A 72089-nucleotide genomic window follows, 5' to 3' on the forward strand; every position below is an offset into this window, starting at 1 on the left:
TTCACCCTCGCAGCCATCAGGAGCCTACCGGGACCTTTATTTCCACTTGCAAGGAAGCAAGGCATTCCCCTGACTCACTGACTTTCCTCTCTTCCTTAAGGCATTCCCTGAGATGAGGCCTTAGGTGCTGGCTCCTGGGCTACTCCGCAGGTGTCACCTTATCTCCAGGCTGTGCCAGTGTCACCCTTGCAGAGGGAACTTGCAGAAATTCTTGCACCCACCCCAGCAGAGGGTCTGAGATATTCTGCCAAAGTCATGGGACCGAAAGCTAAACTCACTGAAAAGCTAAACTCCCTAGAGTACCAATAAATAGTGTCAATAATTAGCAGTTAATAAGCAAAATCAGTATAGTTTACCCGGTGACCTAAGGATGTGGATACAATTAAACTGCTTCACACGCAGGAAGGTAATTTGTACTTGTGAGGTCTGTTTTTTTACTATGTTTAGTTTTATTCATTATCTGATAAGAATCTTCCTACTAATTTACTGATGACCTGAGGAATTTTACAGCAATGTCTTAAAGCAAGAATTATTCTATTTTACTAGAGCATCTTATCTGTTACAGAACACTGACTTACACAAAATAAATGTACATAAAACAGGAGAAGCTCCTCAGCTTGTGACACGCAAACAGGAGAAGGCAAAGGAGACCCATATCTCCTGAGCAGCACGGATGCTCAGCAGGTAAAATTGGATCTCTCAGATCCTGGGGATTTCTTTAATCCCTTTTCCGTTTCACCTTGCGTTTCTGCAGTGATGCCAAGCTGCGGAAAGCAGATTAAATCTGTAAGAAGTGTGAGAACAAAGTAAGTTCTGTGCAGGCAAAGGACTTCAAAGAGGGAGAAAGGCTGGTGGCAGAGATCCCGTCATAGGCAGCGACTTCAAAAGAGGCGCAGAGGTGATTGAATTGCAGCTGATCAGCGTGGCCAGAGAGAGGTACACGTGAGCGAGGCTGAACTGTGCAGATTTCAATTTAAATGGCTTCCTAGAGTTTTTGCCATTTATGTACATAACCCGTGTTAAGGGGACCTGGAAGAGCCCTGTTCTCATGTCTAGGAGCATGATGTTGCCCCTAGGGCCATCCCCCCAGCTCCTGAGCATGGGAGGACAGAACCACCACTGAGGGACTGTACTTCCAACACAACAGCCTGGCCAGCAGCACCCCCAGACTGCTCTCTGCAGCCTAAACTGCACACTGTGGCTGATGAGAGGGGTGGAAAGAAACACCACGGGGCTGCTGCCCAGGGAATACATGTCCAGAAGTCCCTAACAACCAAAGGTCTGTCAGCTGACAGTACCTGGGTGTGCAAAGGAGGCTTCCCAGCAGGCTGCCATGCAAGCAATGCGGGCTGGGTACTAAAGTGAGCAGAAAAAATGCTGCCCCTCTCTGAGCCTTTCCCACACACTGTTTTTTACCAGGAAAGTCCCTGAGCAGCTTTATGCTTCTCAGTACAAAGCAAAATCCAACTATGTTTTACACATGGACAAGTTTGCATATGCTGTAATGGAAATTACAGGCCACATTTATAGCCAGGAGAAAATTTGTGATGCCAATATAAAGTGAGCATCAAGATGAAAACATCCAGTTATTGACATAAGAGATGAAATGGCCCCATTAGATCATCTTAATCATCTCTCAAAAATGCTGAATGTTTTCTAATACTTTGTCTGGGCTATGAAAGAAGTTACTGTTAAAGGGATGCCAGTCTGAAGACTGTTAATGGCTTTTTTGGCTCTGGCACTGTAGACAATGTCTTTAATGTCAAATGGAGAGATAAGCTCTCATAAGGAGCTATAGAAACCATGTGCAAAAAGCATGTACAGATTAATAACAACTTCCAACACTAGAAAAAGACAAAAAAAACCCCCAGACAACCTTTTTTTAGAAATCTCAATATAATCTTGAGTTTTGCAATTTTAAAAGAAAGAAGTCTTAAATAAAAGTTTACCAGCATTTTCTGTCTTGAAACATGCTGCTTTGGATATGTCCACTCTGTGTTTTTTGGGGTTTATTAAGTTTCTTTGCTCAGCCTTTGCTCAGAAGCCGGGGAAATGAAGGAAGTCAACAGAAGGAAAAAGATTGAAAATCTTTCAAGGAAAAAACTTGAAAAGAAATATTTTATTGTAGAGGGGAAGATTGTTTTGTTTCTTTCTCTCTCTCTCTCTCTTTTTTTTTTTTTTTTTTTTTTTTTTTTTTTTTTTTTTTGTTTTTTTTGTTTTTTAATCTTTGTTTTTATTATTATGTTGGAGAAGCAGCATTTTCAGAGCTCAACTCTGGGTGGTAGCAGAGGACACCCTACACTGACCACTGACATGGAAAAGAGCTTGATGTGTTCCCATACATGTTATGCCTTATATGCTCAGCACAAACCTCATCCATTGTGTTCCTACATACCACACACAGAGTTTCAGGAGAAGGTTTCTGATTTTCCTGGACTGTTTCTGGGCTGACCTCAACAGGCTGTGCTGCAAAGCCATAAACTTGCTACCACACATGCTAATAGTCTGCTTTTTGGGTCCTTGCCCAGAGCATCTCAAACCACTATCACCCCTTCTATTAGCTCTGGATTTCTCTCTGAAATAATGACATTATTTTCCTTTAACCATAAACCATTCAGATGCTATTAGTATCAAACCTCTGACAACAAATTCACTGTTGCCAGAGAGGGAGCGGGAAGGATTTAGCCTAAGAAACCAGAGCCCATTTTCTGGTGCCTTAGAGTTCAGAGAAGGAAAGAGAAATTGTCATTCAAACCAAAGCCATAAATAAACCTACTAATGCCGGGCAGCTTTCCACAGCTAGAGAGTGATGTCTTTTGAAGAGGGGGTGAGGAAGGGGGGACAGATATATTTTATTTTGGGGGTTTTTGCAACTTTGGGTGAGTTTTACTACCCATGGGAACCGCTCAGCTGGCTCTCCTGAAGCCACCAGTTACCCACACATCGGAGCGAGGGTGGACTCCGGCAATCTGGATTTTTCTTCACACTTCTCCCACCCTGGGCAGTGAGCATCCTTTCCACCCTCTCTCTTCCCCGGAGGCTCTCGGGAAGATGTCATTTCCTTCCGGACGCAAATACACATCCGTTTATAGTCTCTTTCATGCTGAGGTAAACCCCCCTGATACACCAAACTGCGTGACAAAGACCTCTCTCTGACCCAGCCTGGCCCCTGCGCCGTGGTGCCGTCGCTTCGCAGTGCGGTCATTCCTCCCGTCTGCTGAGATGGGACCAGGCAGCAAGGAAAAGTATCTGTGTGTCCTAGGGTGACTTGATGATGCTTGTATCTCCAATTGTCTGCTCTGTTTGTGCTGTATATTGAGTTCTGTGCCTTTAAGGCTGGTTCTAAGAGCAAGGAGAAGCGCGGAGTTTGTTTTGAGAAAACTGCCTGACTCCTCCACATTCTGCTGCGGACGGGGTGTTCAGTGGAGGCTTGGAGAGACTGCAGGACAGAGATCTTTTTGCTTTTAGTTAGTTTCAGCTAGCTAGGGCAGAGAAGTTCCCTGGACTGTTTTTTTTTCCCTTTTTCTTGGAACTGTTTAAACCTGCTCTGGACTGAAAACCCAGGGGAGCACTGGGGGCTGCACCTGCGGCCCACCGGGGCCTGGAGCTCGGCATTTTCCAGCAGCGCCAGAGGGACTGGGACTGAGGAGAGACTGAGAGAGAGCCGAGCTACACCCACGGCAAGAACTTTCTCAATTTGCCATCTCACTCCAGAATGAGAGGTTTTATTGTTTCAGGTTATTCATTCTTTGTACTTGTGGGCACTTTGTTTGTTAAGTAAAATAGTTTTTTCCACTTTTCTCCGAGGAAGTTTTTTACCGGACCGGTTTGGGGGAGGGGCCATTTGGGTTTGCTCCCCGGAGGGATCCCATTCAGGAGTTTTCTCCCAATTTTTCCCTAAACCAGGACACTGTGGAACTGCTTGTGGCCAGCAGGTGGAAGCCTGTCTGCACCGATGCTGCCCGTTCTTGTACTGCTGCCTGCCTGGGTGGCTGCCGCCAGCGCTCGGCACCGCAGCCTCTACCCGTGCCTGCCTGTCACCCTGTCCCACTGCTGCCCTTGTCCTGCCAGTCCCACTGCCCACGTTATGCTCCAAGAGCCACACACCCAGCCTTGGTCGGTGTAGCTTCTTATCTTGTTCCTAGCTGGTTCGCAGCTGCCTATTGCAGCGTTTGAGATTCTGGCAAAGAAAAAATACCAAGTTGGTATTCCAGATGGAAAAGCAGGTGGAAAAACCCCCCAGTTTCTCCTTTCTTTTCCTTAACCGCCATGTCTCTATACTCCAGTGGAAAGAAAAGTTGCAGGTGATTCTGTTCCCCTGACTGCCATTACAGGACTTGATCCATCTCGGCAGCGCTGGGTGTAAGGCCCACCCCCATCCTGTCCCATCCCCGAGGTCAGACCCCAGGTGGGACACAAGCAAATGGCACTGGTGGCAGAAGTGGGGCAGTCCTGATGTGGACACAAGTCCTGGGGACAGGCAGCTGCTCAGGGCCGTGCTGTCCTGCTGCTGCTGCAGCTTGTTCACTTCTGCCTACCCTGGCTTGGATGCGCCATGGAATGAGAGCAAGAGGTTGAACTAGAAAGGGAATGTGCTGGCTATGAGAGGCAAAAGAGGATAATTGTGTGGAAGAAGAAATACATGAGAAACCAAAATGCTCATAGCAAAACCTGTATTAATTATGTTTGTGTTTTTGACAAGGCTTTCCAATTCTATGGTCTACCTACTACGTTTTAAAGTCTGCCATCTGCTAGTGTGCTTGCGACGAAGTATACATCCAGTTTTCTTTATTTTATCTGGAAATAAAACCATGCAAGGTAAAGAATGCCACTTCTATCTATTCCACCTCAGTGAGCTGCTGAGACCTTTCTGACAGATCTTTTGTGCCTCAGTCCCTCTGGTGATGTGCCTTGTGTTTGCTCATATACTTCAGTGGCTCTTTTCAATGGCCTCCACACATGATGGCTTTAGAGGTACATGCATGGATTCATATAATTGGCATTGACCTGGTTTGGAAGGGGGAAAGAAGAAACCATGGTGAAATGACATGGAAAAGGTTAAAAAATACAAGGGCTGGCTTTTTCTGTAACGCAGCTCACCTAACATGCAACAAGCCCAACACTGCACACCTTCATTTTCAATATCTGGCACTCTGTTTTTCCTATGCAACTTCTGCTTCACAGCAGGTCAAGGCATCTCTGACCCTGCTGAGTTAGCTTGTTCATCAATGACTTGGATGGAGGGGCAGATGCCTCCTCAGCAAGTTCACTGATAACACAAAGCTGGAGGAGTGGATGAAACCCCAAAGGGCTACGTAACCCTTCAGAAGGACCTCAACCATTTAGAGGGAGGAGCAGAGAGGAACCTTCTGAAATTTATCAAAGGCAAATGCAGGATCTTGCGCCTAGGGAAGGATAACCCTGGGCACAGGTACAGGCTGGAGGCTGATCTGGCTGATCGGCTTTCTGTGAGGTGTAGACCTGTTCCCAGCAGTGCTAGGCAGAAAACAAAGGGCAATAGTGACAAGCTGCAGCAAGATACAAGGAGAAAGCTGTCTAGAGAGGCTGTGGAAACTTCACCCTTGGAGGTATGAAAAATTCTACTGTACAGGGTCCTGAGAAGCCTGGTCTAATAGGATCTCTCAGTCTGAAGGCCAGAAAGTACCACCAAAACTTTTTAGTAGATTGTATAGGAAAATAGGCCTGTTCACTAGTGTATGGTCATCAGAAAAGAAACACTAACATCAGCACTTCCTCTCAAGGCTCAGTTCATACTGAACAATAAATACTAAATTCAAATATTCTTGCAAACCAAAAGGAAAAATTAAATCCATGGCATGAGGTAAACACATCATCTGCAGACAGTGGCCGTGTTAATAAGTCTAGATCCCAGACAATTTCTTGCTATAGCAAGGCTGATGGTTTCACATCCAATGGACCAAAATTGCTTTACGACTTTGATGTGAAAAGAACCTATCAAAATCTTCAACTATATCGCAAGAGATCAATGAAAATTTGTGCTGAAAAAGGAACACCAAAATGATGCCAATAAAAGATTTTAAATTATATGAAGACCAAAATTATTAATAGCTCTATTCCAAACACAAATCTATTATGTCACTAAGACTTGACAAATAATAGTTGTTACTGACCATGCAGTCTGAAAAATTACAGGATTAAAAGTCATGAACTCCCTTATTCTGCAGAGGGATAAAGCAGGATGCTCTGACACTAAGGAATCTTTACATACTAAGCTTGGTCATTTGCCAGCGGCAGTGATTTCTGTGCTACGCAATCATCTGTTGATTCCTGTACACTTGCAGTCAATGTCTGCGGAACAAGACCTCATAATAGCATTTTATTTCAGTTAAATATTGCAATCAGACTAATGGTCTACTAATTATAGTCTTGTCTCTTCCCATATTACACCATATGGTATCTGCAGACAAGAGGCAGAAGCTATTCTGGTGGAGAATCACAAAGCATTTCACTGTATTCAGCCCACTGCTTCCATAAAGATACTGACAACAGCAGTAAGACAAAGTGAGCAAATCAATATTTTGCTAAGTTGATATCCCGAGAGACAATAAAAAAGTCAATTGTTTAAATTACAATAAAATTTTAAAAACATATGCAAAAACTAGCTGGATCCTGTACCAAAATTTTTGACAGGGAATTCACTGGTTGAGAAAATGGTCTAATATAACTCCAGTTCATCTCTAAAGCTAGAGGACAGAGCAATTGAGCACCAGTGGGGTTATGTTTCTGGGTAACAGGCTAAAGGGAGACACTGTGAGAAATGTCTGCTGAGGCATTTCTGTTTCATCACAGGTCTGAAGACTTGGAAGGACTGCAGGAGTTTGAGATTCAGAGACAGTGAACAGCACAAGCCATGCTGGTGAAGCTCTGTCAGGCAAGTTTATTTGTGATAACCACCCAGCAGCTTTTAGAGGTTGCAGCTGAAGCCAGAATTTCATGTGACAGATTTGTGGTTCCAGTTTGTTGTTCTCTTCCTGGTGTGTTTCTGTGGAGCTCATAATACCTGTTCAGTTTGTTTTTTACTGCTGCTTTGAGACATCATTGTTACAGTGATGAAGATCAGTAGCAGAAGAAAAGGACCCAACCAGCAATTTTCCAACTGACCATGTATAATTCACAGAGCTCCATTTTTTCCAACTGCCAGCTAATATTTTTTCCACACAGAAATTCAAGGAGCATTGTTGTTAGAGTTGCTCCAATCTGCAGTCACAATCCAATGTTAGTGCAAAACTGAAATATCGCCGAATTGACAGAGATGGAGATTCTGCAGCATATTCACAGAGGAAAACAGACGCTACTGGATTTCTTTGTTCCAAAACTAAAAGGTTGCAGTGACTCCAGTGAGGGAAAATATGTAGGAAGCCGTTGGGATGGGTCATCCATGGGCATTCCATATACAAGTCTTCGTCAGAATGGAACAAGACTAGGAAGGTGAGACCTGCTGACACTGATCACATCACTGACTCTGCAGCCACGTACAAAGCGTGTGAGTCCTGTGTGCAATGGCCAAACACCATCTGGGACTGGCAGGTGGGTACACCAGATGGACGCCCATGAAAGGGGCTGACTCCAAGAAGGAGCTAAAAGACAACCAACATGTGCCTCAGATTACATCTATTGAGGGAGAATGTTTGACTTTTTTGTCTTTATTTTAAGAAATACAAACTGTCATAGCCTATTATTTGTTTAGAAACTCTTTTTAGCCAATCATTTTGTAAAACATAACTATTATAACATCCTGCCCTCAGAAGTTAATTCACTGCCAAATTCAGCAAAGGTTGTCACATCCAAACAAATATGAGTTTCAAAAGCACTGTTTAAATTTATCACTTATCTGGGTCCAATAGTTGATGGTTCTCAACCTGGCTCACTGAGTATTTGATCATCTAATCATCTCTTAGTTATGGCCCTAGTACTGGACTTCTCTAGATTTATCCTTGTCTGAGAACTAATCCAAATCCTTCAGAAAATCATACTATCTTCAGTCAATAAATACATGTATAGTGAAACAAACTTCATTACTATTGTAAAAAAAAATCAATTTCAAATTTGTATTTTGTGGTCTTCCAGGCACTGGATCTTTCAACAAAATTAATAAAGCTATTTTAATAAATCTTTAGCTTGATGGATAGAGGAGAACTCACTTTCAATACTTGCCCAGTTTGCATCAACACATAAAGAAGAAATATAACCTTCGTGCTTCATACTCTTACAATATTCCTTTTTTTAAACAGAAAAGCTAGCAAATTTTGTCTATGCTTTTTCTTTTTCTTTCTGTTTAACTCTCCATTGGTGTCTAGATCTTCTCCTCCTTATCCTAAAATTATGAGCCACAATCTTGACTGTGAGACACAGTCTAGTATCTATAGAGAGGACAGTTTTGTAGTAAGCTGTGGTCAAATGACAGTAGTAGTTTATGGACTTTCCCCTATGATATTCCATTTACTCCTTGTCAGTGATCCTTCACTTTTTCTGGTCTGCTTCATGCCATTGCATGCTTATTCAGGAAGCAGTCTCTGTATTTTATTCCTGCTTTTTGTCAAGAACAGCACAGGATAAAGAACCAGCCTCTTTGGGGACCTAATTGCATTACCTGATGAAAATTTGCTATTTACAGTCATACTCAATATGGGGGAGTTTATCCATGAAAATATTTTAAAATATTTTAATATTTTCCTTCTTTTATCTTGGTACTGTATAGTAGCAGTTCCCTAATAAAAATGCCATTTGGTGCAACATTAAACGCCTTACAGAAGCACATCACATAGCTCCATTTCCTCTGGCAAACACATTTTAAATTAATCAAAAAAGGATTAACTTGGAAAGATCTATTTTTCTTTAAAGCCATGCTAATTGACATTAATCAAATTACTGACTAACTCTTCATTTATTGAGTGCCATATCAGCCTTTCCAATATTTTGTCAGGCTGAGGGCTGTAATTAGTCCAGTTGTTCCTTTAATCCCCTCTGAATATTGGCAGAACAACTCTCTTATTAAGCACTACTGCCTTCGCTGAATTGATATTGACAGTTCTGTAGATGTTACTATACCCGCGTCAGCTTTTGCCTTGAGATGGCCCTACTGGAATCTCCGTGTTTGTGTGTAAGAATTTCAGACTCATCACCTTCCTTTTTCCTTCCATTTTGTTGCTGGTTTTCGAAAAACATTTGGAACAATTTCTTGGTCGATAGGCAGAGGTTCTTAGCATATTGCTGATGAAATTCCCCACGGGGTGCTGCAGATGAACTGTGAGAACTGTAGAGGAAACTGGGAAACCCTTTTTAAGCTAGGGTTGTATTGTAAGAAATGTACTTATTGCAAAAAAAGCAGAATGGCATGGGCTGAGTAGGGGGACTAAGGACCAGAATCTAGTAGCTGGAATGAAATTATTCCCTGTCTACAATGACCAGGGTATAACTTCAATCCAGTCAGAATGCTTTCAAATCTTTCAGTTTTGGATCTTCCAACAGAACTCCCTTTAGAGGATCAGTCCCTCCTAGTAAAAGAGTGCTGTGTCCTGTGGGGATTAGGGCATACTGGGGAGCATCAGGGGAATCCTTGACATCTGTAGTATCCCAAGTCTGCCTCCCCTAGTATATCTGCTAGCAGCAGACAAAAATCCTTTCCACCAGGCTGCACTAGGCACTGGTATGTAGTTTCAATATTTTAATTCAACCCCGGTAAACTGCTAACGGCAATGTATGCTTATAAAAGTGTCTTTTAATATCTCATTTATCTTTTACTCTTTTTTTGGAATGTTTTCTTCAGTTTTAGCAGCAGAACCTCCACGCAAAAGGTCAGATCCACACGGCCAAGTACCCACAAAGCCGCCTAATCCAGCTAAGGCAGCTCTGGGGAATTGCACGAGGGGCTGAAACAAAAGGACACAGCTCAGCACGCAACTCGCATAATCGCTCAGAGAAGAGCGCGGGGCCACGGAGGGGCACTTGCAAACCCAAATATGCCTCCACGGGCACAGAGACACACCACGTGGGGAGTGAAGACACATTCGGTGGAGAAAGACATCCCTGGGGGAAGAGCTCTAATGGAAGCAGAGCGGTACTAAAGGCGCGCCTCGTCGGGGTATTGTGGCATTGTTACTCATTTCAGCAGCGAGGAACAGCAGCTCAGTGCATTAGTCCCCGAGCAGTTCTATTCACTCAGGCGCATTGTTTGCTGTAGCCATTCAGGTTTCTGCTCAGTGCGGGCTTGGCCTATTTCCCTTTTCTTTCATGGAGTGCACAATCCATTTAGGGATTTATAGCGGCTTAGTGGCCCATGTACACTGCCTTGTCTCTATCTGATTTTTATTCTGTGATAAGAAGACTTGGGGTCACGGGTTCACGGGCACTTGCTCCTCCTTGCCATTCAAGCTGCACAGAAATCTAATTATTCATTAGTGTTTATGATTTCTTGAGGTTCACTCAAGTGGATGTCCTCATCACTGCTTGGAGAAGTTGCAGGGTTTGCCACAAAAATATGTGAATCTGCTCTGATGTGATGTTATAAGCAGGGGGTGCAAGAGACACCAGAGAGGGGCAGGGGCATGAAAACAAACGTGATAACAAAGTGCAAAGGATATTTATGGTGAAAACCTTGGCCAGTATAAAGTGATGTGATTCCCACCCTGGTGCACCCTTATGCCAGATCATATAATGATCTTTAACACTGAAAAGTAATATCTTCTGTTGGAACGTTTTCTCTGCCCTACTCTGGCCAGTAGCTCCCATCCTCTGCTCTCCCCAATCACAGCACATCTAGCTACAGCCTGGAAAAGGGCGTATTTTCCTCTTGTGCCTGCAGAGGAAATAATGTCTTCTTTCCCTTTCTGTGTAGGCTTCTGTTGTGGTTTCAGGCAGATTTTGGGAGAAACCCTCCCACGGGGCTCCCCTCCCCTCCCCCAACCAGTTCAGGAAAAGACTTCCTCAGAGAGAAGTGGAAAAAACCTGTTTATTAAACAGGCAAAGCACTCCCAGCACAATACCCGATGACAAGAGCTTCGTGCCGCTTACGGAGGGATAACAAACTTAAAGAAAGTCTCCTCGAGGGTCGTCACTGTGCTCCACCGCTCCGTCTCCGCTGACGTTGGGAGAAAAGGAGATGTGCAGGGCTGGTCTTGGTGGGGTAGGTCCCCTGTGGAGGCCCCCGGTGCTTCCCCAGGTCCTTAGTCTGGAGAGGTTGGAACAGTTCCGAGGAGAGGGCAAAAAAGAAAAAAAGGAAGGAAAAAAAAAGAGGAAAAAAGAAAAAAAAAGCAAAAAGCTTCAGCTATTCTACAGCGTCTAACTGCGCTAGCACTAAACTAACTAACTGCTGGGGAAAAAACAACAGAGCTTCTTTCGTCCTGCAGTGCTCCAACTCCCCCGCTTCAAGGTCACTCTGATGAGCAGAGTTTTCCTGGGGAAAAACAAACAGTGCTTCCCCTCCCCTTTGCACCCAATAGACGATTGGGGGATACACAGTCACCCTAGGACAGCTTCCTTAGTTTTATCCATTGCAGTGTAAATACATATCTTCACACTTCTCTCATCCTCTCGATTTCCTGGGGAGTTTGATTTTGAGTCATACAAAAGAGCAGAGCTAACAAGAGCTAGGAATGCTAGAAATAGCCACCAGCTCTGTTGACACCACCACAGTGAAACTCAGTGGAAATGCTACTTATCCCTAGGTTGATCAAATTCTATTCCTCATCTGTACTAACATCCTCCTTGGATATAGTCCTGTAATCCAACAAACATGAAGAATCCAGCTGACATATTTCACCTTACACAGAGTGAGCATGGATCTCCTGTGAATGTCCCAAAGTATGGAAGTATACTTCTTAAAAAGGACACAAGTAATGGATGCAGAAACCCCACTAATTTCATATTAAGCCAGATTTTTAAAGTCTCTGACAACACTCATGATAGAAGACGCTAATGAAGCAAAAAGCTATTCTCTGACCATTGTGTCCTGGAGCACGGAGTGCCATTTATGAAAGAAACAGAGCTGCAGAGGGGAAATGACTTTCCAGAAGTCAAGCAGCACCCAATCCGTTACCCAGAAACTCTTGTGCTCCTCCAGCTCCCAGCAACATAAATCACAACAGAGATACAGTGACACAGTCGTCCGTGCTTGCATCAATAGCTTTTAAAGGCAGACACCGGCAGGGAAGAGGTTAGAACATCTAAGTGCTCTTTTATGTGAGTCTGCTATAGCTTGATTATAGCTCTAGAAATATTTACACAGAGTGTGCTGTGTATTGCTGCACTTTTTGAAGCTTTGAGTAGTTAGAGAAGGCTTGGTCATGAATTGACTGGAGTTATTGTTGTGTCAGACACTTTCACTGCACTGTGCTTTGCCCTGAAGGCACTGAAAGCACTCCTGGGTTCCTGTGGCGTCTGGTGGCTTGTGTGACTGTTCTCCAGGCTGGATTTCTGCTCCTGACAAGTTCAGTATCTCAGTATATTGTTGACTCAAAGACAAAAAAAATTGTCTCAAGTTATTCTTCTGACTATGTTCTTATTTTGGAGATGGATAGGTTATAAATAGAACTGGATAAATAGTGTACTCCTCTGAAACCAAATGGAAAAAGTGTGCATTTAATAAATTATAATAATTTGGTTGAGCCAAATTGAATGAAAATTTATTTTTGTGACATTTCTTACCATGTTCTTTGTTAATGAAAATCCAGGAACTCCAGGATTAAAGTCCTGAACAGCCTGGGAAACCTGCATTTCTATGCCTCAGTAATGAAGTAAAAGCCCAAGACCCTGGTGAACTCCTCTGAGGAGCATAGTGATCGAAGTGATAAAATCCTCGTGCCAGGAAAAGCATCACCAGCTGGCTGGAGCTGAGCAGGCGCTGAGCTGAGCAGGAGCTGGGGGTGGCATTCCTGAGGGGAGATCAAGCTGCTGTAAATTAGAGCAGCTGATGGGGACTGCCCTCCAACACAACTTCAAACATTATTCATTGCTACTTACTCAAGAACTCTGTTTTCTTTTACCTTTCCTGTTCAAGATCATTTGTTTCATCTGTCTGAGATACTTTTATATCATTCTTATGGATTATCAATTGCATTCATCTCCTGCTCTAACCCAAATAAGTCTGGTGTCTAGCTTCAAGCACAAAAGCATTCCAGGAAAGACGGCTTCTGCTATAAAAAGGAAATAGCTGGCCTTTCCTACTGCAAAACTCAACATTGCTCAGTTGACTTCATGTCCATCCCCACTTCTTGGTCTATTCCTGGATCAGCTGCTGGCTGGCTTTGAGGGATTTGATGCAATCATTTTGCATTCAAATTGCTGTCTCCTATCCATAGAATCAGTGTTAAAGTCAGGAAAGTCAACAGTGTTGTAGCTTTTCCATTTTAAAATTTGCTCTGAGATCTGGGGAGCATCAGATGCAGGTGGCTAGTTGAGTATCTGGAAAGCAGAGTGTATGTTAAGTTCTATATTTGTGAACATTCATCTGATGGGTCAACAAGAAAAAAAATGCCAAGGGATTACCAAATCAAATCAAACTAAATAATAAATCAAAATGCAAATATTTTGACAGGTATGTCTGGGATTTTCAGCTGATAAGACAAATAGTAAAGTCATTTGAGGAGACTACAGTCAGCTAACAGCTAGCCCACAAAATGTAGAAACAGATGAACATGTTAAAAATACTGTTGACTGCAAATTATTAATTCTTTTAATATTTGGTATCCAAAGGGTTTTACCTATGGAATGAAAATAGTGCTATATCTTTAATCTCTAGACATTATCATGGAGAAATCAGGCAGATATATTTGTCCATCTGCTCAAGATCAATATTAAGCAAAACTGGAGGACAAACTTTTCGAAAGTTGTTTTGTCCAATTTTTCTGTTTTATTTTTCATATACAAGGCATCTGGCCATCTCTCTTCTTGTTCCGGGATGTTTGAATTTTTACATTTTTTCTAATTCTGATATAGAAATTTTCCATCATTTTTCCTCTAGGAAAGCCAGAAAGAAATAGTGCTGGAGGTGACCTTGGGAAGTAACGTGGTATAACCTTTGGTCCTAAGACAAGATCCTCTATACCTGTCCTAATTATTTCTCATGATGGCAATTGCAAACTCTTTCCATGTAATATGCTGCAATGCTACCCTGTCCATATTGTTAGAAAATATTCCTAGTATCTAACCTCATTTTTGCCTCATTTTTCCCTTACTAATCTCTCTGTTACCTTTTTGTTCTGTATCTCAGGGCCATTTGGAGCAGAGTATTTTTCTGTTTGAAGTGACTTTACATACCTGAAGACATACACTGCGCCACTCCTACCCTTTGCAGCCCTCCCTTTGGGTTACCACCCAGGGGGTTCGCAGCTTCCCTGTAGGTCATTTGCAAAACGCTCTTGCAGGCTAAGAGCTAGTCATGGATGGCTGCTCTCGAGGTACAGCAAGATAAACTGAGCTAAAGCTTGCAATGTTTTGTGTCAGTCCTACAGACATTTCAGCAAGACCATGCTTCTCTGTCTTGCTTATGAGGTGCTGTGTGAGATGGTTTTGAGAGCTTATCTAAAACTACTGCTTCTCCCCCAGCTCTGAAGCCTGTTAGCCTATCAGAGAAAGAAGTTTCTTCCACATTTATTCTTCAGGAGTCCACATCTATTCTTCATCTATACATTTTCTTTAAGGAATTTAGAGGTTGTCTGATGATTTATTCCAGGATTTTTCTATGAATTGCTCATATTTGAACTTTTCTATGAACAACAATTTAAAAAAAAAAAAAAAAAAAAAGGAACTTGAAAGCATTTTTTGGCCTTCTTGATATATTCCTTTGGTAAATTCCCTCTGTTAGTGAGAAGATAATTGTTTCCCTCCTCTCATGTATACCAAGGCACCTCCAGCTGTTTTAGGGCAGCTAAGAGAATTCATAGCTATCCATTGCTTGTCAGTCCCCATTGCTCCTCTGGTGCATAAGAGAGGGACTAGTATTTTTTAAAAATGTAGAAATCAAAATATATTTGCATAGGTTATGGAGACTGAGAAGAGTATATCTAATATCCCCACAGGTGAAAATAACAGTTATTAAGGTGCTTTTTATTCTCTTTGAGAAAGATACATGAATCGGTGTAAACGGAATGCAGGTGATTTTCAAAGTTAATCGGGTACAACTTCTTTGAACAATAGCATTGATCAGTCATCACAACAAACTGCTGGTGACTGATTGCCCATCTCTTGAAGCCTGCCTGGGTTTGTGTAGGAAATGTTTTACCCTCGCAAATCATGGAGCTGAATCTTTGTTGATTGAATGAAATGTTAATGCCTTTCAGCGTGTCACTCTTGTGGATCCCAAGGTAGTGTAAATGCTCACCAAAGTCAGTAAAGCCACAGCAGCTTAGGCCAGGTAGAGATCTGCTCCCCAGAGTTTGTAGAAAGAGACAGGTGACCCAACAAGCTGCTCTGAAATAGAAATCCATGGGTAACAGGCCGAGGAGGAAGAGTCTTGTCAGCAAAGGGCCGGGACAAGGCTGGTGGTGCCAGCAGGGCACGGGTAAGGTCTCCATGAGAAGGCATAAGTAGGAACCAGAGCTGGGAAGCCTTGGTGGGAGGGAGAGGAGAAGGAGCGTAAACATGGAGCTGTGGTTGTGCAAGGAGGGTGTGAGCTCCAAACTGATGGGCAGTGTGGCTGGCTCGACCAGTCCTATTTCTGCCCACACTGTTTTATTTTCTTTACCACAAATGAGGATCTTTCCAGCCACGTGAGACCAGACATACCAGGCCCCCAAGTTCTCCTGCAGCTCTGGTGGGCATTTGCTGCTCGATTTCCCAGGAAGTCTCCAAACATCCCTCTGCAGAGGGCAGAGCCATCTCGCCCATTCTATCCTTCCCTGTTCCTCAGATCTCTCTATACTTTCCAGACATGGTGCTCAGCAGAGCACAGGTTGTGAAAGCACCAACCACTCTAGCCACAGCACCACTGTATGCTAAAGTAATCTGGAAGAATAGACAGGATCAAATGCTGCTTGTGAAGCTAAATAAAATTAATTCTTTCAGGAAACTGGTATATGTTTATTAATACTTTTCAATTTATTGCAGTCCTTGTAACAAACATTATTGCTACAGAGATAAGTTTGGTGAATAAAGAATTACCAATGACACCCACCTGATGAAATGCACTACTTCGTTTCACAAGGCAGAAATATATGTATATGTTCCACAGGTATTTGAGTAGGATTCAATTTAAACCAATTAATAAAATAGCCTGTTTGGACTAAAAATAATTGTTGTCTTAGAATACATGAATTCAACACTGCTAGAAAATCCCTGCCATCTGACGTAGAAGGATTTATAGGTTTAGTGGAAATTGCTTTCCCCACTGTCCAGATTAAATACTGCAGGATGATTTTTTGTATGAGTAAACATCCTTCCAATAACGATCAGACCGATAATGTCTTAAAAAGAGAAACAGGATCTACATTTAGGTTTTCTTTTTCTTGTATGGACTATTTCTGGATACAGGACCTTCAGGTAACATGTTGACTGTCCATAAAATGCATTTTAGCATCTTTCTCCTGCTGTGGGGATGGATTTTATCCACTGAATGCAGAACCCACCGACAAGGAAAAGAAATACATGAGGTATACAAAAAAGGCAGGTGAGTCTCCTATTTTTACATTCAAGTTGTTACAGTTTAGATAAATGTAATGTTTTGGGTGATGATAAAATATCTAAAAGATAATTTGAGCTTGGATTTGCAGACTGTGATCTCTCAGGCAAAAATATTTTCTGTTGTTTCTTTTGCCAATTAGTAAGTTTTAATGCATTTTGTACTGTGAAAATCACTGCTTCTTTCAAAAAATAGGTTTCTGAAGTGTCTCAAAATTTGAAAGGGTACAAAAAAAGAAGTATTTATATTTATAGTGGTTAAAATGTAATAGACTGTTTACACGAAAGTGAAAATGAAATTTAGATCCATGAGAATTGTTACTTTCACTGAAGATTAGAGGGACTTGAGATCTCAGATGAAAACATTCAGAATTTGTTTTATTGTTTCTATGTAATTTGTTTTATAGACCTTTTAAAAGGAAGAAAAATTAAAGTCTCTCAGCAAGCTAATGGTCAGTTATCAGAAGAAACAGAAAGAGCATTCAGTGTATTGTATTAATACGCTAAAATTATTTAAAATGTTGTCTACTCTTTGTCTCTCTACCTCTCTTACAAAAAGACAGTGTGATATTTTGCTGTCATTATCTTGTAGACAGCCATTTTAGGAGGATTTGAGTTGAGGAAGGGTCTGAGTTCCGATTATTTATATTCTGTTTGGGGAATATTTGGAACTTTGTGTGAAGATTTTTATGCTTAGGCACAAAACAAGTTAAACCTGGAGGAAAAAGACTTTTTTTTTTTTTTTTTTTTTTACTTTTTTTTTTTATGTAAGAATATAGCTGACGCATTTAATTTTGTTTAAATGTTGTGTACTTCTGCTTGTGACAGACTGAACCTGGGTTGTCTCTGCTTTACTACAGTGCTGTTCAGTAAGGACTCCATATCATCATCAGTACTGTGAAGTGTATAGGCATGGAAATGCAGGAATGCCACAGTCCTGAGGAACTCAAACCACTCCTATTAGCCCTCAGGGGGAAAACAACAACAACAACAACAACAACAACAACAACAACAACAAAAACAAACAAACAAACAAACACAAAACAAACAAAAAAAACACACAAAAAAACCCAACAAACAACAACAAACACAAAAAAACACCAACTAAAAGGTGGAAGTGATGGCAAATATTGTGCCTTCTTATTTTCCTACAGCCCTTTGTTGCAGGGGAGGGGTATCATCCAGTGACTGCAGTGTCCTGGCTGGTACCTGGGGATCCATGGACCATTTTATATGTAGGAAGTGGCTGTAGCAGTGACACCACCTCCATGGAGGTACAACTGGCAAAATGGATGCAGTACTCTCTTCATGACCAGCCCCCAGGGGATGCATTCCCAGAGGCAGTATGGGCGCAAGACAGGCACAAAATCTCTTTTTTTGTTGAGGCTTCATGACAGTGATAGCAGAGGTGATGTGTTGGCCATAGTAAATTAAAGGAGTGAGAAGCAAGGTACCACCGTGTGAGCTGGGAAGCATCCAGATAAGAGGAATGTGCACACAGCCATTTTCTTCTTTATCATCTTTAAGGAAAGCTCTACACTGCACTAGATGCTTAAAAGTGTCAGTGCAATGAAGTGACAATGTAACAAATCAAAGCAGAAGAGCGTTAAAAATGTGTGAAAATGGAAAAGAAATACCTATTGAGGAAATGCAGGAAGTGACTCTTCACCCATGCTTTGTATATAAGGTGTAATTGCTCCAGGGTAAGCCCATCAGAAAGCCCTGAGGTGGTGTGGCTCTGGAGAACTGGCTCCACTGCCCTCCCAGCATGCTCACGCTGGTCTGGGAGGTCATTTCTGGCCTATTTCTTCCTCAGGAGGGCACAATGATGTTGAGGAGAGCTGATGCGGAGCGAGAAACAAAGCTGGCCTATGGGTGTTGGGTTGTCCATCAGCAGTGTGGTACTCAGTACAGCGCTCACTTTGCCCTGTGACGGAATAATCTGTGAGACACTCATGTAAGGTAAAAAAAGATGATTGTGGCTGCCCATAAGATGACCATAGGACCTTAGGATTTCCTCCTAAGCATGAACAACAAACCCTCCTGTATCAAACCCCTAACCTTCAATGTCAAACTCAGAATGGGATTGCAAGTATTTTTAACTCTGGCTTCCATCCCTTTGGTCCTGTTCTATGCTATCTTGTCTCCTCTCCATCAAGGTATTTGCAGGTGGATCAAGCCTCCATTCATCTCTGCTTACATACATTCAGGAGATTAAGCTTCTTACATTTCTCAGTGCAGGATGTTTCCTAAGCTTTGACCCAGCCATTTGCTTGTTTTCCTCTGTCCCTTCACTGCTTTTTCAGGGTTGACATCAGGACTCGGTGCAGTATTTGTACAGCCTTCCTGCAGGTGCTGCACGCAGAGATAATCCCCCTGACCTTCTGGGACTGCAGTCAGGATCTCCCAGTGGGAGATCATGTCTGCCCAACACTACCAGGCATCTCTGTACAGCAGAACACCTCATCTCAGAGGTACAGCCAAGCCTCTTTGCTCTCATGGGGTAGTCTCTTATACATTAAGATGCTGGTTAGTTAAAACAGTTTTGAAGTAGGCAAGATTTCCTTAGCACTTCAGTCAAAGTCCATGCCTTTTCCCATCAGGAGTTAGATCCTGGATTCAAATCAGAGCAATGGAGGATGCTATAATACACCAGAAAAATGTTTAGAGAACATTGCTCCTGAACATTTTGGTTTTCACTCTGTTTCCCCCTCCCTTCAACACCCAGCTCTGAACAGCCTTTATGCAGGAGGAGAAGTTGAGTAACTGATCTCTTTACTACTCTCTGAACACTCTTATCTTTTGCTCCATAAGGCTTGTGGTAAGGACCAGGATTGAAATCCATCCTTTCACTGTAGCTTTTTCCTTCTGAAGAAAGACACAGATTTCAGAGGAGATTGATGGGAAAATCTCTTTGAAGTGGAAAAGGCTGTCTCCACACCATGACAGGATGCTCAGGATGGCTTGATTTGCACCCATGACCTCCCTAATGCCCAGAGCCCCTGCAGGACAAGATGATCATCCTCTTGCCCTAATGCCAGGGCTCAGTGCCAGCTACCAGTGTTGCCACATGGCAGAGGCACCTGCTGTAGAGACCTGCCACAGTGGGTGAGTTGCCAGCATCCTGCTGTCCCTGACAGATATGCCCGGCTTTGCTCCTGATTCTCATCGTGCAGCTGACGGAGGAAAACATAGGCTTTTAGCCTGTTTCTTTGGATGGTGGGTTAGCTTCTTCCAAGGAGACTCACTTGTTCTGAACTCTGCTTTCAAATTAAAACTCACCACCGGATCAGCAGTTTTCAGTTCCAGGGCTTGTCTTTTCACCTGCCCAGATCCAGCTGAGCTCACATCCACAGCCTTCACATTCTAGAGATATGGTGAATGGAGTATATGGGTCAGACACCTCTGTCACAATTTTTTTCACTGCAGGTACCCCATTCTAGCATGAGACAAGAGCTGTGAAGAAGAGTGAGCAGACAGGTGAGGTTTTGCACACAAGAGTTCATTCATGCACCATAGTCTTCTGAAGACTGGGTTTGCATGACAGGAATTTTGAAAAAGGACCCAAATAATTCCTTAAATAAAACTGCTGAGGCTTTATCGCCTAGTGTGACAAGAAAATGGCAAATCAGTCTAGGTCAAAGTATGCAGACAGTCACGGTGAAAGCAGCACAGTAGATAGCTTTATTGCATGGGACTTACTAAAGAGCCCTCAAATATTGTAATTCACTGTAAAAATGTCTGTGTGCCAGTCAAAGACTCAGCTACTTATTTTTGCTAATCTCCAGGACAAATCACCTCAAAGGAATTTCACTTCACAGAGCAGCAGTATAAAAATAAAAGCTTTCTCACCTTGCAGACCTGTTCGCAGTTTGCAGTCAGCCATGTGCAAAACCTGCAGGGATTGCAAGGCTTTTTATGCCTGTTAAGATTCAGAGTGCCAAAACTACAGGAAGGAGCTGAGTTCCGGAGCACTAGCAAGAGAGCTGTCTGCTGTTTTCCCAACTGCTCAGCCTCTTGGAAAGCCACCAGGCTTAGGCGGGGGGGGTGTCACTAGAATGATGCAAAGGCTCACTAAAAGTCATATCATCGTTGTGCCAACACAAGGGCCAAAGCCTGTGTTGCTAATTAAACTTGCAGAATCTACTAGAGAGGATGTCCTGGAGCTGAGCCATGTTGTTCTGCCAGAGCTAACTGCTGGGGGAAAAAAAAAATCTCTTTTAACACTAAAATCTCCCTGGACAGCATTAAAACCACCTTTCAGACAAACAGCTCTCAACAGAAAAGATTTCACTGTAAAAGATCTATAGATCACGTTTGTTTAATGTTACCTAAGAGACTCACTTCATGTTGTTAGTCATGTCCCTACCATTCCCTGACCATGTTGTAATAATTTTGCCTCACTCTTATCTCCAAATAGCAACCCATTTGCATAAACAAATCTTGCTAATGCAAGCTGTCTTTAGATCAGACTTCTGGAGTGCATGGTAAGACTGTAAAATGCCAGTTGAAGGCATTGCCACATTATCAGTGGTGAGCAAGATCAAGGGAGCCCGCAGCTCCCAAGACATTGTTTTCCAGGATCAGTTAGAGTTTTGTCTGGACACCATTTGCTCCAGCAGTGCTGGGTCTCAGGAGAGCAAGAAGCCCGGTGTGCGCTTCAGGTCAGTGCAAGTGCTACATCTCCATTTCCCCACTTAGCAATTTGCCTTTCCCTTTCCTCCTTTTATCTTCATCTTTTTCACTTCTTTTCTTTCCCTCATTCAAGGTTTCTCCTCTTCTTCAATAAGCTGTTCCTCTATTTTTATTTTGTCCCTTTCTCTGCCCTCTGCTTCACCTGCCTCATTTTTTCTTGTCTCAAACCACTTCCCTTGCCCTTGTCACACAGATCTGCCAAGATTAACCCTGTTGCTTTTAATTTCATATTACTTTGTGGCTTACTTCAAACCCTTTTCTTTCCTCCAACAGTGCCCCTCTTCTTTATCTTGTTATACATTAAAAACATTAATTTTTTTTGTTATTGCTTTGCTATTTCTCTGATTTACCTTTTCACCCCTATCATTCTTTCAAGAAATTTCAATTGTGCATGGTACCTTTTCTTGCACCAGCCAGAAGTGTCCCCCCTCTACGTCTCATAGCAAGTGATAATGCTTTGAAAACTTCTATCTTCTACTTTCATCATTATCACCAGCCTCCTTTCATCTCTTCTAGAATTTGCTTTGGGTCTATGTACCACACAGCTTCCTAACTTTATTAGTTTCATTTGTGGCAGAACAGTCTCTACTGGCACTCCTGTAGCTATGTTCATACACCCAAGGACTCTGCAACTCTACTTGGCCTCTAGTGGTAGAAGCTCCAGGCAATATTGCAACTTGCTCAGGATCAGCAGCCTCACGTTTTCTTCTGGCCCACCATTACTGCAATGTGTTTTATGATCTGGTGACACATAACAGGCTATGTGCAGCCTAGCCAAAAAAAACCAGCCCCAGACCGATTCAAAGATGTGGCAAGGTAATTTCTTCCCTTCTGAGTGCATATAAATTGATTTTCTCATTGCAGGGTTGAGTTCACATCTGAAATGGTGATGGTTTTTCTTATAAAAAATGCTCAGTCACCTTCCAAACTCACTTGTATGAAAGCACTCACAGATTTCAGAGTGAATTTCACAGTGTGATGGTATGCCATGTTTATGTATTTTCTTTCAAATTTCTTCTTGCATTGTGGAAAATCTTGAGTGACAGATTCCTGCCCACCAAGCTGCTCCTGGATTCATATGCTTCTTCTCCTTTCCCACTCTGAGAGCCCTGCTCAGGCTGCCTGGAAGGCTTCTCCACCTCCAAGATCTCTTCTCTTACTCAGCTATTTTTTCTAGCTATGTACTTTGGATATGTGAGATGTGGACATGCCTTGGTGTTGCTAACAGCACTGAAATGCTTTCTGTCTGGTTTGCTGCTCTGTTTCCAATAATGCTGAACCATTGTTTGTCCTCTTGAGCACCATGCATCCTTAAGCTGACGTTTACCAACAAATACCACAGTGACACATCCTTAGCAGTAACAGTTGGTTTGGAAGCTATCATTAATTTGACATCATTCCTGAAAGCAAAATGGAAAAAAATTAAAAATACAAAGTAGAAATCAATGTACACTTTTCTGAATTTGGTAGCACTGAATTATTCTGAAGTCACGAGATTCTGCTGCAATTCTCCACCAATAGTTCTGATTTTAACTACCTTGAACAGTTACATATCCTCAGTAAATATTGTTTCCATGATAAAAATCTTTCCATAATTCCTGTTTCTTCTTTTGTAACCATTCACATGTGGGGAGCTTCTTTCTGACTGACGTCTTTACGAGAAGAACCTGTCAACAGTCTTTTGGAATTTGAGGTACAATTTGTCATCTTGATCACTCTTGTCTACAAGGTCACTAACTTTTTAGAGAAGGCCATTATTTTTCAACAACTGCCTGAAAGGAAGTTGTAGTGAGGTGGGCGTCAGTCTCTTATCTTAGGTAGCAAGTGACAGGACAAGATGAAATGGCCTCAAGTTGCACCAGGAGATCTTTAAATTAAATATTAGGAAAAATATTTTCAGGGGAAGGATTGTGAGGCAATGAAACAGGCTTCCCAGGGAAGTAGTGGAATCGCCATCCCTGGAAATGTTAAAAAAACATGTGGATATAGCATTTGAGGATATGGTTTAATGGTGAACATGGTGGTGGTCCCAGGTTGATGGTTGGACTCGATGATTTTAAAGGTCTTTTCCAAATTTAATGTTTCCATAATTCTAAAGGGCATAATATCTTTCAAGAAAAGTCAAACTTCCTCTTGCCCTTCCTCAATACATACTATATTTATCTGGTATCTATGTTTTTTACTATCTTTGTTGCTAATTAGTCCAATGGAACAGTTGGTAGCTTTTTAGAATTCCAAAGAAGTGGAAAGCTGTCGCCTTCCAGTCCTGGGTCTCCAATGACAATTGATTCAACAGTTTCTTACTTGGCTTTCTTCTGGGTAAAAGCCTGTTGATTTGTTACTATTCAATCTATTTACTTTAAATCTAACTCTGGTCCTGTGCCAATATGAATATTTCTTAACATTGCCCCAACAGCAGAACTGTTACAATTCTGCTTTTTCTGTTCTATTCTATTACAATTCTATTTTTATTTTAGCTAGTTATTCTCTATTCATCATTTATACAATTATTTCTCCATATTCCATAAAGTTCTTAGTATTACCTTTTATTGCAATTCATTGTATTAACATCAGACCTTTTCTCCAACACATTGTGGCTGTTTTGAATTGTGACTCTAGATCCCCAAATGCCTGTTTCTCTTTCAAGCATGCCCTCATGCCTGCGTTTTATAGTTCTGCCATCTGTCTTATTACTGAAAATATTGACCAGCTATTTCCAGGATGAAATCTGTGAAATGTTGTCTAGTGTCTCTCAGCAGCAAATTAATGGCATTACATTAACCATGGTACTTCAACCATGTTCAAAGTCACAGTTTCATCTCAACCCTACTTCCCTTGTTTAGTAATGAAATATTAAAAACCTCACTCAAATCTACTTTTCCTCCTGCTTACACTAAGGCAGCCCATTACACGATCAGACAGGACATCGGACTGGTTTGACGTCAATTATTGCAAAGATTCACATTGACTGATCTTTATAATCTCATTATTCCCTGGGGGAGAGGAAAACCAATGGATCACTTGAGTTTGTCACAATTTATTTTCAGATCTCAAAACCTCAGCTTCCTTCTTCTGTACCTTTCTTAAAACCAGGTATTATTTTCACACTCATCTCTCCCAGGGGCATCTCCCCTCTCTGAGGAATCCTTGGAGGTGATGGCTTACAGCTCAGTGTCTGTAGCAGCTGGTACTCCCAGTGCTCCTGGGGAAGTGTCATCAGCCTCTGCTGACTTAAATACCTCCAACTATCTAAATACTCCTTAAAATGCCCTTCCCTGATCTACACTGTGCTGATGTCTGCTTGCAAGTCTGCTTGCAATCTTTCTTCTGAGACTGGGTCAGACACGAAACATTTCAGCACATTCTGCATTGCCCAGTTATTTCTCCCCTTCCCTTAATCTCTTTCTCTTTTTTACTTGGCTGAGTCCTGGCACCATGCCTGCCTCCTCCTAGCTGGCAGGATGGACCTTCTGCTTCCTCCAACTCTTCCTTTCAACGTATGTAACACAAAACTCAACAAACACTCATGCACTGGATGCAATTCCTGCAACATAAGGGGCACTTCTATTTTTGCAATATCAGGTATGGTGTCAAGACCTCAGGTGGTATGACTTTTCTGTGAGTAATCAATATGTGTATGTATGTTCCCTTTTTTTCTTTAGTCAGCGTTTATGTCCAGGCAAAAAGCAAAAGAAGTGCAACTTTTAAAGGGTGTATATATGTCTCCTGCATATTTTGGATTCTGAGACTGACCTGTATTCAAGCAATAATGGATTAAAAAGGGATTCTCATTGAATTTTCTGTATCACTCAAAAAAAAAAGATGGTAGAAGAGCTCTGAATCCCACAATTTCTCAGACTTTGTGATCTAAACATCAAAAAGAGTGCTATTTTCCCCTTTCATATATATTAACAATATATATTATAATAGCCATGTATCACCTCTCTTCACAGTCTTTAAACCTACTAACCATAAGGACACATGGTCCAAAATTACAAACAAATAAATGCTTGACAAATGAAAAAAAAAAATACATTTCATGATAAATTTTCCTCAGTTCTTAGACTCTTGTTTACAGCTCATGGCTTTGCAAGTCTCTCAATTTGAGTAAAAATTAGGGGTTTCTAGCCTACATTATCCCTGGGGAATTAATGTGTTACACAGGTAAATGATTCCCTTTCCTCCCCACCTCTGCCCATTCAGCCTCTTTTCTCCTCAGTCTCACCCAAAAGCACCAGCGCTGTTGCAGATCCCAGCTCCCTTTGCCTCTGCCCTATTTTTCCCTGCAGGAACCTCCTGTATGTTTGTGCACACAATCCCCAGTTCCTTTTCCCTTCTTCCCCATTCCCTAACCCAGCATTCCCCTGCCTGGTTTTTGGCCTTTAACAGGATGCTGATGCACTGTGAACTCCATTCACTAACTGGTAATAAAACAGGGAGAAGCAAAGCCTAGTCAAATATGTAGGCATTTAATAGGTATTTAATAAGATTTTTACGCTTCTCACAGATCTCTATAGTACCAATACACCTTCGCCAATCGCATGCCCATCCTGCCAAGACTGTTCCCTGCAGGAACTTGTGCTGCCTCCGCTGCCCTCTCCTGCCTAATTTCGTTTTGCTGTTTTGCTGATGCAAGGCAGTGGGGGATATGGAGCTTGTTGAGCCAATTTTCAGCAGGACTTCTAATTGGAAAGGAAAGAAAGGGATGAAAGTCCCTCATGCCTGCCAGCCACGCCATGGCACTCAGCTCTGTGCCCCCATCCCTGTGTGAGCAGGGGTGGACAGCTTGTGCTGTGCCTCCCATCCTGCACCTGCTGTGCTGCACAGACCTCATGCCATGACGGGCAGGGGAATGCCAGCACCGGTTCTGCTTGGTCTTCCCATCAAATTACTTCTGGGCAAGGCAGGAGAAGGCAGCAGAGGCAGCACAAGTCCCTGCAGGGAACAAAGTTTTGGCAGGATGGACATGGGATTGACAAAGGTGTATTAGTACTATAAAGATCTGTGAGATTATAGATGGGAAATGTATGTTGCAGAAGTAATTGCAAACTAAAATGCTACGATGGGTAATGACCTCTTGCACATTTGTTTTGGTTGCTTCTAAAAGCTCTTATTTCCAAGATGAATAATAACGTGGGGTTTCTGGTGAACATTGTAAGTGTGGACCTGACATTCCTCTGGCACACGTCCTGTGAAGTTGGGCGTTTGGAAATGCCTGCTGGGACCTTCAGATGTCATGGTTGTACTGTTTCTTCTGCAAATCAGACACTGTTAACCCTAACCCTGCAACCCTTTTTGCTGTGTTGGAGTGACTATTAGAGCAATAGGAAATATCATGATTTAAAATACAAAAAGAGTAACTGCTTTTTGCCTTGTGTCTGTAGCAGTAGTGATCAAAATCTGGGTCAGCTGATTTTCTTCCCCAGCTATCCTACACTTCAGCCACATCATTGCCCCCCAGCCCCAGCAAGCCTCAGACTTTGGGGCAGAGGCATCTCAAGATCTCTTGAAGCAGTGGGTAGGCCTGGGGCAATAACAGTGACTTTGAAGAGCTTGCATCAGCCCAGCTGCCATCAGAGGCCCAAGAGCTACTCTACCAATGCACAGGGAGCGCTGTGAATAAATGCCACTCTGCTCCAGTTGTTGCTTTCTCACAAAGCATCTCTGTGAACATCATGAGACATGAAATGCCTTTTGTCATTGTAACTTCTAGGACATAAATATTGACATTGTGGAGGGGGGAAAAAAAGGGTTGTTCATTATTCAGTATATTTTACCTCAGGAATGATTGTTGAGTTTTAAAGACAGCCTGTCACCCCAGTGAAGGCAGGAGGGACACTCACAGCCAGTTGTGCTGAGCAATCTGTGCACAATGTCTGGGCTGAATCTCCTGGGTGAGGCTGTCGACCGCAAACACCCAGAAACAGCGGAAGCCACAGCAGCTTTCCATCGATTCACAGCCCAGACAGGCAGGGTAATGGGGTCCCATGATGGAGCTGCCATTGATCACTGAGCCAGCAGAGAACTCCCCAGGAACCAGAGCAGAAAATATATTTATTGAGTAGAAAGAAATGGGGCTTCAAATTGAAGTAACTGGGTAACAGGTTTTAAGGTAAAAATATTTTGCTGCCGCAGGGCTGTGATAAGGGGAACAGGACTGGCAAAAACAAAAAAGCTAAACACCCAAACCAAAGCTTAAATGAACACAGTACCCTGCAGTGGATGGAGCATGGGGGACATTTTATGTTTGTTTGTTGCAAGGAAATAAAGTTAATTTTAGAGGGGATGGAAAAACACCTGGAGGAAATAAAAGGAAGCACCTGTGGTTGCTGAATGCAGGGGATGGGGATGATTTGGCCACAAATCTTTGATGACCATGCCTTGAAGTCGCCCTTGACAAGCAGAATAGGGACAGAGTCACCGTGAAGCATTAGATAAGACCTAAAAAGGAAATGAAAATTAGGAATTGCAAGAACATAACCTGCTTCATCCCTGTTCGAATACCAGCATTATTCCTGAACAGCCAAGAGTTTACTAGGGCACTTTAAAGTAATGTAAATCGGTCAGCGTGTTGCCAGAATCTGCTTATCCCCAAAACACGGAAAATTACTTCCTGACAGCCAGCAGATGAGAAGCAGGCAGCAGTGAGAAATATCAGCAAGGGTGTAGAACAAGGCAGAGGACTCTAGAAAGTGCACCTTACATTTGCATATGTTTTGCTGTGTGATGCCCAGGTCCGACTAGTGCCATAGAAGCTGCTTCTTGTGATGGCAATGGTGCTGCATGGCCCAAAGACTCCCCCAAACACTGGTCTGTCTGTGCACTTATTCCTCGAACTCCTCTGGGAAGCACAGAGCGGATTCTGAAAAAAAAATCCTACTCATCCGGTGCTTCACTTCAGGGTGGGTCAATGCTACAGCCCAACGTGACCATTCCTGTCCTGGTTGTCTGCTTCTCTGTGGCAGCAGCAAGATGAATTTCCCTCTGATACTATTGGTTCTGGAATGTTCCCAGCCCAGAAAGGAACTGTCCCACAAGGCCTGGGGTCCCTCCACGCACACCGAAGGGCGACGGTGCTCAGGCGCTGACAACCATTACTGCAAAAGGAGTTTTGCCACTGTAAATCTCTACAGAAGGATTTGAAATGTATGCTAATGGGCAAAAAGCCTAATTAGTAGAGCTGATTAGAGTTAGCATTTATTACAGAGAGAAGCTTTTTTTATTATTATTTGTAGTTAAAGGTGACTTAGAACTCTTATTAAATGTTTAAAATGCTACTTTTGCTCAAGCTAGCACTTACATCGCCAAAAGCAATACTCTTGCCTTTAATGATTAAATAAAATATTGGCCGAAGACCTGAGAAGACCTTTCTTGACAGCCAGCTGGGAGATGGTGTGAAGCCAGAAACAATTTTCGCAGTTTTTTCTTTTTTTTTTTCTCCACTCCCCAAAATAATTTGAAAATATTTCCTTCTCATGAAGATACCTGGCTGACTCTGGTCTGTAGGTGTAACAGCTGTGCCCCCGCCACCGCGGCAGAGGCCCCATGGCAGCTCCTGTCTCCAAAGCCCCTGGTGCTGCCAGCCAAAGCTGGGCAGGTGGGACCTGAGCTGCCTGCCCGGGTACTTTGCCAGACAGCCAAAAACAGAGGCATCCCACCTTACAAAAATCATGGCTCCCCTCCTTTTGCCCTGTCCCCACTGTGAGCCCGAGCATTCCCCCCCCCCCCCCCCCCCCCAACCCTACCATGCCCACCCTCACACCGGCCTTCGGTGAAATCGTGAAGAAAAAAAAAACGCACCAAAAAACCCACTCAGGACCATTTCTCACATGTGACAGCAGGCAACGCTGCAGGGACCCGGTGCCTCCGTCCTGCCGCGTCCACCTGTCTGAGCTCTCCCTTTCCCCCTTGTCTCCGCGCAGCCGGCCGCAGCGGCAGAGGCGGGAGGCCCACGGCGAGGCGCACAAGCAAGGCAGGTAAGCAGCGCCTCGGCCGGCCCCGGCCTGTCGGCCCCGCGGGGAAGGGGGCACCGCTCTGGCACACAAGCCAGCTGTCTTCAGGCACTAGCCATGCCATTAGCAGCGATCCAACAGGCCCAAGAGGATGCCCCGCTGCCTGACACCCTCACGGGGGTGAGGGGTGAGGCCATGGCCATTTGCCACATCCCCTCAGGCTTCATGTGGTGCTGATGCGCAGTTTGTGTTGTGCCGTGTCAGTGGCTGCCTTCCCTCCAAGAATCCCCCCTGTCCTCCTGCCCTCCTGACCTGAGCCCCTTCCATGGGCTCTCTGTCATGCCACTTGTCCTTCCCACTGTCACTGGCAGGGAGAAAGTGCCTTTCTGAGCACAGTCAAACCTGCTCACAAATGTTTGCTTTGCCACTGGCCTGCTAATATTGCTCCTCTGCCTTGGACGGGCATAAACCTACCCTAATGTACACTCACAGGTCTTTCAGAGGCTGACTTAAACCTAAAGCAGAAGCAGGAGCCACCTGTTAAAATGACTGAGGGATAATTCATGACTAGAACTCCCTGATGGGAGTAGACAGACAACGCAACCCTCCTAGAAATTATCGCACTCAGACTAGGCATCTTTTTAAGATACTTTGTAGTCCAGATAAAGGACTTGAAAGAGGAGTCGCTGGAAACACCACTGGCCTCTATTAGGAGATTGTTTTATTGGCTTCTTGTACAACTTTCAAGTAGTCTTTGAGAAGTACAGAATTGCTAAGCAGTTTAATTTATGAGAAACTTTATCTCAGGAACTTTTTCCTCATCAAGTTTCTTTGTCAGCCTGTTTTCCTTTAATCTACTGCCTTGCGTATATTCAGATGAGTGCCTCTCTGAGTGTACCATCTTTTCTAAGATCAAGAACCAGCAAAACCTTTCCCCCTTCTTTTGAGCCCTCCTGCCACCCAAGTGGCTGGTGTGCAGCTGGCTCTAAGGGCAGCAGAGGCTTCCCCTACACAAGGGAATAACCAAGGAGCTGCTGTCATCACCATCCCAGTCAAAGCACTGGGGCACTGAGCAGCAGTTTGCATTTTGGATGTGGAAGGAGATCAGAGCCTCCTCTGCCCCAGCATTCGCTGCAACTCCAACAGCTGCTGGAGTTCCCCTCCCAGGCCCTTTAATGCTCAGAGACCTCCCAGGTCTGTAATGCTGCTTTTTATCCTTGATGGAAATCTAGGGCAGAAGCCAATCATTTTATCCCAAGTTAGGGAATGGCCTGCCTCCTGGCCTGGTTCCCAGACCGTCTCCATTTTGTTCCTGGGCAACAGCCAGTAGCTTATTTGATATATTGTTTCCCTAATTCCTGGCCTCACACTCCATCATAACTCAATGTCAGGAATGCCTCCCCCTCTCCATTTATCCACACATACTATTCCTCTAGCCCACACCTTTTAATGACTGTCCCCAAACTGCCGTATGCAGAGAGAATTTTACAGGGACAAAAAGCCACCAAACAAATGTTTTCTCAGTGTTAAAATTATCAGGTGCCTAAACTGCATGCTCAGTGCAGGAATCAGTTTTTAAAGACATGCTGCCAACCACTGCCACAATCACAGGCTCATGGTCTAAGGGGTGGATGTTCTGGGGAGTAAATGGAGGGAAACAAGTGTGTACTTCTCACAGGCACTGCTCAGGGCTCATAGCTGTACTTCTCTCCTCCTGGTAGCCCAATCTTAAAGAGAAGCCCTGACATCACCAAATCTCCCCTGACGAAGTCAGAGCAGCTGCTGCGAATAGATGACCATGACTTCAGCATGAGACCAGGTTTTGGAGGTATGAAACATGCGCATTTCTCACTGTTCCTGTTTTACACTGCCACTTCTTTATACTGTAACGTCTACAGCAATGAAGAACCAGATTGGCTTTTCTTTCTCTAATTTCTTTTGAGTTGTGAATTCATGGCACTCTTGGGGGAATAGAGGTACAGTGAACTAACCTTCTGGATGAGCAAAAAAGCATAATCAAAAGCATGGAAATATGATTAACAGGCAATATATTATTCTTGGTGCTCGGTGACACATTCCACTGATAAAAATCTGCAAATACACCTTATGTTTATTACTGGATGATTGGGGAAATTCTAAGTTTTTGTCTTAGTATGGCCATACGTGTGCATAATCAAATGATGTACTGGATTTACTTCATTTATAACCCAAAAGAAAATATTTTGACTGCCTGTGTTAATGCTTGCTCACAGTTTTGTGGCTGTGTGCTAGAGCAACTGAAGCTTTCAGGGAAATGGATGAAGGAGAACATGCTTTCTCTCAGGCCATCGGATTAGAGAATGTTGTAATTTATCTACCCTTTCTGGCTGACAGATGGTCATTCAAATCCAGGATACCATTATATACTCTGATGAAAGAAGATTTTATTGCTAAATGCTCAATATACCAAATACCAGCATGTTCAATTAATTTAAAAACATTTCAGTTTCACAGCAGTTCACAAATGTGAACATTATTTTACTTGACAGCTCTCCTGGACTGTAATTGCCAGAGGTATATGAGAGACTAGTCAAAGCCTGGTGGAGGGAAAAAAAGGTTCAGAATCCCTCTTATATAGGGTCTCAGTTGGAGCCTCAGGCTCAGTGGCACATGCCTGTGTCCTGCAACGTGTCCCCTTCTGTCACCCTTTCTTTTCCAGATGAGCACTGGGTCTTGTGAAAGTCAAATACACATAGTAGCTCTCATGGATGTTATTAGCCTGCAAGGGGAGAAAAAGTGAGGGAAAATCTCCCGCATTCCCTTTGTTGTGCCGCCACTGGTTTCTCTGTGAAGGGATCCTCTGCCAGTAATCTGTCTCTGCCAGTCCTGGACCCAAGCACTACAGCTAAAAACAATTCAAGTTGCTTTTAAATTTTGAAGGGACACATGTAGGGTGACACAATAAAAATAGAAAGTTACTAGTGGATCAGTCTTATTACTGACTTTAATTGTTGTTAGGAAATTTTTGTTGTAAATTCCAATCATTTATACTTTCTATTGGTTTACTGTTGTTTCTATTTCAGACTGAGCATCTATTTCTATCTGTAAGATAGTAAAGTCAGAGGATTGCTTTGTCTCACTAGGTTTGTAACTTGTGAACTCCATTTTTTTTTTTTTTTTTTTCCCTCTAGGCCCTGCAATCCCTGTTGGGGTGGATGTTCAAGTTGAAAGTCTGGACAGCATTTCTGAGGTGGACATGGTAAGAGTCACAGATGGGACCTCTGGAGACCAAAGCTCTGCAGGCTACCTGGATTTGTGTCCATGGGGTTTGAATACTGCCAAGGACAAACACTCCACAGGCTCTAAAGGCAGATTCAGGTTTGATCTGAATCTGCCAACAGTTACTTCTGTTGACTTCAAGCTACCATTTCATGGCCCTTGAAGCAAAAGGAAGAAATCTGACACTTTCTTTTCTCTAGGACAAAATGATAAAACATTGCCAAGACTGTCTCAAAGGATTTGGGTTTCTATATTTTTTTAAGTAGTGATAACACAATTAAAAGCTCTGAGGAGACCAATGAATGTGCTTGTTTTAAGGCACTTACATGCTGCAGACATAGTGTCACTTTGGACAAGTTCTGAGGCAGTCAGGGGCCAGAATTCTCCCAAGGAAAAGGGACAATGGCTTTAAACTGAAGGAGGGTAGGTTTGGATCAGATGTAAGGATGAAATTCTTTACTGGGAGCGTGGTGAGGCACTGGAACAGACTGCCCAGAGAAGTTGTGGGTGCCCCATCCCATTCAAGGTCAGGCTGGAGAGGGCTTTGAACAACTTAGTTTAATGGAAGGTAGCCTGCCAGTGTCAGGGGGATTGGAACAAGATGGTCTTTAAGGGCACTTTTCCAGTCCAAACATTCTGTGACCCATAGAGTCTGTCAGTAACTCAGGTTTTCCTTTGGAAGAGAAAATAAATCACTCCCCAATACAGAATACTTTTCAAAATGTTTTGACTTTTCAGCAAAATTATCAAACAGGTCTGAAGGTTTCACAGGAAGCCCCAGATTATCTGTGCTCCTAATTCACAGACAGTTAAAGAGCCTGCACTGGACCTCCTCCCATGCCTGAGCCAGGAACAAGGCTGTGTGGCAGCACAGCTGGTGGCTGGCAGACACACTGGTGGCATGTCAGGCTCCTCTCACTGCAGCTATTTCAGCTCTTATGTGGGCTGGGAAATCTGCAGTCATCTCGCCTCAGGGGTGAGCATTTTCCCCAGAACTGGGGACCCCTCCAGCTGACTCCCTGACTCCAGTGCTCTTGGCACCCCGACAGCTAGCCATGGGTATCTTGAGCTTTCACCTGTCCTGGGTGAGGAGAAAGCTTGTGAAGGTGGCCAGAGAGCCCCTGAAAAGCTTTGGTGTTGTAGTGCACTAAAGAGAGCGAGGTACCTCAATACTTTGGGACTTGAAAGCAAAGTGGAAGAATTAACATTGAGGACTTAGAAGTTAAAGAAAAAACCCAAAACCCCAAAACAAACCCCAAACAAAACAAAACCCAAACAACAAACCTGTTGTTTTCTTTTTTTTTTTCTTTTTTTTTTTTTTAATCAAACATTGTGATTTTGAATTAGTTCCCGTGGTGTTTGAATATTGTCCCTGTTCCTCCTCTAATGTCATGTTGCAACACTCGTCAACATGAGAAAACCACTAGATGGCCTTGGCTTAAAAAAAAAAAAATAAAGGGTAGATTTTGGCTGTTAGTAAAATAATAATGGAGAATATTTTATATTTTCAGAGCCAATACTTTTTAACTCACAGAAACACAGAATCATGGAATCACTAGGCTGGAAGTGACCTCAAAGATCATCAAGTCAAACCCATGCCCTTATACCTCAACTAAATCATGGCACCAAGTGCCACATCCAGCCTTTCTTTAAACACATCCAGAGATGGTGACTCCGCCACCTCCCTGGGCAGACCATTCCAGTACTTTAGCACTCTTTCCATAAAGAACTTTTTCCTAATATCCAACCTATATTTCTCTTGGTGCAGCTTGAGACTGTGTCCTCTCGTTCTGTCAGTTGCTGCCTGGAGAAAGAGACACCCCCGACCTAACTACAGCCACCTTTCAGGAAGTTGTAGACAGGGATAAGGATAACTCGTGCAGATAAGGATAACTCACACAGCTTTGTAGAAAAGTGCCATGGTGCTTAGCAAGATCATTACTTGCTTTTTAAATGGAGAGGCATCAGTGACAGAGTTATTAATTCTGTACTAGGTTTAAGCTTTAGAAGTGCATTGTGTCTGAACCCATTAAATCTGTCAGACCTGATGAATGAACAAGCTGCAGCTTGGTGATGCCCCTTGCAGCCCGAGGAGTGGATGTGCCCTCAGGAGAGGTGCTTTACAGTTCATGGTTTGTCCCAGAGAGGAGCAATCACTACTCTGCTGATAAGGTGTAAGTTGTGACAGAAGCCTGTTTGCTGCAGGACTTCACCATGACGCTTTATCTGAGGCACTACTGGAAAGACGAGAGGCTGTCCTTCCCCAGCACCAACAACCAAAGCATGACCTTTGATGGCAGGCTGGTGAAGAAGATCTGGGTCCCCGACATGTTCTTCGTCCACTCCAAGCGTTCCTTCATCCACGACACCACCACGGACAATGTCATGCTGCGGGTCCAGCCAGATGGGAAGGTACTTTATAGCCTCAGGTAAAACTGCATTCGGTCAATGCGAGCTATTAGTGCAAAGAGAAGGTGGTTTAATTGATTCCTGTATTGTGTTTTTGCATGACTTCATACAAAAAAAAAAAAAAAAAAAAAAAGGCATAAAAAAGAATGAATGTGCTAGCTATCCACAGACATCTGAGTGCCTGAATGAGCCAGTTTCTGTGCCAGCATTGTTGGTTCCACCACTGTCCTTCACTTGTAAGCATGGCTAGCCCCTGTTCCTGTTGGGAAGCTGCAGTCAGATGTGGCAGACCCTCAGAGCAGCTCAACGGGTGTTAGCAGGCTGCAATCCCCACAGGGCACTGCTGAAGAGGCAGGGCACATTCTAAATAAGAGGGCAGTGTCTGGTAATAAAGAGAACTCCAGAGTATCTATAGTTAGCCACTTCACTACACAGCAAAGTCTCTGGGCTCAGCAAAATGTGCAGTTTCTATTTTTGAAAGCAATAATGAAGAAATATAAAATATACCAAGCGCCACTTAATGATAAGCAAAAACCCAGAGGTAACATCTTTCAGCACATGAAGTGACAAGCTTCAGAGCAAGGGTATGTAGCTCCTGGTGACTCCCATGTATGGTTAGAGCAACCCAAATACTTGGTTTGGCTCTTCCTGCTTTTTGCTCACTTTTCATGTGAAATCCATGAAAGCTCTCTGCAGGAGACGTTTTGGTAAACATTGTTTTGTCCTCTGGCTTGAGGTGTGGTCCCAGCCCCGGCTTTTTTCCTTATTTTCCAGGTAGTTCATCAGTTGATGTAAATCTGAATGTTATTAAACTGGGATTTTAAAATTTCTGACAATTAACATTTTCATGCTTGGAGATGCTAAGTGAGGAGCATCTGTGTCATGATTTAACCCCAGCCAGCCACCCATGTAGCTGCTGGCTCACTCCCTCCTGGAGGGAGGGAGAAGAGAATTGGAACAGTAAAAGGAAAAAACCCTCATTGGCTGGGATAAAGGCAGATAATTAGGTAAAGCAAAAGCCCCATACATGGGCAAAGCAAATCAAGAAATTTATTCACCACTTCCCGAGGGCAGGCAGGTGTTCAGCCATCCCAGAAAAGCAGGGCTCCATCACACATAGCAGTCACTTGGGAACATGAATGCCTTTATTCCAAACTTCCACCCCTTCCTTCTTCTTCCCCCACTTCATATGCTAAGCATGATGCCATATGCTGTGGAATCTCCTTTTGGTCAGCTGGGATCAGCTGTCCCCTCCAAACTCCCTGTGCACCCTCAGCCTCCTTCCTTTTGGGGTGGGGTGAGAACCACAAAAGGCCTTGATGCTGTGTGTGATAAACGCCAATCACTTGTTTTAAAATTTTAAAAGTTTAATAGTAAATAAGATGGTTATAAAAATAGAATTAGAGTAAAAAATTGAACAGTTTTAGAGTTAGGACAATACAAGACAATAAAAACAAAGTTACAGACATCTGGGTGCCTCTCCCGAGCCACAAGCTCTGAAGAAGGACCCCTGTTAACAAAGAATTATGTCTTAAAAGCAATAGCCTGTTGAATATTCATATAATTTATACATAATACATAAATTCCATTCTAACTAAGAATTGTCTCTGGTTAGTATCACTTTTTTCCTTTAATCTCTATGGCGTCCACCAGGCTGAGAGAAGCAGGAGGAGCTGGTCTCTTCTGATAAGAAAGTAGTAAATTCTTTCTTCTTTGAAAGATTTACATTTCCCTGTGGTTGGTACATAAAAACTACATTTTAACTACAAAACTACATTTACCATACTATCAAAATATTAATACTACATTAACAATTAGCACAACATAACACATATAGTAAATATCTTGCGTAGAGCCATATAATATGCACTTTTCACACTGCGGAAGCCCTACTCAGCATTGATGAAAATAGCCCTGTGTTGTTAACACTGTTTTCTGGACAAATCCAAGATGTATTCCCCCACTAGCTACTGTGAAAAAAAAAAAAAAAAACCAAAAAAAACCACCAAAAAAACCAACTCTATCCCAGACAATCGCTTTGGCAATCTCTAAAAGAAAATAAAATCTGTGCTTCTGTTTTACTTGGCTGCAGCTCCATCCAGTTAGGAAACAAGTATTGCCAAAGGACCCATAAAAACCTTAAAAACCTATTAGAAAGGAAATTTCTGTACAATATTCTGGTACCAGAATGTCAACATCATCTCCACAGAAATGAAATAACAAAATACCTGATAAATAGACAAAGCATCAGATGATAGGTAATATATTCTGAAGGACAAAAAGAAGGAAAACCTGACTGATAGGAGGTCAGTATCAGCAAGACTTATAGATTTACCTCGTGGAAAGTTGCAGAATACGCTGCTTGTGAAGGTTGTGGAGGTCTTTAGGGAATGTTGGTAGTGGCAGAGGCGATGCTGAGCCTGCCACAAGGTGAGGGGCTAATTTTTTAGCCTGTTGTCTTGGTTTGAAAAGACAGGTGTCTGCTAAGGAGAGGGAGGCCTCTCTAGGAAATGAGGAATTCAAATCCTTCCCTCTGTGTTATTATAATTTGGAAGATTAAAAGAAAAACTTTTCAGTCAGAGCTATGGGGAAAAGGAATAACAGTCCTTTACTCGTAAATATAAGAGGACAGACAAAAAAAACAACAGCAATTATAATAATAGTAAAACAGAACTAAGAACTCTGAGGGCAAACGGTGGAAGCTCTGGCGCTGATGGCTGGAAGCTGGGCACGGTGGGCTGTCTTCTGCAGGCAGGGGGGTGGCTGGGCAGGTAAAGTTGGCAGTGCTGGAGAAGCTGCAGCGGCTGGACCCGGGCTGACCCAAAATCCAGCAGGACAGTGAAGAAAACTCCGAATTCTTGGGCGCTCTAACAGATGGTAGAATTTTCAGGACTAGACTCCTCCGTTAACTGTGGACTCTAGGAGAAAAGTCCTTCTAAGACCTTTTTATGAAGACATTTGCTACAAGACAAAATAGTCCAGTGCTCTCATTGTTACACACCTGCCAAGGTGTTTTATGATTCTACAATAAAGATCAAGCAAAGAAATTCTTGATTCCCTAGGGGGCATCAGTTTGACAAGAATTCTTTTGTTCTTTAATATTTTTATCCTATAGTTCATTTTAATTCATAGCCTGAACATTGTCTGCCTTCTCATTATCAAAGCTTTTTCTTCACTCAGCAGATTAGAGAAGGTTCAGGTATTCTTTAGGCCTTTGCAAAGTTTAGTCAGGTCCTGAGTACAATAAAAAAGGACAAGGACATGACACATTGTTCAGCTAAACCATGCACGCCTACACACTCTGCCAATCATCTGCATTGCAAGCTTTGGTGGTTATCTAAACAAGATGAGAACAGGACATCAGACTACTCAAATGCTGCACAGCCTTGTGCTTAAACAATTGCCCGGTACAAAGTGGTGGCGAATGTCTTCAATAGCAAATTGGCTGTTTCAGTATTTTATTCAGCAGCAAATGTTGCAATGCTTTGTGAATACTGGGGAAGGACGAAGGCTCCCTGTAAGAACAAACAGACAGACAGACTGCCTGTCTGCCTTGCTGAATCCCTTTGCCTGCAGATTGTATTTTTCCTTGGTGTCTGCCGTTTTAGGGTTCTTTGCCAGACATTGTTTTCTCATCTTGGAAACCACCATAGACCTCACCGGCACCTAAACTTCCATTTGAGCCAAGCACTTTCACTCAAAGGCTAAATCCAGACAGGAAAGCAACACCAGAGAGGACCCACTAGTGCAGAAGGACTACTAACATAAGGGATTGCATTGATTTTTTATCACTATGTGACAGATATCTCTCTACCACTAACTCTTCTATAACTTATTCTTTCCCCAGTATGATTTATACTTTTATTTTCATTCGCTTCTCTGGAATCCAAACCAGTCAAGTCAAGATTTATGGTTGCTTCCAGTTCAAACACTAAATTATGCTATTAAAAATGTGATAATCAGATAATGTGATACTAAAAATGTGTTAATCAGAAAGGCCAGAGATTTTGACTGATGAGCCAGAGCATTTTGCTGGTCACTGCTGCATTCCAGCTCCAGCCCTGTGCCCTCTGGTGGATGATTCCCATGTGTGATCATTTGGTTCCCACTGAGCAGCTGGAAATTCACTATGTGCAAGGAAATTACCTGCATCCCTCATGGCACTACGATGGCTTTGATAAATGCAAATTATTTTATCGTGCAAAGCATCTGTTTAAAGGACAGCTGTCTGCAGAGATATGTTTGCTGATTGTCGGGGGGAAGTGTCCTTTCTGCCCTTTCTCGTTTTCTTTTCCAATACTTTTGTCATCTAGTTTGCAATTTTGGCCTAACTTTCTAGTCCCCTTTTTTAACAGTAGGTTGCTGGAGGAAGAAATGGCTTTAACTAAAGTGGAATGGCTTTAGCTGAATAGAAGGAATTTATTTTCAGTTGAATGGTACTGGCTGCAGTTGTTTAATAAAAGACCAAACTCACAGCTTTACTATTTTTCAGTCATATAAGGAGACAAGTTTTTAATGGAGTGATTTTTATTATTCCTAGAGTTACGGTAACAGCAATGTGCAACATGGATTTTAGTCGCTTTCCCCTGGACACGCAGACATGTTCCCTGGAGATTGAAAGCTGTAAGTAAAGTGGAGGTATAGGGAAGCCAAGGGCACCCCATGGACACCCAAACTGTGTTATACCAATAACTGAACTGCTGCTACATTCATGGGAGCTCTAGCCAAAGTCATCAGACTTCAGCACTAAGAAAAGCTCTGGTATTTTTTCACCAGAATTAGATGGTGTTTGCAACAAGTGTTTTTAAAAACCAGCTGTGAGCGCTGTCTTGCCAGCAGCCCTGAATGCCAGCCAGGCTGCCCCACTGCCACCCACCCCCCGGGACCCTGGGCCACTTGCCTGCAGGTCAGCAGTCTCCAACAGCACCTGTTTGCCCAGGTGCCCTCAAACACATGGATAAATGACCCTTCACGGGCACCATCTGCTCATCCGTGATGTAGATACCACAATGGGGTGGAGACATTAATTGCCTTCCTCTTATGCTTATTAGTCCTATTTGAGATAAACCCAGCTTATGCCCTTGGTCCCAAGTATGATGCATATATGAATTGGCCAGATTTCATATAGCAACATTTTAAACTTTAGGCTTTTTTGAATTATTTTCTTCTCCTTCTTAAGCTTGCAATAAGAAATGACAATCTTAATTCTGTTTTATTGCATTTATATGTGATTTTTTTCTCCCTGTGTGAAAAGAGCTGCTACTAAACCCATCTGAGAGGATTAACATTACTGTTACTTCCATATGTATTAAAAAATGAAGTAATGTTCATATGTATATTGTAGGCAGAAAATTTACCCAAGAGTTTTTCCTCCTGTGTGCCTCAGACCATTGATAAATAGTTCTTCTCATCACTTGAAACAGGCTCTTTCTGCTAAGGCTCCCGTTCTTTGCTTCTGATTTTAGGTTTACAATAAAGAATTTTTGAAGTCCTGATGCAGTGGGTTACTTGACACACATGTTATTTGTGTGAAACTATGATTAGAGAAATGGGAGGGTTAACAAAATGTGCCAGACATCAGGCCTGAGGGCTGTGACAATGAGCTAGTCCACTCCTTGCCCCAGCCATACCCACCACCTAGGTGTGGGGCATTCGGGAATTTGAGCTTTTCAGCTGGGAGCTCTGAAAGAGCCAGGAGGGCTGTGTGGGCACGCCCTGGGCTGTGGGGGTGGTAGCAGCTGTCTTAGTGCACTATCCTGAGTTTGCTCTGCTTCTCTAGATGCCTACACTGAAGATGACCTTATGCTCTACTGGAAGAATGGGAACGATTCCCTTAAAACAGATGAGAGGATATCGTTGTCCCAGTTCCTGATTCAAGAGTTTCACACCACCACAAAGCTTGCCTTTTACAGCAGCACAGGTGGGCAACCAGAGCACCTGCCCCCCTTCCGAGGGAAGAAGGGGTGGAAACTGTCTCTCTTGACCTTGGCCATGGAGGATTGTCCACTGGGGGTTCTCTCTGTGTCCCATCAGACCTGCCACTCTTCTATACCAAGTTGGCTGTCCCTGCCACACACTTCCATCTTAATGGTCATGCAGTCTGGAAAGATAATCCTCAAGGTCACAGCAAGTCTTAACTTGAATTAAACTCTCTGATTGCATAGGTTATATTTTCTGGAGGATAACAGCCTGAGAGATACTTTGACTTCAATAGTTGGTTCAGTAAGGAGTTTTTCTGTAAATTGTAATGATCTGCAGCCATTAACTGTGCTTCCTTAAAAGAAAGTTAGTCACTTCTCCCCTGGTGCAGCATCACCCTATCTGAAAGTACTCTGATGTTGGTGTAACTTCTCTTTTTCATTCTTTCTGTTTCACAGGGTGGTACAATCGCCTCTATATAAACTTCACATTACGCCGACACATCTTCTTCTTCCTGCTTCAAACCTACTTCCCTGCCACTCTCATGGTCATGTTGTCCTGGGTGTCCTTCTGGATTGATCGACGAGCAGTTCCTGCCAGAGTCCCATTAGGTAAAAACAATCTTGTCATCAGCAGAACTAAGAGACAAAGGCTGCAACCACAGCCTTGAGCACCAAGGAAGGTGAAATCCCTGGTGCCGTGCACTGCCCCCGTGTTGCCTCGAGGCATGGAAATAAGCTGTGCCACACGCGTGTGCCCGAGGGACAGAGCATGTGTCCCCTCATGGTGCAAACTCTCCTTGTGCCTTGCAGTGCCAAGGGAGTTGCTTTCCCTGTTTGCACAAGATGCACCTGAAATGAATCAGAGAACAAACATCCCACTCTGCTTTTAGTGCTCTAAACAGAGACAGGGCAGGTGTGCAGCCAAGGTGTCAGTATCCTTCAGAGACTTCAGTGAGTGGAAGGTGAAAATCAGTATCAGCAGCCCTGACAAAATTTCAGTTTATTGAGTTTTGCCGGATGAGGGAGGGTGGAGGTAACACAGCTGAACTCTGCTGTGCAATTTAACTTGTTAAATGAGTTTGCACTGCAGTGTGAAGCATTCAGCTTCCCCTTTTGCAGCATCTTTCAGAGAGATGAAGCCATATGTCACAGGAGTCACCATAGGAGCAGAACTGTGATATGGACATAAATCTTCTTCTAAAGTGGATGCTTTGCCCTCAGCAAAGTACTGTTTGGTTTTTTGCAGATTCTGAGCTCAAGCTTGCTTCCCGTTATTCCAGGCAACACGCCTCAGGATTTTATTTATTCTTAAAATCATATTCCTCAGTGGAGAGAATATATAGACAAAATAGAGATGGCAATAGGGCAGTTTTTCATGTCTGAATTTCAAAACAGCACCCATTGCCTCGAGACATCATTAAAAGAAGCATAAAGGTATGGGCCATGGCTTTTCAGAAGATGTATGCACTGCCTTAGCAGTATTTTTAGCACCTAGATACTCCTGTGAATTCAGTCCTTTGTGCTTATAAACATAATTTCAATTTCCAAAGTACTCACTAATGTGACATAATTAGCCCCTGAAATGAGAGGGCCATGGAGAGGCTCTCTCAGTGCCAGGGTAATGCTGAACTACAGGGGCTCCTGCCCATGCTCATGTGCTCATTGTGCTCACCCAGGGTGTAATGTGGGGCACCATATTCCCTGCTTTTGCTCCAGTGAAGGCATAGACCAGGTGTAAGAGTCAGCTGGGGCCTTCTGTGACTTCTCATGAAGCAGGACTTCCCAGGAGAAGTCCAGCATACAGAAAACACAGGGGAAATGGGTAAAAGTAGCAGCTTCACTTGTGTGTGTGCTGTGGAGAGGTTGAACTAGAAGCTGAGATACTCAGAATCGTAGAGTCACAGAATATCTTGAGTTGGAAGGGACCCATAATGATAACTGAGTTCAAATCCATATACTTGGACCCCTCCAGGGACTGTCCTGAGCCTGGAATGGGGTGCAGCCAACACAAGGCCAAAGTGCTGCTGCCTGGCCGTAGGGTGGGAGGCTAATGATGTGGTGAGGAGACAGACTAGCAACACCTGAGACCAGAAGTAGAGCTGTGCTCACCCAAGAGACAAGAAAATCCCAGTTACAAATCAGGGCTGCCTGGGCCCTCCTCAGGCAGTGAAACTCATCACCTGAAAGTGAAAAAAAATATTGCAAGGTAAATTCAGATGTCAGGAAATTGTAACAAGTGCTGTATTTGTGATGAAGAGTCTGGTTTGAAAGCATTTTATGGTCTCTTCTTCTGGTGTATTCCCAGGCATAACCACCGTGCTGACCATGTCCACGATCATCACTGGGGTGAATGCCTCCATGCCTCGTGTTTCCTACATCAAAGCAGTGGACATTTACCTGTGGGTCAGTTTTGTGTTTGTCTTCCTCTCGGTGTTGGAATATGCGGCTGTGAATTACCTGACAACGGTGCAAGAGCGGAAGGAGAGGAAGCTTCGGGACAAGGTGAGGTGTTTTTTTATCTCCAATGTCATTTTATTGCCCCAGGGAAAAGGTGTGGAACATTCAAAGCTGCCTGGGGAAAATGCAGGGCATGCAAAAAGACACCAGCAGTGAGGCATTGCGGGTTATAAGGATTTGCCTCGCCCAAGCTCACTCCTCTTTCTTTGAAGTCTGCAAGGGCTAACTCCCTCTAGGTATAGTCCTCCACTGCCTGTATAAATGGGATGGGTCTTAGGATTTTACCTTTAAATAGTTTTTTATACCGTAGATTAAAACCTGTGGATAGAATCAGCTGGATTCTTCATTTTGGATTTCAGATGACGTGACAGATATTTCCCACTTTTGTCTATGCACAATCTAAGCTTATACAGTGGTCCCAATTTTCCCATTCTGCCCTTGTTATATTACATTTTAACTAAAATTTCAGCCTAAGATCTCTCCAAATGGGGCAGGTGTCATACATTCCTTCTTGTGGTTTCCCTCTGTCTTGCTCTGATTTTCTTAGCTGCAAGGTGTAGGTCCAACCTTCATTTACACCCTGACACCTGCGCCTAAGCCAAAGGAGCTTTTCCACAGACAGCCCTGCTCTCTCCCTGGCTGCACCTGTGCCTTTCAGACATGGGAGCACAGATGGAAAAAGCTCCTGCCCGGCTCCACCATTTCGCTCTCCCTTTTGCATGCCAGCAGCCTGAATCCCCCTGGCCTTTCCCCACCTCTATGGGATGGAAGGAGCAAAGGGATGTCCGTGAGCGTGTGGATGCGGCTCAAACCCTTGCTGCCCTTTTCTGTGCCCACAGCCTGCCTGTGCGTGCAGCCTACCTCAGCCTCGGCCCATGATGGTGGACGGCAGCTACAACGACGGGGACGTGAACGAGCTGGGGCACTTCATGTCCGAGGATGGGGACAAGCAGGACCGGATGATGGTGCAGCTGGCGCTGGGCTCGGAGAGGGGCTCGGCCAGGAGGAAAAACCAGAGATACGTCAGCATGCGGATCGACACCCATGCCATCGACAAGTACTCCAGGATAATATTCCCTGGGGCGTACATTCTATTTAATTTGATATACTGGTCCATTTTTTCATAAAGATTCGTAACTTCCATAGTCGCAGAGCTTTCTTTTTGACATGAAACGAAAGTACGGTCTCACAGGCTAACAGAAAGAAAATAGGGAATTGTTTTAATTAGAAGGACAATTGATTTTTTTTTTCTGGAATTTAATCTTCTTTTATTAGAGGCAACTCATCTGTGGCATAAATAATTGTGGAAGTTTCACATGTCAGCAAAATATAGGATATGCAGTCTAAAATTTTATACTTATTTTGAAATGTGCTATGTTCCTTCTTGTGCCTCACAGGCCACTGTAAACTATTTTAACAAGTGACTGTAATTGCCAGTTGCTTATATATGGTGCATCCTCCATTTTGTGCCCCTGAAATCCTAATTCTCTGAGTACCTGAGTGCATGCATACATCTCTCAGCTCAGCAGACTGACCACATTCAATACCAATAAATACAAGAATATGCAAATACTTGCATGTTTGCAGGACGAGGTCAGAAATGGTAATTACAAACACAAAATATCCAGTACTGGGAAATGCTTTGGCAAGGTTACTGATGGCTACATCTTTCACAGCTTAATGCATGACTCATTAGCAGTACTGCATTGACAGGTCCACGTAGCAATACTTTCAGACTTGTTCTTTGTCTTAATAGTATTTAAAACACAGAAATATTTCCAAACTGTCTTGACTAAGTTTTTAAAATATGAGTTGCAATGTACATTTAATAAGGAATGAACAAAAGCCTGACTTCCTGTAACGTTAACTAAATGCTCTGGGAAACACAGGAACTCTCCTTGGATCTAGTAGTTTAGCTCTTGAGTTTCCTGGGAATGGGTTTCTCTACAAAATGATCCGGTGGAAATGATCTGTTGTCTCGGAAAAAAACCCCAAACTACTTCAGGAGAAGCCTCTTTCCTCTGATATAGTCTGGGCATCACCAGCCTGTATGAGCCTGAAAACCTGTTGCAGCCTGCAATGCCAGCAGTAGTTGTACTCGCTTCCAGGAAAATCCAGGTTCATCTGTTTGCAGTAAAAGCACAATAGAAAGGTGCTCAACAGCTGACAAAGCAGTAGTAAGGACTTTACAAGGGATACCATGCCAAAACCTTTGGAATGAAGTAAGAAAACGGCTTCCACCATAAGACAGCAGCTCCACTGCAGACACAGGTACAACTAACAGAATCTGCTTTCGTGCTGCATCGTCCTCCAGCATCCTGCAGCCCACCATGCCCTCAGAGAAGGGTTAGCACCTTCCGAGGTAGAGCAAGGGGACGCGGCTGGAGCTGGGGGCAGCTGGCACTGATTTAAGTCCCAGCTCTCAACCCAGTGTCTGCAGAGCAGCCAGCCAGTGTGAATACACTCCATATGGAAAAGACAGAATCTGTAATACAGAAGTGATAAAATAGTTCAGAAAAACAAGAATCAGTTGAATGGAATCAGGGGCCTTTACAACACCAGCAGCACCAAAGGTGTCTCAGAGTTGTGATCATTCAGTTGTTCTGCTGTTACGTGATATACACCAGTGTTCACAAAGCTACCTGAGGGTTTGCATTCACAGGACTTTAAACACACACACACGCTTTTGCACACAGCTGCAGAATTCATTACTGCCTGCACAGCAGATATTCTTGTGTTTTACAGCTGGAACTGCTCTGAGCATCAGACCAAAGCAGTTTTGACTTCACAAGGAGAGTGAATCTTCTTACAGGACACCTGCCCTGGCCTGCCTGTTCTGTCACTCTACCATCAGCTGTGTGACACAGTCATTGCAGTTGTTTGAACACTGCTGGTTGTTGTTTTTATTTCCTATGTAAAAAAAAGTTACATAAACATACGCAGCATTTCTTACAACTGCTAAATTGTGACCTGAAAAAACTACCTACACTAATCTCACACTTACAGCCTACACTCCATAGCTAAGGCAGTTAAATCACAAAAACTAAAAATCATTGAGACACACCTACCCATGAGATAGTTATACTACCTATTTCTACAGGGTTTTTTCCCTACATGCACAGATACTATCATACCTTTGTTTTATCGAGTCCCTTTCATATAATATTATTCTTCTGTAAGTTTTTTCAAGAGATTAAAAAAATGCCTTTTTTTGTTTTGTTTTGTTTTTTTTGTTTAAACCTGTAAACATTGCAGTCAAATGAAAGTAGAAACGTCACTCTGGCAAAAGCAGATAAAAGTTTGACTGTCAGGTTTGCCCACCCTACCTTATTTTGATGACAACTTTCCCCACAAATAGCTCAAAGATTTCTTGGGCAAACTTATACAGGAATGTATTTAGATTCTCAGTATTGCAAGAAACCATTTATTTCTACAATTTAAGAACAGCATGAACAGGAGTGCCAGATTTTATAGTAAGCTCTTCAGCTCCATAAGCAGCTTAATGTTCTGTAGTTTGCTGCAGTACAGTACATTCCTTTATAGACCCATTAATCTCATACTACATACATTATTTGGCATCTGATCACTGTATTAAAGGAGATTTTGAAGATGCTAATGGGAGCTGGACTTTTGAATTCCCTGGCTTTCAGTGGGAACCTAGTTTCTAACTTCCCATGTGATTTTTCAAAATTTCCCTTCCAGCATAACTCCCTAAATTGACTCTCCCAATCTCAGTGTTTGGATTTACACTGTTAATTTATTTGTGTTGTATTTGGGAAACTCTAGTGCCTTTTCAGTCTTATCTAAATGTGTATATACATGTACTCTATAACTACAGGCTATCACATACAGTCAGTGTTTGCTATCAGCAACCATCCTCATTAAACATATTCACATACGCACTTTTTTGGCTTTTAACCTTTCACTGTATAGGTTTTGTATCCGATCATAAACACTCTGCTCCTTTCCGCTTCTACAATAACTCAGAGAGGTTTGTTTGCTTTTATTTATTTCTAGAAACTCTCAAAATCACAATAAAACTTCATATTTGTACATCATTGTGTGTTCTCTACCTTCAAAAGCATGATCTCCATGAGTTTATACATGGACAGCTCAGGACCTGATCCAGATGAATATCAAATGCATCCTTAAATCTCGTTATGCTGGTAGGGCTGGAGAATCCTAGAGTTTCACAGGCAGGGCTCTTATAAGAAACCTGCACGAGAACTCCAGATTACCATGATGTTGTGTCTTGGTTTGAAAAGACAGGTATCTGCTAGGGAGAGGCAGGCCTCTCTAGGAATGGGGAATTCCAATCCTTTCCCTCCTTGTTATTAAAATTTGGAAGATTAAATAAAAAACTTTTCAGTCAGAGCTATGGGGAAAGGAATAACAGTCCTTTACTAGTAAATATAACAGGACAGACAAACAACAGCAATTATAATAATAATAAAACAGAACCAAGAACCCCGAGGGGCTTTGTCTCACAAGTCCCAGGCAGTCTGATCTCTTGGGACCCCGAGAGCACCAAACCGAAATGGTGAAAACTCGGCGCTGATGGCTGGAAATGGTGGGGTGTCCCAGCAGGCAGGGGGGTGTATGGCAGGCAAAGTGAGCAGTGCTGGAGAAGCTGTGGTGGCTGGACCCGGGCTGACCCAAAATCCAGCAGGGCAGGCGAAAATCTCCGAATTCCTGGGCGCTCCAACAGATGATAGAGTTCTCAGGACCGAACCCCTCTGTTAACTGTGGAACCCAGGCAGCCACCAGTCACCCGACCGTCCTCCCCGGAAAACCGAGAGCCCGAAAAAGAACCACCACCGTCAGCTCCCGCAGCCCTTCCCTCCCGCTAAACTAAGTGATCCACGCCTTTTGTATGGGTTAAGCACCCTTTAACTATCAGTATTTAGTCTCCTAGCAACTTATGGGGGGAAAAATTCCACAGGAAAACTGAACCCCCAACATGATGACACTCAGCTTTCCAACTCAGACTGTGCATTTCAGTCCTCGTTCTTCTTGCTTTGAGTAACAATCTGCAATTTCTTTGAGACTAACACAAAGCCCAGCCTGGAATGAGGCTATGTACAGAAGGCAGGTCTGTGTGTATTGTGGATAGACACAGGTTCTGCCTGTGAGCACACCTAGTTCAGTTCTAGCTTTGGAGGCTGAAGCCTTTGGTAGTCTTTAAGGATGATGATAATTACTGATAGGATGAAGCAGCAAGGAAGCAAACTTCAGTCTGCAGCCGCAGATACCCATCATCCCTGGGAGTCCAAGGCCAGGCTGGAGCAGGAAAACAAACTGAATGACTCTAGTAGTAGTGAGAAGGCATGAAGAACTAGATGGTCTTTAAGCTCTCTTCAAACCCAAACCAGTCTGTGATTCTCTGAAACTCGACAGCTATCATAAACAACAGTACCATATTTTTACACTATCCTCAACTATGTGGACTTCATTAGGACTGAAGCATTTGGCTTCTCAGTTTATTTTTAAATCAGGACATTAGACACAGTTGTAGCTTGAAAAAAAATCCTCAGTGAGTTTTTCAGATACTTCTGGCTTCCATTAGTGCCTAGAGGAATCTAAACCAGCACCATTCTAATCCAGCCTTGGCTCTGTATGATTTGGGTATGAACACTCACGTAAGGTGCACTTTTGCTCCCTTGTAAGAACAAAATGTGGATGGCAGCAGCAGTCAATGAAACTGCAAACCTCAGGGGTAAAAAGGAAATAATGTAGACTGACTTTGTCTTTGTTATTTCATAATTATTTATTCCTAAACATTTTGCTCTAAATAAAAGTCTGTTTTCAGGAATGCTGTTAGCAAGTTATGAGATCACTCAATAAATACTAGAGAGACTTTTAACAGCTAATGTGCTCTGACTCTCAGAAGAATGCATGCCTGCTCCTTGTGACTGCAATGGGAGCAGGTACAGAGCACTCACAGTGGGGGGAAACAATTACAGAAACAAGATTCACAAGAACATTAAACTGCTTCCCATTTATGGTTTGAAGAAAGACTGCTGGGCTCTTCTACACCAGGAACATAGCAGGTTGCAATTTCCCTCCTTCAAATCTCATAAAAAATAAACCCATCACATTTCATGTTTTATTTTTTGCTTTGCCTTAAACCAGGTGTATCTTTTACTCAGGTTCTAAGACAGACACTAAATAAGGAAATACAGTAGTTTGGTAGGCTGTCAGAGGCTTTAAGTTCTCCACAACCCCTGGACATCATCACCTCATCTTTTCACAGCTGTGATTTGCCATCAGCAGTTCAGAATAATTTCAGCCATTACAGTTCATTACCTACACATTTTGATTCATTACTGAGAATACTATTCCTGACAAATATTTCAATATTCTTAAATTACAAACCGCTTGGGGAAGACTGCAGTTAGCGCAGCTGAAAAAGCATGTTGGATATTTTAATATATGCATGATTTATGAGTATAAATGACTGAAAATCAAAGTTTTATTCCCACAAGAGCTAAAATTCTCCCATACATAGTACCACTGTGATAGTAAAATTGCAAGGTTAAATCCCAAACGGCTTTAGTTCTGGACCTCAAGAATTAACATTCTGAGACAAACTAGAATTAGCTCACACAGCGAGCTGAGAAAGGCTGAAAGACTATTCAAGGATTTGACAAATCAAGCCAAGATCACCTGACCCAGTGTTGGTGATAATCCCACTTCAAACTGGAGGCTAGATCAGCTTTAGCCTAACCGAGATCCTTCAGCGATCACTCACAGGCTCACATGCCAACTTATTCTATCAATTCCAACATGTTTTAGCAGTTAAAATAACTATAAGATCATAAAGACTAACATGAAATACTATATTTGAAAAGCATTCACCCTCACAAAGAGACGAAAATGGAAAGCCTAAAACACTCTCAATCTTACATGAACTTAACAAACTAAGAGGGGGAAAAAGAAAAAAATCAAACATGCTACTCAAAATCATGCATCCCAATATTAAGCAAAGGACAGGAAAAGTCAATCAATGAAATTGCTTTACTAATACCCACTCATCACTAATCAGTACTTATTCAGTACAGCAACGATTACAACAAAATGAAGAACAAGCTTTTAGTTCAGACAAGTTAAATTAACTGATCTTGGATATGACGCAGCCAAGAAGTCTGGACAAAGAGAACTGAGAAGGCTTTAATGCATATCAGCTTGTAGGAAACACAACAACAAAGCATGTGCTACCTATGTGTATCCAAACGCTTCATCTTAAAAACAGCAGAGCAATGAGTTAAGCAGTTCTTGCAGTAGGAAATAAAAAGTCACATGTACCAAGGAAATAAATGTACTAGCCTGTTAACCCTGTAGATCTTAATGAACTGCAATTGTGTCTGAGAGCTGGTCAGGCAGACTGTAAACTAAAAGGTAAGGACATAGTTCCTTTGACAAACCTTAGAACAAATTTCAGTTGGATTTAGTATTCAACTTACTATCCCGGACACATGTATAGCTCAGAGTCCCACCTTCGTCTCTTTCAGACATCCATCTGTGAAAACTGCTTGCTAAGGAAAGCAAGGATAGTGGTGTAAAATTGAAGTCAATACAGAAATCAATAAGCTATAAATGCTGAATAGAATTTTAGAGTTTACCATTTAGAGACTGCTAAAAAAAAATATTTCTGAAAGTCAATTATTCTTCCTGAAGAATACAGCTTGCCTGCCTTCCTTTCTGAAGCTTACAGTAACCTGTACTTAGGAAAATGTTAATCGTTCAACATTAGAGTTGCTTTCTCACTCCATCTGCCCACTTACTTCTTTTCTGTGTGCTCACGAGATCCTTTAACCAGTAAATTAAGACATCCTAACATGTCTGGGAACACAGAACACCACCTAAATAAAAATGCAGTATTAATGTCTCTGCGAAGCAAAGTAACAAAGACTGAACGGCCTAACTACGCAATATACAAAAAGGACAACTGGCAAGATTTAACAAATCTGCTGCTTAGCACACAGGAACAAACAGGTTAAAGAAGCCAGTTACTGCACCAGCAGTCCTCACTGCAAGCTCCCCTGAGCTTACTAGAGGGCCTTGCACACAACCATTTATTGCTTCATGGCACCACACTTGTAGCTTTGTGACAAAAATTTGGTTTAGCTGAATTTATACACCTGCTTCAGATCAGTTAAGCTAATGCAATGCCTCGTGTGGACACCTGTATTGCCTCAGAGCAGAATTTTTCCTGCAGTAGTTTAAACGTGTTAATTTAATAAATTAAACATTTAGCTGCCTTCCAATTTTGTGATCCATGACTTCTCCACAACACCTCCAAAATCTATTAGGAGGAAAATCAATGCGTTTCAGGACAATCAAGCTTTATAGATTGCATTCCCATTCAAATAGTCCTCTTCCATTGCTAGAAGCCACTATTATTAAAACCAGGCATATTTCCAAACAGCCCCTTCTCTCCAGTGAAACCAGCTCATGTTTTAAGTCTCCACCTTGTCCCTAAAAAAGCGACTGACCAGAAATTTTATAAAAGCTTCACAGATCAGATTCAGCATATGATCACCGAATGAAAAGTACTTATTTTAGAACAGAAAACTGCCATGCTTCCTTTATAAGGAATATCGCTATAGCACTACATAGAAAATCACTGACAAGGGATCTAAACACTATAATTTATTCAACACTGCAAATTAAAGAGAACACATTTGAAATCTCCGTATGAAAATCATCACCATAGTGAACACATTACAGCTAGATGAAATTTCACATTTTTGAAAGCAATGATACTATTTACTTCTCCTAAAGTCCAAATAAAATCAAATCATCATTTCTTCAGCTATGTATTTATCCAGCCCCTACTGGGATTTAAATCCAGCATCTCCGTTAAGTCAGTCCTACTGAGAATGTTTTAATCAAGTTTAGTGTGATGCACACGCTCCTACACCAAGACCAGATTCTTTCTTAGGTTCTACTGGATTTATTTGCTCCTCTTCTTTCAGCTTCACTTCTCTAAAGTCTTCCCTGACTTCTTCTAACAGACCTGGCTTGAAAATGACATCCAGTGCAGTCATTGCCAAAGCTTTTGCTGTGCGCAAGGCATAGAACTGAGCAGTCTGTGACCCTGCAGAAAAAAAAGTAAGAGGCATTTCAGGTTAGATTACCAATATTAAACCACTTGCTTACTGCATAAGGGATATTTCATAAAATAGAATTACAAGTTTCAGCTGCAAGAACATTTTCTTAAAAATCTGCTTCCTTGAAATAAACCTATTTTACCATTCCTCAAAACATTTTTTTCTTTTGCAAGTACTTAATTTCCTGCTACTCATACAAATAACTAAGACTGAGAACAGAAAAGTGAGCGTTCACATTATGCTCTTTAAAAAATGTGGAGTTTTATAAGCTAGCACTGTTACGTTTCCTAACTACTGTGATCTAGGAGTAAAAATGACTTATCTTTTGGCTCATGTTTAGAAAATCTTCTGAATATGCTGTTATGGATAATCCTTCTAATTTCTTTTGTCCAGATGGCATTATCAAATCAAGTTTTTAGTATGAGGAGTGGTTATCCTATCCATATAGATATAACTTCAAACACAAACCAAGAAATTCTACATTTGTCAGCTTTTTCGGCAACTTTACTATTAATTTTAATTGTTTCAGGATCCTTATTCAGCTCAGACGACATCATGCTGGACAAAAGCAACCATGTTTCTGTAAGGTATTCACATGCAGCCCATTTCAGATCTAGTACTTACACTTTCAAACATTTACTGCACAGTAGCTTTGATTCCAGTGAAACATGGGAAAGCCATGTGTGTAATTTGAAGTATTTCTAATTTCTAGATTTGCTGTAGTGAGCAGTCAGCAAGCAGACTATACAATGCTTAAAGGATTCTAAATATAAACCTCTAACCCTTTTCACTTCCACTCACCTGCAGCTTCTGTGTACTGCTCAGTATGATTCAATGCATCAGAGCCAATATAAAAATAAGGATGAATTCCAGGGACCACAAATGTAACATTTCCAAAGTCTGTGGAACCTAGAAGCAGAATAAAGACTTTCTTAATGAAAAAGTGTTGGACAGTTTTGAATGCTGTAAGAAAATGCATGGCAGACATTCTCTCCAGCCCATATCTAAAATGGAGTATCCTTTGCCCCAAATACTAAAATAAAATAATTTCTAATGAGTCATTATTGATACAAATACCTCCTGTCACCACAGTGCTTTCCCTAACTAGCCATCTTCAGGTGATGCTCTTCAGTGCCCTTCTGATCAACGATCAGTTACTGGACTGCAAGGAAGATGGATCAGCATGTTCCTATTCTGTTACTGCTCATTTTTATCAAGCATCCCCTGACAGTGAGATCTTAATTCAGAATCAGGAAAGCTGCAAGCCTTGGGAATTTCAGGCATTTCAGTTATTTCCCTGCTAGAGCCCTTTAGATCTAGGCCCAACCATTCCTGCTTCTCACCAACATGCAAATGTTCAGCATTCTGTAGGGGCCTAAAGTAGAAACTGCTTTTCTTTAAACAAAAGCAGATTGAGGGTAACTGTTTTTCCTCCACGTGTTTTGATTATTCTCAGTTATGGAAATCTCAATGGCACAAGCACCCTTGAAATAAAATCAGAACTAAACTCCAGACAAAATGCTAGGGCTTTGTAGATAAACACCTGATAGCAATGCTGCAGACTTTAATGATGGCTCTTTCATGCCTATCACTTTCAGTATGTTATCCAGCAGCTATTTCACAGCCTAATCTACTGAAGGATATTATGCCAAAGTAGAAGACTCTTCATAGTAAATCACCTAGGAGTCTATAACTACATCCCAAGTGGTTTTTGTTTGTTTATTTTTTTTTTCCCCCCAAACAAGCAATCCACTCATAACCTGTTAAAATGACATTTTGAAGCTGGAGAAATCAACACAGCAGTTACTGTGAAATCCAGGTACCAAAGGAAGCACTGTTTTGCAGCAGGGAAAAATAGGGATGACCTGCTAAGATCTCATTTAACTTTTTTGGAACCAGAGACGCAAGAATCTGCTTCTTTAGCAATGCTGCATAAAATTTAATTTTAACACATCAAGCAGCCTCTATATTGTGATACTTTATGAAGAGAAGATATTGCTAATGCCTTAAGATCTAGTAATTAAATGATTGAAGAATACAGATTTTACTTTGAATCCTATAGTTATTAAAAGTGAGTCCACAGAGCCTACATTATGAGGACAAGAGTTTGCTATTTAATAATGGAAACAGCAAAGCTTGTTCAAAAACATCTCTTCCCATAAATTCAGGATGCATTTGAAGAAAATCCAACTCCTGGCACTGCAGCAAGTTATTTTAATTTCCAGTATTCTTCACTACTGAATCATTCTTTGTTCAATCTGGATGGACAAACCAGAAGTTCTGCATACTCCAAACTTAACCTATGGTTCTAGATGTGCCTTACTAAGTCCCAACACACAAACTGCTGCAAAGACTGTGTTGCCCTTTTCCCTACTCTCACCTAGCAAATAAACATTAGAAATTTCATTGCATCATAGCTCTCAGTCATGTAACTCCTCCTAAATTTATATCCACATTCAATGTACTACCAGTTGACATATTGTTTTTGCTCAATAGAAGAGATTTAAATTGGATATTTTCTAGTAATATGGAGAGGCAAAGTCCAGGCAGCTTTTAATAAAAATGTGACAGCTAAATCTTCCCCTCTATCAGACAGAATGTTACACCCCTTATGGGAATAACATAGAGGTATGTTTAGAACACCAGGTGTTCCAATAGTTTCCATACAAACATCTGAAATTGTATGCTTGCTAGACACATACAGATTGGGAATCCTTCTGGAAGCCAAAGTAATTGCAGTTATCAATGCAATACACATAATCCTGTGCTATCTTCAAGAGAGAGATATTGGAGTTCCAGCCTCTCAAAAATATATCCTGAAGCCTCTTCAAGTCACTGCATATTTAATAGAGCCAGTATTACCACAATGATGAACAGAGGGAAAACCACAAAAGATTCAAGGAAACATTTATATACAGTCCCAGACTTCAAAACTGGAATTTTCAAATATACTAGACCCTTTTAAGATTTTCTTTATCAGTTTTGTGCACAGGAAGCAAATGAACCCCATGAATACTACATTTTGACCAGATTAAGTTATCACAGGCGTGCCTCAACTAAGACATGTTTAACTAAGCCACCTGCTTTAGGAGGTCATGGATATCCTGTAGTAAAGCTACGCTACCTAGTAGAAGGAGAAACAGGTCCTGGCACCTGATCCAAGCTAGCTCAGTCTCTCATTTTGTCACATCCCCCTGGCTGTGTGCTCATGGAGCAGAGCTGGAGTCTGTGATCTGAGGTACTCAAGGAAGCCTTGGTGACGCTTATCTGCCCAGAGCGATACCTGGGAGCAGAGTGACACTAATACCCACACAGAGGTGGCAGCGAGTACGCTTGGCTCGTAACGACTGTCCTGCTGCACAGACATGGAGAAGCAACTGAACTATCTTCCTTCTATTTCAACAGAAGAAACTGATATCCTAAAAGAAAACATTGAAAACCACGTGAAAACTGAACAGAAATAGTAGTCTTGAAAAAGGCGTCACAAAATACTCAAATGCCCCCAGAAAAGGGGAGCATACAAAGTTCCACTCCTAAGGCTCTGGAGACTGTGCTTTGTTATCTCTCCTGAATTCCCACTGCAAAAATTCAGAGAAGCTGTGGAAAGAAAATTCAGTAAAGCCTACTGCAGCGTGTAATAAAAAAGTAATTGCTCAAGCACATTTTGACATTTGACAGGCAATTCAAGGACAGGACAGCTATTTTGGTTTAAGAGTTTCAGTTTAAGGAAGTTAATGGTTAACACTGAGCATATCATATAACTTACATATGAAAGCCCTATTGCAGCTGGGTATCTGTGAAAAGTTCATTTCAAGACCTCTGAGCAAAAACAAGATCACTGATATTCAAGATCATCCTTACTACAATGGTTTGGAGGAATCAACTAGAAGAGCTCCAGAAAGCTGCACTACAGCAAACATTTTAAGGTTCCTCAGCTCCTTTTCTTTGTAGCCCTTTCTTTGGCTAAACAAGCAAAGTAGTAAATCTTATTTGTATTACACTGCAGAGATATGGAAGAAATCTGCCTTAAGTTATAATTTGTTTTTAAATACAAGAGAATGAACCAGTGTTTGGAAGGGAAGTAAGAAACAGAAAATAATCCATTACCATTAGATACCAAGAATATAATTAGATACAATGTATCCCCTACCCACAAAAAAAGTTTGGAAAGCTGTTCCTAAACAAAAAATTTATCTAAATATTATCTGCAGTTAATATAGAGAAGACAAGTACCACAAGCAAGCTAATTAAAGTAACTTTTGACTGAGAACAGTATTTTCCTTCTAAGAGAAAAACTTTTAACATGAACAGAGTAAAAATGTTCATAAATAGTTAGGATCAGTAGTGAAGACTAAAAGTATGAGCAGAAGTTGAGACTTGAACAAAGCTCCTGTAGGAAGATTCTGATAAAGAAAAGTGTTAGGGATAACAAGAAACCCACCTAAGCATTCAAGAATTCACATTTCTGTTAGAGCTCAGAGACCAAAAAAGTTAAATTGTTTGAGACATAGTCAAGACCCAAAAGTGAACACCTACTTGAAGAGCACCCTTTGGAAAACTAATCTGTTGAAGTTGTGAACTAAAATTAGAGGCATGTAATTACCTTAATGAAAAGATTAAATTTGGGTTAGTGAGATATTTAAAACTTCCATTTCTAAATCTCTCAAAAAAACTCCCTCTAAAATAATTGTTAGATTCTAGTAGATTTGTTTATATGTAAGCTTGGAAAATATTATTAAACAAGGTTCCTAAAAACAAAGTCTCATCCCCATTTATAGCAAACCAGGATTCTGTATTTTAAGGCCACAGAACGAGACAATTCATTACACATCCTCATGTTCTCAGAAAGACTGCTCTTAGCTTTCTGTCCTTTCCCTCAACTAAACCGTTTATTACTTGAAATATTTTCAGAACTATTATCAAGGTGTTTTCTTACCTGTTCTTAGCTTCTACAACAAATACAGAAATACAGGCCAGAGATATAAACCTTCTACAGAGCTTCAGCTTTGTAATTTGGTTTTTTCTTCTGATCAAAATGTGTTTAACTTAGCTCTATTTTGTTATTTTATACACTTGATGGTTGATCAACCTAAGCTTAAGTCACAATGAAAAATGCAGCTGGAGTTACCTGACAAACCATTCAAGATAGCATCTTCTGATATAAAATCTATTCCAAGCTTCTTTCCATTCTCCTTGTAAATTTTCTGCAGGCTCTTATTTGGAAGCACATTGTAGTAATCATTTTCACCACCTTTTATCTCCACCTAGACAAAAAACCCAAATTATTTTAAGTTTTTCTCCAGTGTAAACCAGTTCAATGTAAACAATCTGAAGGCCAAAAAACCCACAAAAACCTACACTGCCAGACTGCAAGCCCAAGGCAAAACAGACATAAGTGCTAAGTTTCTTTCAAAAAATACAACATTCTGCCAAATATCACCCTTGATCAAAACACAGCTGGTGTTCTGTTCAGCTTGCACTAGACAGCCAAATTCCAGAAGCAAAGATTTCAAAATTTTCTCTAAAAATAGGAAAAAAGTATTTCCTGTAACAGTATCCACTAATTTTGCTGCCAGGTACTACTAAACTACATAGAAATAAACACTGGCTTTTATCAGACGGTATATAACCTTCTTTTAGAATGCTTCCAATAACTACAGCCCCATTTATTAAATGGCTTCACACAGGTAAGAAATATGAAAACAAATGGGAAAAAAACCTATCAATGTCAAATTTCAAGAGATCTTAACTTTCATTCCACATAGAGTGCACTTTGTGAAACTCTTTTCTAGATATAGTGAAGGGGACACTGTAGGAAAACATCATCTAATGCCTCAAATAGACTATAAAAGCGGCATGCTAACATTCACATACCCCATACCTATCTGTTCTGATGATCACATACATTCTTTTTACAGCTGAATTAGTCATAAGATTGTAATTAACAGAGCAAGCAGAACCATCTATCTTAGCAACACAAAAAAGGTAATCATATTGTTTGAACCAGCTAGATGAGACACTTCCATTTACTAAAAGCAACAGAAATGAGAATGCTAACTGAAAAATTACTCAGTTGCTGCATGAGCCTCCTGTTTAATGGGGCAATGCACCTAATGACCAAGAATATGGGAAAAAAACAGACAGAAGACCCCAATACCTGTTGCGCTTGTTTCTAGAGGTGAGGTTTGCCATCAAGCCTCCCAGGTCTCTGAGCCTAGCAGCACTATCTGTAGGACAGAAGCATCACCCACAGCAAAACAAAAAGAAATTACAGGGCACTTAAAGAAATTGAATGTACATGGGATCAGACAGGATGCATCCAAGGATGCAGAGTAAGAGAAGCAGAAATGCAGTCTGGGAGCTATAATTTTTTATGTGTCACTGAAACAAAGGGAGTTCTAGCTCACTGAACAAGAGCTAAAGGTCACATTCTCTTGAAGGGCCAAGAGGAGGTCCTTTAAAACTACACACTCCTCAGACCATCCTATCCTCAAGTTCTCAGAGAGATTACAGAGCAAATAAATGCTCCTAGGACTCATGCCCAGGGTCATGAATCACAAGGTGATTGTGAACATCCAGCATACAAGATGGAACTCATTTAAGAGCAGATAGTGTATGACCAAGCCTACCTCTGCATGACAACGTCTTGCTCAGATGACACAAGACATGTAAGCTCCAAGTGTTTTATTATCAGTGGTACAAAAAACCAGATTGCTGCTTGCTACTTACAGTTACTCTCTGCAACTGAGACTGGTGGTATTACTGTTTTAGTATTTTTATTACTGATGTAGACAACCCCTGTGAGACCACATCTGGTGGTGTGCTTGTTTGGTTTCTCCTCAAATCAAGACTGCAGCTAGGCCAGGGGAAGGGCACCAAGATCATTAGTGTACAAGGCTGAAAGAACTTGACCTGCTGAGCCTTCAGAGAACAGAAAGTTAGTGGGGCATCTTCCTGCTGTCTAGAGCTACCAGATGGGAAGGGTACAGAGAGAGCAGAACCAAGACAGAACAAGAAGCAACAAAGGAAATTCCCACTGGACACAACAGAATCACAGAGGGTTGATGTGGGAAATCTGCTGAGGTCATCTCGTCCAGTTCCCCTGTTCAATCAGGGTCACCTAGAGCTGGTTGCCCAGAACCAAATTGAGGCAGCTTTTGAATATCTCCAAAGATGGAAATACTGCAATCTCTGCAGGAAACCTGCTCAAGTTTTCCACCTCAAGTCATTGCAGCATAAACATTAGGAAAATCCTTGTTCACCATGAGGTAGGTAGAGCACTTGTTGAGAGGTGGTAGAATTTCATTCTTGGAAGTACTCAGAAGTCCACATGGCACTTAGCAACCTGCTCTAACTGGTCCTGCTCTGAACACAGAATTAGACCAGATGACCTCCAGAGGTCTCTCCCAACACACAGAGACTAGAATCCTAGAAGAATTCTCCAATTTTAGGATTCTATGGCATTCTGTTTATAAACCAAAACTTTCTCTCAAGACACAAAGCAGCAGAATAGCAAAAAGTGTAACAGTAAATTAGAGTTACTTCGGCTAAACACTATGTAACTTTGATTTCCTGTTCTGTCTGTGCAACAGAAACACATGACAATGAATATATTCTTACCTTGCATCCTGTGGCCACTGCTGCAGATTTGAAGCAGTTCTCAACCTTCTCTGTCAGAACAGAAAGTTCTTTTCTTGAAGGAGCACGCAAGTAAAACTCTAGTTCAGTGTAAGAAGGAATGATATTAGGTTTCACACCACCATTTTTTATTACACCTGCAGAAAGAGAAAAGTCATGTTGTCAGTGTTAAATGCAATTGCTTGATCTTCAGCTCTGTCATGAAATTCCTGGGTCAAGAACTATAAATATATAAACAAAAACAACAAAACATGAGCATGAAATACAAACAACATAAAAAATGCAGTCTGTGGACAAAGTTTCTTCATCATGTCAGATTAAGTGGAACATGTACATGTCTTTCAGCACAATTTCACAGCATTCTTTGGTTAGACATCTGTTTTACATCCTAGAGTCAAGCCAAACTAGCATTTCTAATTAATCCTGTAAAATTCAATGCACTGGAGTCATAAAGCAATCTGTCTGCCAACAAGAAAAAAAACCTGCTATATGGGCTAACCTGGATTCCAACTTTTAAATGTTTCCTCAATTAGAATGTTTCCAACTTACTCTGTGAGCTTGAAGAAAAACTGAGTAAGTTGCATTTCTCAGCAATACTAGAATAATGTGTGTATTGTAGTGTACAGAAAGTTCATTAGCTTGCTCATATTAATTCTTCAGAAATATTGGAATGTATAATACATGTAGCTTTATTTACAAGTGCAGTTTGAAAGTGCTCCCTTGAGGAAATGTGTGATTAACTACATCTTTTACCATTATGGTATCAAAGGCATTACCATAAGAGACAGCAATATTTATACATTTTGACAAGAACACATTGTAGATCCCAGTTCCACATTAGATTTCCTTGCACTAACAGCTAGTTGCTTCCAACAGGCTGTTTCCCTGGCCCCCTACCCTGAGTAGGTATGTGGAATTAGATTTGTTTTCTGCAGAACCTGAGAAACTTCTACCTTCACTGGAAATACTGCAGAAGCTACTGACATGTGTCACTGAGGTCTGAAGAGACAGCACTAATGGGTTGCAAATGGGCAACAAAACGTTTCTTTTGGTGCAGAAAACCTATTAAGATTATGAACTTCACCTCTAGCCTCAAATACAGTCAAAATAAAAACCAAGTGTTGAATTAATTCAGTATCTGAATAGATAGATACTGAATAGAACAGCTCAGATGAGAGGGACAGACATCACAGGAAAGGAAGCAGTAAGTATTAATGCAAATTTGCATGACACATATCCATAACAAGCTTTCTCAGAATGAGTAGTTTCAGAGTAAACAGCTTTCACTTGTCTTGTCCATCACAATTGTAAATGGAACTGAAGAGAGTCTGAGTAGGTCAACAGTTAAATTTCAATACAACTGCAATATGAACTGGGCAGCAGACCTGAATTAAAACCAGGCTGCCTGCACACTATCAGCAGCCCCTGATTTGCCCTTCTGGATGGAAACTTTTTTTTACAACCTGTTTAATACAACTTCTTGAGCAGAGAAAAAAAAAATCTACATTCCTGTTTTTCAAGGGGGCAACATATACTCCATTCATAAGCAGAGAAGAAAGGTGACAACAAAATCTCAGATGAACTCAAGACAACAATATTTCAGTACATGAAACACTGGTTAGAAATTCTAGACTTCAAGTCATGGAAATCATTTCAGCTTTTGTTAGTGAGTTAACACTACTATTTTTAGGCTCACTTTGCTCAGCCATTGCAAGCCTACATGAGATCTCCTACACAATGTTGTAAAGAAAGCATGCCTAAAATTAAATCTCATTCTGGCTGCTTGTCCTTTCCCAGAAGTAATTTAAGTATTTCTACTTTGAAAAACCAGGTTTTCAGCAGTTGTATCAACACAGTAATTTCAGTTTTGCTGCTGTTCAGGAAACATTACTTCTGGAAGGCTTGTTTAGATACTTAGATTTTTTTGCCAACATTACCCATGGAGCCTTTAAGAACTACAAAGAAAGCAGTATTTAGAGGTTTAGGTTTAGATTCAATGGAAGACTTAGGTCCATTCTCAGCCTTAAACCTACAACACATGGGTTGTAGGCACCAAAACTTGTAATTAAGAGCCTTGTTTTCTACAGAGAAATAGGATAGAGAAGGCTGTGCCCACTGTCTGAAGTTCATTTGGGCACGCTGCACAATGGAACTTCAAACAGCTTCATCTACAGTCAAAAGGATTAGGACTCCATCCACATATCCTGGAGAGAAATGAACACTTGTTTTATATACAGCACAAGCAGCCAAGATATATAATGATCAGCCCAGAACTTCTGGAAGGATTTTTAGCTCATAACAAGTATTCCAAATAAACAGCTCTACATTCCAAAGTCCTGTAGAATTGGCCAAGTTTCTTAATTTCAGCTTGGAAAGAGTTCAATAAGGAACCATGGGTTATAGCTAAAGGGCAGATTCACCTCACCTTTTGAACCTTTCTCACTTTACAGGCAGAAATGCACAATGTTGAAGGAGGACAAATCAAGCTTAATGGTTAACATGTCTTACTGCAAAATGGCCTTTCTAAGCTAAAACCTAATAGATATTAAATATTAGAATCCAGTGAACCTCTAGTTGACTGGGTACTAACCAGGACTATAATCTTCTGCCATCACTTGTTTTTTGTACTTCACCAAATAAATTCATTCCAGACCACTGGATTCTTCCAATAAATGCCATCTAATTAATGGAATGTCTACTAAAAAAGTGATGCAGAAAGTAATACTTCACTTTTTGGAAGCATTTAATCTTACACTTTGCAAGTCTACATATATTAAGGAGTTCAAGGCCACACACCAAAATTAACTTTGCACTTTTTTATTTTTTCTGAACTGCAACTTCAAGACTTAAAATTGGTCTAGCCTTTACCTGGGCATCAGGGTCCCCCTTTTAAATCTGACTTCTCAGCCTGTTTTGAGTAGTTAGTTCTGGGCACTGACATGATTTTAAAGATTGCAGACACACCATTTAAATGAAATGGTGCTGTTTCATAATATTTGAAGTGACTATACTAATTTAGTGCTTTAGCAGCAATACTTTGGAATGTGTGATATTCTATGTTAGTACTTCAACAGCCTCTTACTTGCTGGTCATTAGGTTTAATGAAGATCTCACCATGAACTCTCCAGGTCGGTTTCATTTGCTGTCTTAAAACAGACAGATTGTTGTACGCAAGAACAGCAGCATCTAATGCATTAACTCCTTCCCAAGGATAAGCAGCAGCATGAGAAGCTTTTCCAAAGTATTTCACAGTCACACTAGGAGATAAAAGGCATTGCTTATTTGTTTCTCATTCACTGAAAAAAAAAAATCTTTGAAATGAAAAAGTTCCTTTTGTTCCCACAAATATACATTATTTAAATTTTGTGCAGCGTAACACCAAACAATTTACCTGGCACTAGACTGTTGCATAGTTAAACTATCTTTGAGTGCAGAAAAACACTGAAAGATTTCTAGAAAACCAGTAAAATGGAATGATACCAAGAGTCAGTCAGGCAAGGGAGTTACTGGGAACATATCATTATACAGCCTTTTCCTGAAGAAAGGCTGTATTTCATTCACATTTCACACATTAATTAAATTTCTCCACTGCTTTTTTAATACTCCCTGACTCTTCTGAGACTTAAAGTTACTAACACTCCTCTCAGAGGGTAACAAACCCTTTTTTCTGATTCAAAATTGGAAGTTGAGTGTCCTAATTCTTGTCAAATAAAATATGTGGAGTATTTAAGATAGCAAAAGCATGCAATATCACATATAACCCGTGTCTAAATAACAAAAGTAAAGTTTTTCAAGTATGGAAAAGCACAGCCTACTGTAAAAATACACATTATTTATTATGCTACAGCAAGGATGTTCTCTCCTTTCACCGTACGATAAAGGTGGTAGAAAGGCTTGCAACAAGGAGGAAATCTAATGCAAAGTCTACCCTCCAACTTCACAGAAGTCATAAAATATTGCACCTTAACACATCCAGTAAAAATTCATGCTTTTCTTCATCTGAGAGCTTCATCTGAGAGCATCTTCATCTTACAAAATAATTCAGTATTTCAGACCATATGAGAACTCTTTACGAAAGAGGAAAATATTAAATACAGACATCTAAGGTCTCATTATTCATAAAATACACAAAACTAAATCTGTTTGTACTCCCGCTCCTTTACAGAAAAACCTCAATCTTCAAGCGTTCCTGCCACTCCAAGGCACCAATCTGTCCCTTATCCAGCCATAGCCAGCCTAACTTGCTTTGGCCCTCTGTCTTGCACAAAAGCCAACTTAACCAGTTATCCTGAAGTGACCCCTTGTGCTCAGAGCCACGCCACAGCTGCAAGTTAACACCAGCACTTAAATTCTGGCTGGCAAAGAGGGACACAAAGCAGTGTACTGTTGCAACAGGAATCATCTCTAACTACTGCTGCAATCCAAATTAAGCATGCCTTTTTCTATCCCCACTAATCTTCCATGACAATCACAGAAGCCATTCTCTAGACTATGAGTTTTAGTTAAAATTTATTATCATTAAGAAATGCAAGAAATTTCCCAACGATTAGACTGCAACTCCTCAAATCAACTCACAAAGATCCCTGGACACTCTCAAAAAAAATAGAAAGAAGTATTCTTTCCACAAGAAACATGTGTTTCTTATAAAAAAAAAGTTTTCAGCATTCCTTTACTTGTACTCCTTTTGCAACACAAATGTCACAGACACTCAGAAAAAAAACAACAGACTGCAGAATAATAACACCCTAAGACAGTTTAAGAATACCAGCAGAAGAATGTGGATCCTGTTTGACCAACAATAAATAGGCTGATTAAGTGAATGGTGAGTAAGAAACTTCGCAAACTTTGTCATGTATTCACCAGTTATCCCAGTATGTTAATCTCATTTGAAGCACAAGACAGCTTTCAGAACTGCAGACACAGCAATACTAGCAACTTAGTGATCACCAGTCCTTAAACTCCCTGCAAACAACCAAAGATCAAGTAAAATGAGGAAAACTGTCTTTGAAATCTCCTAATTACATAAAACACGATAAACTCAGTATTTTAAGCTTTTGAAGGTAATAAGCTGTTTCACTCAGCACTTCAATTCCATGTCTCCTCCATGGTCAATTGTTTAAAGGCGATCTAGGACTTGCATCCTTCTGCAGACCTTGACCTCTGAAGAGAGATTTCCAAATCTTACCGTATCAAACTCAAAAGATTATTGTGAGCAGAAAGACAAAACTATCATTGAAAACTACATCTTGAAGATTATAAACATAGTCCTAAGGCAAGTTGGGCTAAGTCTTGAAGGAGGTTAAAATAACCAGTTAAGACTCTTTAGAGGAAGGAATATAGCAGAGAACTAGCCAGATGATGAAGACTAACCCTTGTCTGTTTTACCATGAAACCTGGCAGTAACAGAAGCAAATTATCCACTGGAAACAGCCCTGGTAAAAGCAAAATGGTCAGTAAAATCAAGCATATCAGAGCTGGACAGTAGCACAACCTATCTGAAAACACTTCCCAGTGCATCAAGTTATAAATTACTGGAAAATTAGTTGCTTAAATAATTCAGAATTTAGTTGGAGACAGTCAAATGTAATACTTGTAAAAACTGCTGCACTGGAGGGAGCTTACTAGTGGGGTCTCTCCAAGCTAAGACCCTGGGATCAGGAATCACCTAACACATAAAATGTGACACAAAACATAGGAACAAAATCTGCTGGTAGACTACTGCTGGGACACTGTGGAAACAGACGTTTAGAACAGCATGGCCTTAGAGTGACAAAATAATGAAGCTCCAAAGTATTTTTTAAAAATTGTGTACTTAAAGACCAATCATTTGTCTAAGAGTTGATTGCTTGAAAATAACTGAAAAGGAAGTCCCAAACATGCCAGCTGTCTCCAAAATTATAAAGAAACACTATGGTCCCTGCATCAGATGAGTAAGGTCTAAGGCAATTGTGTAATAATTCCGGGGATGTACAGCCAGCAAGCTGTACTTTAAGAAAAAGTCAAGTGACTCAATGCACAAGTGCACCAGTGCTGTCTCTGAACATCAAGGCTAATCAGAAGAAAAGGTATAATTTTCAAAGAGTTATACAGCTGTGTGAGGGTAGGACTGTTGTCTATCCTAACACTGGGGGCAAACATGAAGTAAAGACAGATACTACTTTCGATCAAAACCAAAAAGTTGATGTGAGAGTTAATACACACAACACGGCCATGACTAAATTTGGTGTGGAAGTTACTGCGGATCCAAACCTCAGTCAGGCTTAGCTGGCCAGTTCTTCTCAAAAGGAGGAAGGCAAACGTGAAACGCCTTCTAAAATCCTGATTAAAATGCATAGAGGACCACATAACTGGCATCCAGGAAAGCACAGAACTACGACCCTTGAGACCCTGCAGTTGCATCTTTAAATTCTACTTCAACACATGGCATAATCACATGAATGTTTAAAAGAAACTAACAGGAACAACAGAACAAAAAATGGATTTTTGGGATGCACAGAAGATTATCCCAGATCAGGCAGGGATTTGAGCACTGAACACACCACTTTGGACGAATGGCTCAGTGGCATTCCCTAACACTAACCTGGCTCCTCAGCTGAGTGTAAATACCTTCGTTTGAAGGGCACCTGCAAGGCTCCGGGTTCAGCCACTGCTAAAACAGTTCCCCTTCTCAGAAAGGGGAAAAAAGGCTAATAGCAAGCCTGAACCCACCCACTCACTCATGCTCGGCCACGTCGGGCAGGTAAGCAGCGTTTTCTTGCGAAGGGTGCGCCATGAAAACCACATCCAGGCCCTCGAACGCTCCAGCCTTGATCAGGTCTATTTTGCCTCCTCCTTGCTCTTCCGCGGGCGTCCCCAGCACCGTGATCTGCAGCACAAACGCACAAAGAGTCAGGGGCTGTCAGGGAGCGCTCGGCACCGCTCCCCCGGGAGGGCTCCCACCTGCACGGCCACGGGCTCCGCCAGGCTCTCCAGGGCAGCCTTCAGCGCCAGCGCGGCGGCGGCTCCCACCTCGGCGATGAGGTTGTGGCCGCAGGCGTGCCCGAGCCCGGGCAGCGCGTCGTACTCGCAGAGGAAGGCGAGGCGCAGCGGGTCCTGCGGGGCTGCCGTGCCCCAGTCGGCGCGGAAAGCCGTGCCCAGCTTGTAGCGCGGCTGCACGGCCCAGGCGGCGCCGGGCAGGTCCGCGCCGGAGAAGAAGCGGGTCAGGGCGTCGTGCGCCTGGTGCTCCGCGTACGCCAGCTCGGGATGGCTCCAGATATCGCGGCTCAGCGCGTCCAAACGCGCAGCGTTCAGATCCACGCTCTCGCACGCCCGCTGCTTCAGCGCCTCCAGCACGGCGGCGGCGGGGCCGCTCTCCGGCGGCTCCTGCGGCTTCATGAGGCCTCGGGAGCACCGGCCCCCAGCCGACCCGACCCTGCCGTCCGCACCTGCCCTCCGGCGCGACACCTGCGCTGCCAACCCCCTTTTATCGCCTCACTTCGCCGCGAGGCACGCTGGGAAATGTAGTTCGTAATCACGGCGTGGCTTACAGGCGGTGGCTAGCAGGAACTCTCCGCCCCAGCGTGCCGAGCGCGGCGTCCCCGGCCAGCCGGCGGAGTTTTGCGGGCCCGCCCGTAGCCCGTGCTGGCTGTGCTGCCGGGTGCCGCTCCCCCACTCCTCCATTCCCCCACCCGCAGGATCGCGGGGAGAATTGGAAGGGTAAAGGTAGGAAACTGACAGGTTGAGATGGAGACGGTACCACAGAGAAAACAGCCGCGCACACAAGCAAAGCAAGGAATGAATTCACCTCTTCCCATGGGTAGGCGGGTGTTGCGCCATCCCCAGTAAGGAAGGGCCCCATTACACCTAATGATGATTTGGGAAGACAAAGGCTATCACTGCAAACGTCCTCCCCTTTCTCCTTCCCCAACTTTACATACTGAGCATGATGTTCTGTGGTCTGGGATGTCCCTTTGGTCAGTTTGGGTTGCCTGTTCCTGCTGTGTCTCCTCCCGAGCAACCCCCGGCCTATTCCCCAGCCTGGCAGTACAACAACCAGGAAAGGCCTTGGCTCTGTGTAAGCCCTGCTCAGTAATAACAAAAACATCTCTGTGTTATCAACCCTGTGTTCAGCACAAATCCAAAACACAGTCCCACACCAGCCGCTGTGAAGAAAATTCCTCACCAGCCAAAACCAACATAAAATATTAGATAAATTACATGCTGGAAGAATTGTCTCATTAAACTTCAGAGCCTGGTGTGCTTCAGTGATCTCAGACCTGGTGGGGAGAGCATGGTGTCAAAAAAGCTTGGGAAGAAGGACATCCCACTGATAGTGGATAAAAAGAATGCAGAATTTACACAAAGACATTTGGCAGATCTCCCACAATAAGAAAGAAACTAAAAAAGCCAATTCAGCAACTGTGCTGAAATCAGCTCCAACTGGGTGAGAGGTGATTCTGTCAGAGAGAGAGGTCATAACCACCAACTCATGGCCCCCTGACTCCAAAGAAAGGAAAGACTGAGTATGTAGACTACTTAATACAAGAAGAGAGGGACTCACTAAACTGATAAAAAATAGAACCCTAAGTAATAGGAGAACTGTGCAACTTGTAGCCAAGAAACAATAATGCCTTTGCAAAAATGTGTAAGTAGTGAAATGTTTTGATAGTGGATTTGCCACCCAGCACCCCTTTCTGTGCAGAACGGTAAATAAATTAAATACCTTTCTCTGAGTGTGGATTGATCGCTTGCACACTGGGTCAAAAAACCTAATTTGGCACAACATACTGATGGAATACATGCCTGGCTATATACACGTGTTAACATCACAATGGCCAGAGATTGCATTCAAGTGCAAGGTGTGCTTTGGCTCTTCTGGTCTTGGAAACTCCCTGTCTTCTTCGACATCTTCATTTCTTTTTTCCAGCCAGGAGCCCTGTCTGACTGGATTTGGGTTTCATCTTTACATTTCTCTGGGATTTCTGCAGTCCAGGCCTGTGAGAGCCAGCTGATCAGGAGTTTTTAGGTACAAGCTGCATAGCAAGGAACCTGTCTATTGAACCAACCCATACCTGATTAAAAATTGCAGTCAACAGGAGCAAAATGACAAATTCTGTTTGTTTGGGGTTTTTTTCCTTTATTAATTTAATTACCACCAGAAATTCCCTTTTTATTAATTTATCCACTGGATTCTTTCTCCACTTTTCTGTCAACTGGAGAGGTGCTTTGGTGTGCTGAACTGCAGTTTTCCCCTCTCCACAGAGGATGGGGGAGGTTCTTTTCATAGTGACACCCAAACCCCACAGGACTCTCGGTCACTCCAAGAAGAGCTCTGGCTCCCGTGCCTTACATTTGTCACGAGCTATTTTTACCCTTGCAACGTACTGCAACAAGTATTATGGTTATGGTCCGTTCTTTCCCTCCACCCCCGCATTCTTCCAAGTGGAATAAGCCATCAATCCCAAAACATGCTGAACTTAGTTTGAACTCTGGATACATGTTGAACTATCCTTATGGATGCATGCAGTAAGTATTTGTCAACAGCTGAGGGGGCACATACTCAGCAGAGGGTCACATAATTCAGATCTGTTTGCCAAGGGATTTTTAGGGCTGGAACTCACAGAGTGTTCCTGAGGATAGTGCCAGGACAGCATTCTTTGGGAGCAATCACTCTCGGCATACATCAAACTCAATCATTTTTGCACTCATGGATAAAGCTGGCTCCCACTTTAAGTTTTAGTGAGAAGAGGAAAAAAACACCTCGTGTTTTTTCTACCTGATTGCTTGAGGCACTACTGTTCACTATATAGTTTTGTATTACTTCAATAAAAACACAGGGTGCTGTTGAACCTGCACAGATTCATTCAGGACACTCTATGGCTTTGCATACCTGATCAGTAGTGTGGCATTACGGCTGAGGATGCTGAACCTCAGAGCCACAGCTAACAGGAATGGTGAGGCTTGGCCACGGAGCAAATTGCACTGTGGCAGCTGCCTCCAAGCAAACTGGCTGCTTGTTTGGAGGGCTGAAGGAGGAGCAGAGAGTGCACAGGAATGCCAGCATCCAAAAGTGGGACAAAGCACTGGCTCCTCCAGGAAAATTTACCGGTCATGGGGACCAGCTAAATTACTTTTAGAGATTATGTTATCTGCTCACAGTATGCGGTTTTCCTTTCCCACTGAGATATCCCAGATAATCAGAGGGTTGAATTACTAATGTGAACACTGTCTCATTTGCTAGAAATTAACCTTTAGAATATAGTTGGAATCCTCTTTGTGTGCTGAGGATTTGTGAAGCATACAGCACTAAGATAGCCATTAATTTTATAAATTTAAGCATTACAGAGTTTATACCAGCTTTAGAGTTCCAAATTGCATGTTTGAAACCTGGTAATGATAATTAGCGTGAACATCAGTTTACATAATAATGGGTATGTTATTTTGGTGTGCTCCACTTCACAACCCCAGATTTTTGCACTCTGTGTACAACCTGCAAGTGTGGTTCCTTGATACGGACTTGCTGACTGGGAGAATTTCCTTCTGTACATCCTGGAATGTGCTCCTGCTGCTTTTCTTGTGTGGGTCCAGCAACCATGTTGTCTTCAACGAGCTAGTTCAGTCAGTAAAAATCTGCTTAGAAAAGAAAAATGGATATTTCTCATCTGGAAACAGTTTTGCAAGACACACAATAGGTCTCTGCTTCCAAAAGTTCACAGTTCACAATAATTTTCCCTCTTCCAGCCAAGAATTTGTGCCACTCACTAAGCTGCCTTTGGTATTTGTGGGACCTTTACTGGAGCGGATGCAATTCACTAAAATGGCACAAAAATAGCTTATTCAAAAAGTTAGGTAATTTCCTGTTGGGTTAGTGAGTTAAACTGGGCAAAGATCCTCAAAGAGCCAGGACAAGGAAGTTGTAATGAGACTAGGTGTGTGGAAGCATGAGCTGCTCAGCCACTCTGATAAATCCTATCCTGACAGAGCTGCTGGGAGCATCACTGTCAAGGACAGCCCACAGAACTAAAAATAAACACAGCTGCAGCATGTATTAAAGCAAAGTGGGGGCCTTGGTTGTGAGCAAAGCAAAGAAGCATCCTTCACATAAACTGAAGACTAAGGAAGGCAACAAGAAATTTTAGTCTGGCACAACAAAAACAGTGTTGTGACTCCTGAAATCAGACCAATTCAAGAAAGACAAAGAAAAAGGTGTAAAGTTATTTTATTCATGAGAAAGAGATGCATGTTAATGCAGCTTCCATTCCTTTAATAAAGAGCCTTTGCACTCCTATTCTTGTTCCTATTCTGTTTCCTCATCAGTGTGTGCTCTTTATGTGGAAGAACCACAGGATATTTACCCCAGAGATGGGATTCAAATTAGCAATAATTTTTCTTGATCCTTATATTAGAAAATTCCAGGTTTCAGTTATTATGCTATCATAATATCTCTAATTTAGGAGAAGGCATTGGTCTTTTAACCTTTTATGCCAATTTTAAAATTCATTGAATATCTTCAAGAGGAAGAAAACATTTATATTCAGTACTTTCATTTTCTATAGGCTGTGCCTTGGGTCATGATTACAAAAATGTATTATAGTCAATTTAAATTATAAGTCTACAAAATGAAAAACATATAACCATAATGTTATTTTCTAAGATAGAGGAATGAATATTGGTCAATTTGTAAAAAACAAGGTAAAAAATATTATGATGATATTTTGATTGTGCGAAACAAATTATAGTGGAGCATTAGACTGTTTAAAATACTGTTACTATGTGGGAACTTACAGTGGTCAGAAATTAGATTTTAGGCTCCAAGCAGTAGCTTGAAGCCTGTGGGAAAAGCCAAGTACATAACCCTCTTGCTTAGGCCTGGGAAATCATATGGAGGAACCCAAAACAATCCTTGTAGATATCTTCTTCCTGACACCTGGTGTTTTTCCAAGTTGTTTACTGGTAAAGATGTTTACTGAGAGGCGTTGCTCTGAAACAACCAATAGTATTCATTGTACTGAAAT

General features: G+C 42.1%; 2 protein-coding genes across 2 annotated transcripts; one reads left to right on the plus strand and one right to left on the minus strand.

Annotated features, from left to right (window-relative positions):
- Positions 1-16520: 16520 nt before the first annotated feature.
- On the plus strand, positions 16521-46490 carry GABRR1 (gamma-aminobutyric acid type A receptor subunit rho1). Its single transcript, XM_040059807.2, has 10 exons — positions 16521-16642; positions 29271-29324; positions 31022-31128; positions 32471-32538; positions 34764-34987; positions 39508-39590; positions 40747-40887; positions 41345-41497; positions 43194-43390; positions 44185-46490. Exons 1-10 carry the CDS (start codon positions 16521-16523, stop codon positions 44470-44472), a joined length of 1437 nt encoding a protein of 478 aa, XP_039915741.1. The 3' UTR covers positions 44473-46490.
- Positions 46491-49437: 2947 nt separating this feature from the next.
- On the minus strand, positions 49438-67522 carry PM20D2 (peptidase M20 domain containing 2). The gene is made up of 7 exons (XM_040058738.1): positions 67036-67522; positions 66813-66961; positions 63211-63353; positions 60079-60233; positions 57587-57722; positions 53260-53367; positions 49438-52445 (listed from the first exon to the last, which is right to left on the minus strand). Exons 1-7 carry the CDS (start codon positions 67468-67470, stop codon positions 52243-52245), a joined length of 1329 nt encoding a protein of 442 aa, XP_039914672.1. The 5' UTR covers positions 67471-67522; the 3' UTR covers positions 49438-52242.
- Between the last annotated feature and the right edge of the window lie 4567 nt (positions 67523-72089).

Source organism: Hirundo rustica, chromosome 3 (genome assembly GCF_015227805.2).
Source record: "Hirundo rustica isolate bHirRus1 chromosome 3, bHirRus1.pri.v3, whole genome shotgun sequence".
NCBI classification, from domain to species: domain Eukaryota; kingdom Metazoa; phylum Chordata; class Aves; order Passeriformes; family Hirundinidae; genus Hirundo; species Hirundo rustica.

Excerpts from the sequence above, each read along its gene's own strand:
- PM20D2 (XM_040058738.1), bottom strand. The coding sequence starts at position 67,470 with ATGAAGCCGCAGGAGCCGCCGGAGAGCGGCCCCGCCGCCGCCGTGCTG. Across the intron at positions 66,962-67,035 it reads CGGAGCCCGTGGCCGTGCAG|ATCACGGTGCTGGGGACGCC; the intron begins GTGGGAGCCCTC and ends TTTGTGCTGCAG. Across the intron at positions 57,723-60,078 it reads CAGTGGCCACAGGATGCAAG|GTGGAGATAAAAGGTGGTGA; the intron begins GTAAGAATATAT and ends TTTTTTGTCTAG.
- GABRR1 (XM_040059807.2), top strand. The coding sequence starts at position 16,521 with ATGTTGACTGTCCATAAAATGCATTTTAGCATCTTTCTCCTGCTGTGG. Across the intron at positions 34,988-39,507 it reads AAGGTACTTTATAGCCTCAG|AGTTACGGTAACAGCAATGT; the intron begins GTAAAACTGCAT and ends TATTATTCCTAG. Across the intron at positions 40,888-41,344 it reads TGCCTTTTACAGCAGCACAG|GGTGGTACAATCGCCTCTAT; the intron begins GTGGGCAACCAG and ends TCTGTTTCACAG.